We start from the raw sequence: 60,948 nt of genomic DNA, 5'->3' as shown, positions 1-60,948 counted from the left end.
ATTTTTGTTCAGTGTATATTTTGGAATGGCTGATGTTAATTTCGGGAGGCTGCCATCAGCAAAAAGGGAACAAAACACATTTTCACAACCCACCATACTAAGTGGCACAACGGTCTTAGGCACTGCTTCTCAGTGCTAGAAGCATCACTTCAGACCCTGGTTAGATCCTAGGCTGTATCACAACTGGCTATGATCCGGAGTCCCATAGGGTGGTGCACAATTAGTTAGGGGAGGGTTTGGCCAGGGTAGGCCATCACTGTAAAATAAGAATGTGTTCTTAACTGACTTGCCTAGTTAAATAAAGGTTAAAAAATAAAAATAATGACAATCATTGCCTGCTATTTATTGATAATATGATTGTTTATTGGTGTGTGGCTAGTGACTTATATAGAGACCGCCCAAATTACCTGTGTTATTTGAGAAAGAAAATTATAGCTGCGTTCAAGGCTCTAAATTTAAAACGAAAATATTGGTAGCACTGGTACTCCCTTCTTAAAGAAAGGTAGGAGCCCCCAAATTAAATTTAGGAGCGCCAGAATTTTGGGGGGGAGATACAGTCTATATTGGGACTATATGAATTCTAGCTACATTTGAAGCACATGTTGTGCCATATAAATGAATGTGTAACACTGTAAATACATCAGCTTATTATAAAAGCTAAAATGTTGATACGAATACCTGTCATTGAAATTACAAAATAAGTTGTTTCTACATTGTGTAAAGCACTATATTCTTATTGAAACGCATTACATTGTACACCGTCTCTTTAAAAATGTCAGGTTTGTGACAATAACGTGCAAGAAATCTCGCTCATTCACCGCTTTCTGGTGGCGCTTTGAATGCCTTGTTCAAAACAACTGAGAACTCGGAAATCTCCGACTTCCGAATTCAGTGCGTTCAAGACAACTGGGAACTTGGAAAACGAGCTCCACCTGGAAAAAAAATCATTTTGAACGGTCATCCAACTCAGAATTCCCACTCGGGCCTCTTTCTAGAGCTCCGACTTTCCGACCTGAAGGTCACTGATTCCATGATTTGACCTCGTACTTTTTATTAGTTGTCCTAAACCCCCTACGAAAAGTCAAATTTGACAAAATCTTTATCCCTTCTTGACAAAATCCACACACGCTTCCGTGACGCTAATGTTGGGCAATAGTTGTCCCGGGTTCTCCCAGGCAGCCGGCTTGGTGTAGGATCAGATAGAGCCAAGTAGTGGAATAGTGGTGCGTTTTTTTGGGTGTAGGGTTAGTTGGTAGGGCAATTTTTCTTCCCTATTCCCCGTCCTTTTCCCTTCCGTTTTTGTCTCAAATTGCAATGAATTCACATTCCAGAAGTAGGCAGAAACGCAGGGCCTAGATAAGAGAAATGGATTAATAACCTCGATTAATAGGGAAGGCCTCACACTCCAGTACAGAAGGTGGCGCTGTATGCACCTAACAGTAAATTGTGATCTGCCACACTCATTTGAAGAAGATTTCTTGGGAGAACGCTTTCTCACTAGAATAACAAAGACCAACTTCGTGAAATGTGAGTACAACGTTTATTTATTCAACAAATTACTTTCATTTGAATGTTTAATACGATCATTGGGGCATGCAACGCCGAGTGTGTTTTCAACATCATCCCACTAGCCAAGCAAGCTATCTAGCTAACTACTGTTAGCTTACGTTATTGGACACTACCGTCCGATTCGTAACGTAGGGACGAAAAACCCGTTTTGGTGATTCTTGGTAAATCATCCAAATAAATAAATCACTGCAAGTTTTTGGACTCATTCAGCAGTACAATACCATTAAATTAAATGCTAAATTCAATTTATATTCCTATAACTTTAGTTGAAAATAATGCAGCCGCTGCATCCTGTTGACAAGACATTAATAAATAGCCCAATGTCCCAACAGTTTTAAAGTGTCCAAATCAATAACCAATATGCAGAAACAGTTCGTGATATATTGAAAACGTAAACATACAATTTACTATCTACACTTACATGTGCAACAATAGTAATCATATTACTTGTATTTTTTAAACGAGCACCCTATAAACTCCACACGCACCAAAACCCAGTTTTGTCAAGTGGTACTAAATCATTAATCGATGGGGGGATATGCGCTGTTCAAACTACCACAACTCAAAACCACATGGAATGAGGATATTTTTACTTCACTGGTTAGAGGATACCCTTCACAACGGTCAGCTGCATTTTGGAATGTTGAATTTGGATATGGGGGTCACCAAAACAAAAAGAGAAACGCACCATTGTTTTGTCAATCACTCCAATCTATTATCATGTTGAAATAAATTGCCCGAGAGGGGGGAAGATTAGGTTGCACGTGCTGTTAAATCTCACACACCCAAAAACCACACGGAATCTGAGAATAATGTGTACATCACTGGTTGGAGGACAATTTGTAGAAGAACGCTAGCTACAATTTGAAGTGTTGCATTTTGATTCAAGTAGGTCACCAACGAGGTAAGTGTAACAACACCTTTCTGTTAATCACTTCCATCGATATCATACTGAAATCAATAGAACAGGGGGTAAACGTTTGGGGTGTAGCGCTGTTTAAACTAACGCTATTCAAAGGCCACACGGAAACTTGGAATAACCTGTACATGGTTGGTTAGATGATCATTTGTATAAGGCTTCTATCTTTATTTTGAAATGGCGGATGTTGATTTCGGGAGGCTGCCATCATGGAAAAGGGAATACAACACTTTTTCTGTTTAGTTCATTTACAACGAATCACGACCCGCCATAAGGTATCAATATTGACAACGGTTGGCTGCTATTTAAGTAATCGTTTGACTTTCAATTCCGTCTATTGTTGTGTAGTCATCGACTTTTATATAGACCGTCCGAATTATCTGCGCCATTTGAGAAATAAAATGTTATTAGCGTTCTAAATCCTGCTACCCTCAGCGTGTATGACAAAATCAACATTACAACACCAAAGATATTGATCTGTTTTAAGCAATTGATATTTTGTCATCGTGTTGACGATAAACTTTTATACTAACATCACCAATCTGAGGTAAAAAGCATGTGTAACCCTCCCCCCTTTCGATGTGGTCAGTTTGTGTAATGTAGTAGTAACACACAGTATATCATGGAAAGTAGCGTAATATACATTAATTACATATTAATCCTATTTTGTATTTTGATATGGAAAAATAATTCAATATCTTAATTTAGGATGATAATAAATTATGCAAACTCAAAGATTTGTTCAATAATCACATTTCTCACAAGTTTATCCATTTAGAGATGTAAAAAATGCTCAATTTAACCATTGCTCTAGACTAGAGAGACCATGGATAGGGTCTCTGCAGCAGGCTGAACATTTATGTCCCTGCTGATTGCCAGCAGGCGGTGTTTAGATAAACAACCAAAGTTAAACTAACTAGTTAATTGTACATTCAGGAATGTGTCAACCACAAAGAACCGCTTATTTTTTAAATCCTGAATTGGTTATTAGGCTAGCCAGGAAATGTTGCAAATCATCTTTTTAAATCCGTTTTCTTTCAGGGACTAAACAGGCCAATTGACGCTTTAGCAGGACAAAGCACTCTTTCCCGACTGGTGTGGAGGTAAGATATTGTAACATTATCTGATTAAAAACATTCAACATTCAGCTAGTTGTTTTCTGCTTCATGTAGGCTTACTAGCCAATTAATTGATTGTGCATCCTTAGCTACATGTATTAATGTTGTTTCCTAGTGAATACATGCATTCAGTGTCTAATTACTGCAAGTTCCCTACCTCTCTCTGTATTGGGTTGAGGGGCTGGGCAATGTTGCCAGTTAATTTTATTTAATTGTATCATTATTTTAGCAGGGAGTCACCATTGAGATGAGGTTCTCTTTCACAAGGGAGCAATCTATATATAATTTCATAAATCTAAAAATCAAATACTATATGAAACTAAAATACAGCCCTATACAAATATTCAAGGAAAACTATTACATTCCTTAAAAAGCAGGTCCCCAATCAATATTTTAAATTGCCAGAGTGGCACCAGAACATGCAATTGTAATGTATTTTATAGTTGGTTCCAGCAATGCGGTGCTTTAAAACTAAAAGCAGATTTACCTAGTTCGGTGGAGACCCAAGGAACCTTAAGATTCAACCAACCTCGTGGACGGGTTTGGTATCTCATGTTTTTATATTGGAACAGTGAAGTTAGATAAGTCGGAAGCTTGTGTAGTAGTACTTTGTAAACAAAAAGGTAATAATTAACTGATCTATGGGACTTTAATGAGAACCAGCCAACCTTTTGATACAGCATTCAGTGGTGAGTATTGAAACTGTCACCTGTGAAGGGCGCTATGGGAGACATGGCATCCAAAGGTTTAACAGTAATGGCTGCTGCAGTCTGGTAAATGGTGTCACCGTAATCAAGAACTGGCACGAAAGTTGAATGTACAATCTGCTTCTTGCTATTTAGGGAGAGGCAAGATATATTTCTATAAAAAAGCCCACATTAAATCGTGGATTTTTAACTAGCTCATCCATATCTTTTTTTAAACATTAAATCTTGTCAATCCAAATGCCCAGGTATTTATTGCTGGGAACCAGATTGATGGGAGAACCAGCCAATGAATAAATATGTAGTCAAATGTTTTTTGTTTGCGAGGATTAGAGAACAACATACAACAGTCTTGCCCGCATGAAGTACACGTTTTAAACCAAACAGGCTATTTTGTAAGGCAACAAAGTCAAATTGCAGCTCTAATATAGCCTTGTCAACAGTTGGGACAATGGCATACATAAGTGTCATCTGAATACAGATGAATATTACAAGTTTTAACAGTTTAATATTATTTATATGAATGGGAAAGAGAACAGGTCCCAATACTGATCTCTGCGGTACACCTTTTGTAATATCCAGAAAACTAGACAATCAGAAATCACGCATTGTGTCCTATTTGACAGATATTTGACAATAAAAGTCAGAGGTATTCTACTCAAACTGTAAAGACTTTTATCAGTAAAATTATTAACCTGACAATGTAAGGGGTTATTAATTGTTACAATGCACAGGCCATGTTATGATGATGGTTCAAGATAATCTGATAATTGTTATGAACATGTTTTGAAGTATGAAATGATCATGCTTATGAATATGTAAAAGTGCATAATGATGGAACATTAAAGTGCAGAAACATTAATGGTGCTTTCAAGACAACTGGGAACTTGGAGAAAAATACAGGGTCAAATCACAATGTCAGTAATCTTCAGGTTGGAAAGTCTGAGCTGTAGAAAGATGCCAGAGTTAGAATTCCAAGTTGGATGCACTTTTTAAATTGGGAAAGAGCAAAACATTTGGCACATATAAATTCAGGGCAACCTGCAGTGTTGTTGATGCACATTTGACAGAGAAGAACAGTGTTTGTTTTCATGTGAGAGAAGCTGAATTTATATGTTGTGTATGTTGATCCAAACACCGTTAAAAGAAAAAACAGCCAGTGCTGTCATGTTTGGCAATTACTCTGCAGTAATATGATCAGTCCAAAACATTGCACAGCCCACAGACTTAAGTGCCTGCCTCAACAAACGAAAGGAAAGTTATTGGCAGGAAAAAAACACATTTGAACATAACCAGCCATAAAATATTGCAATTTGTCTCAGCAGGTGTACATATATGGTTCATGAGTGTTATGACTATGTTATGAAAAGTTATGTTAGCTGTTATGACATATTTTGACATGGTTTTGACCGTGCCATAACGTTATGATACTGGGTGTCAAGTAAAGTGTTACCCAAATTTCTTTGGAAAAGCAGACTATTTTAAATTTATGTCATTAACTGTTTTGTCCCTCCCCTGTAGTCCCAAATTAAGTCCATTCAAGTGATTGAAGATGTCACAAAAAAATCATTTTCTCTAGAATGTGATGGGTTTCTTCTGACGGCAGTCGAGAGATAAGCAACTCTCCCCTCCCTAAGCTCACATACTCTCTTGAGAGCGTTAGGTCTACCCTTATTTAACCACTGAATCATGATGCTCAGCAGACATGTCTTTCAGCAGACTAAGAAACAAGCAATGTTGAAGGCTAAATGTTGATCAGATAAAGTTTATGATGGCCATAACTGAGTCCAGTGCATTCTTTAACTCACCTCAGAGTTTAGCGCAAAGCACACTCAGGCAGTGTAGTCACATCTTCAGTGAAAGAGTCCATACCACCTATAGGTGGCCAGACAGAACCTGTACCCTTGTTAGCTGCTCTGATTGGCTGTAACTGGTATCTTAGTGCTATTGATTGACAGCACCTAATGGGCAGGACGTTAGGAAAACAGATTCTCCCATTGGAGAATGTTGAACTCATTTTGGCACTAAACATTGGATTTCTGCATGGATTTTTAGCTGATGAAATTGTTTTTCATGTTTGAGCAAATGGCCAATCTAAATTGGTAAAAGGCCACATCTTGCCAACTGGCAGCCATTTGAATAGCCCTAACCTAGAAGTTGTCTTCTAACATTTCAGCTTGTCTGTGTCACTCTTGCTAGTAAGGCGCTTTGCTTCCTTTTTTATTTTGGAAGACTGTCAGTTCAACCTCACATAAGATGCAAGTCACTGATATGAGTGTGGTCATTTCATTACCTGAAATGGTTCTTTTTAGATTTTCTTTTCAGTCAAGCTCAGAAATGGACAATACATCTTCTTCAACCAGAGAAGTGGAGAGTGTATTTGTAAGTATCATTGTATATCACAACACCAAATGGCTGATATTATTTAAGTCCTGCAAAGTTGTCACCACTTGTGTTTGGGGAGAAATGTTTGGGGATAATTGTACAATAGCCATTTTGGAGCTTGTTTCACTTCCATTGTGTGTCAGCAGCAACTATGTCATGTTTTAGGCTGACTGTGAACTGCAATTCTACAGAGGCTTCTGCCTTCCTGATTTTCAAAAACCCTTGACATACAGTGCCTTCAGAAAGTATTCATACCTCTTGACTTATTCCACATTTTGTTAAGCTGCTGCTACTCGCTGTTATTATCTATGTATAGTCACTTTACATATTACCTCGACTAACCTCTACCCCCACACATTGACTCTGTACCGGTACCTCCTGTACATAGCCTCGTTATTGTTATTTTGTAACTTTTTATAGTTTATTTAGTTTATAGTTTATTTAGTAAATATTTGCTTAACTCATCTCATTTGCATAAGTATTCACAACTTTTGTAGAAGGACCTTTGGCGGCGATTACAGCTTTGAGTCGTCTTGAGTATGTCTGTATCAGCTTTGCACATCTGGATTTGGGCATTTTCTCTTGTTCCTTGCAGATTTTTGTAAATTAGATTTTTTTTTTTTTTAAATATATAAATATATATCAGCTAAAAAAGAAACGTCCTCTCACTATCAACTGCGTTTATTTTTTAGCAAACCTAACGTGTAAATATTTGTATGAACATAAGATTCATCAACTGAACAAGTTCCACAGACATGTGACAAACATAAATGGAATAATGTGTCAAAGGGGGGGGGGTCAAAATCTAAAGTAACAGTCAGTATCTGGTGTGGCCACCAGGTGCATTAAGTATCGCAGTGCATCGTCTCCTCATTGACAGCACCAGATTTGCCAGTTCTTGCTGTGAGATGTTACCCCACTCTTCCACCAAGACACCTGCAAGTTCCCGGACATTTCTGCAGGGAATGGCCCTAGCCCTCACCCTCCGATCCAACAGGTCCTAGACGTGCTCAATGGGATTGAGATCCGGGCTCTTTGCTGGCCATGGCTGAACACTGACATTCCTGTCTTGAAGGAAATCACGCACAGGACGAGCAGTATGGCTGGTGGTATTGTCATGCTGGAGGGTCATGTCAGGAAGGGAGGAGGATGTATTCCCTGTGATGCACAGCGTTGAGATTGCCTGCAATGACAACAAGCTCAGTCCAATGATGCTGTGACACACGTCCCAGACCATGACGGACCCTCCACCTCCAAATCGATCCCGCTCCCGAGTACAGGCGTTGGTGTAACGCTCATTCCTTCGATGATAAACGTGAATCTAACCATCACCCCTGGTGAGACAAAACCACGACTCTTCAGTGAAGAGCCCTTTTTGCCAGTCCTGTCTGGTCCAGCGATGGTGTGTTTGTGTCCATAGGCGACATTGTTGCCGGTGATGTCTGGTGAGGTCCTGCCTTACAACAGGCCTACAAGCCCTCAGTCCAGCCTCTCTCAGCCTATTGCGGACAGTCTGAGCACTGATGGAGGGATTGTGCATTCCTGGTGTAACTTCGGCAGTTGTTGTTGCCATTCTGTACCTGTCCCGCAGGTGTGATGTTCTGATGTACCGATCCTGTGCAGGTGTTGTTACAAGTGGTCTGCCACTGCGAGGACGATCAGCTGTCCGTCCTGTCTCCCTGTAGCGCTGTCTTAGGCGACTCACAGTACGGACATTGCAATTTCTTTCCCTGGCCACATCTGCAGTCCTCATGCCTCCTTGCAGCATGCCTAAGGCACGTTCACGCAGTTCATCTTTCTTTTGGTCAGTAGAAAGGCCTTTTTAGTGTCCTAAGTTTTCACAAGTGTGACCTTAATTGCCTACCGTCTGTAAGCTGTTAGTGTCTTAACGACCGTTCCACAGGTGCATGTTCATTAATTGTTTATGGCTCATTGAACAAGCATGGGAAACCGTGTTGAAACCATTCCCGCCAATATCAAGCAACAAGTGTAGTGGGACACCATTCCACATTCCAATCAACAGCCTGATCAACTCTATGCGAAGGAGACGTGTCACGATGCATGTCTGTATTTCCACTCATGTGAAATCCATAGATTAGGGCCAAAGAACAAAGACCATACCCCCAAGACATGCCAACCTCCCCTGTTATTGCTAATGGGGGGAGGTTAGCATGTCTTAAGGATATGATCTTTGAAACACAACCAAAACAAAGCGTGAATGCAACAAGTGTGTGTAGTCACTAGCTTGATGTAGTCAATGTGCGCTAAGAATATGGAATTAAATACTAAACACTAAATTTTTGACAGAGGGGTCAAAATTATCTTCACCCATCTTTTTAAGAGAGAAAAAATATTGAAACAATCTATTTCTCTGAGAAATTATATCAGTATAAAATAATAATTTGAAAACTTTTTGGAGCATAAAATATAGCTCAGTATTGGTATTTAGTTTAGTATTTTTTGCTCTTCTTTATCAAGGTTGCCAATACTTTGAGGTGACTATGTATTATATGGGCCCAATGAGATCTTTAGCTATCTAAAAATGGTCTACCTGAGCAAGTCACCATTCCGGAAACTTTAAAGTCTGAAGATTATCCCTGAGTAGATATTTCTGTCTGTGACAGAGTCTGAAGAGGTCGAGCAAGACTGAGCTCAGGCCAAGATACTGTGGATATCATATTTCTAGGGCCACTCTGATTTCTGGTCATCATACAGGGATGAAATTAGTCTCATTCCTTTCACAAGGACCAAATCTGTCTCGGTATCCCTTTAGCTGTGGAGTTAGTCAGGAACTTAGAGACCTGATACATGTTTTACTCTGTACACTAGCATACAGAATAGATAATGGAATGATTACAAATAAGAAAGGAGCATGGTTTTATTTTATTACTTGATTGCATGAAATAGGCCCTTTCAGAATAATAAGGACACAGTTATTGGTTTAGTAAATGAGTTGATATGTTGGAGTAAAACAGTTCAGGTTTTCAGTGATCAGACAATGCATTTAGTAAAACAAATGTATCAATTCTGATTTGTTTTCATGATTTCAGCTCAACAAACACATGCTTGGATATGATTCTGAAGATTCAATCAGCAACATAGAAATAAAAGAATATGAATATGTGCCAGGAACAGAAAGTGACAGTGAGAGCAGCTTAGAGGACTTTACTGCATTAAAGGACAAATGCACCACTAAAGCAAGATCTGCACCTAAAGATGGCCAACTTGACAAAGACTTGCTTGGTTATGATTCTGAAGACTCAATCAGCAGCATAGAAATAACAGAATATGAATATGTGCCAGAATATAAATATGTGCCAGGAACAGAAAGTGACAGTGAGAGCAGCTTAGAGGACTTTACTGCATTGAAGGACAAATGCACTACTAAAGCAAGATTGGAACCTAAAGATGGCCAACTTGACAAAGACAGGATTGGATATAATTCTGAAGATTCAATCAGCAGCACAGAAATAACACGAGATGAATGTGTGTCAAGAACAGAAAGTGACAGTGAGAGCAGCTTGGAGCACTGCACTGTATTGAAGAACAAAGGCCCCACCAAAGCAAGATCTGCTCCTAAAGATGGTCCAAAAAAGACTTATAAGAGACATAGAAATACAGAATCTGACACCTCTGTGCAAGAATCGACAAGTTCACTTGAAGTCATGCACGTTACAAAGACTAAAGATGGATCAAGAAGATACACCAAAAAGCATTACTGTCTCTTTTGTGAGAAACCACAATCAAAAATTGCCCGGCATCTGGAAATGATTCATAAAAGTGAAGCTGAAGTCGCAAAGGCCCTTTCTTTCCCAAAGAACTCCAAGGACAGAAAGCTCCAACTGACTATACTGAGGAAACGAGGGGACAGAGCACACAACATGCAAGTCATAAGAGAAGGCAAAGGTGTTATAGTTCCTTGTAAACAAACCAGTTCCCCAAATGGAAATCCAAAAGACTTCTTGCACTGTGCAAATTGCCAAGGACTCTTTAAAAGAAAATTCCTATGGAAACACATGAAACGGTGCCCACTGAGTGGTGTACGGCTGAAACCTGGTAAAACACGAGTGCAGGCTATTTGTGCCCATGCACAACCTGTGCCAGATGGGATAAGCAAGGGACTGTGGAAACTCGTCAATGATATGACACAAGATGAGGTGGTAGATGTCATAAAGAGAGACAAATGTATCATCCAGTTCGGGGAGCAACATTACAACATCATGGGACACAGACGTGCCAATCATGAATTGATACGGCAGAAAATGCGCGAGCTGGGGAGACTGGTTTTGAAAGGGAAGCATGTATCACCTCTCACGAGATTGGAGGAATACATTGATCCAGCCAACTTCCTCCACACAATCAGTGCAGTGAAAGCTGTTTGTGGCTTTGACAGTGATAAGAATACACTAAAGACACCTTCACTAGCCTTAAAACTTGGCCATAACCTTCAGAAGGTTGCAGACATAGTTAGTTGTGAGGCTAGGGTCTCCGGTAACAAGAAAAAGGCTCAGAAGGTAGAGGACTTCAAACATATCTATAAGACATGCTGGAGAGAGTACATCTCGTGTCATGCTCACAAAACATTTGAAGAAAATAAGTTCAATGCTCCACTGATCTTGACATTTGCTGAAGATGTCAAGAAACTGCACATCCACCTTCAAGAAAAACAGAAAACATGCTACAGCCAACTTTCCAAAGAACCTAACAGGAAGACGTGGGCACAGCTGGCTAAAGTCACTCTGTCACAAATGACGGTCTTTAACCGAAAAAGACTAGGGGATGCCTCCCTGATGACAGTGGCCTCATTCGTGTCTCGAGACAAAACTGCTTTACATGACGATTATGGGAACTCCCTTTCAGATGTTGAACGGGCGCTATGCCAACATTTTAGTTGCATAGAAATACGTGGAAAGCGATCAAGAAAAGTCACAGTGCTTCTGTCCCCTACAATGATCAAATCAATGGAGCTGCTTGCAGAGAAGCGTGAACATTGCAGCGTTCTGAAGGAGAACATCTATATGTTCGCCATTCCAGGCTGTCCAACATCATTCAGCGGATCAGACTGCCTGCGTCTCTTTGCCAAGAAGTGTGGGGCTAAATGTCCAGAATCCCTCTCGTCCATCAAGTTGCGTAAACACATCACCATGATGTCTACTGTACTCAACTTAAATGACAACGACATGGACCTGCTAGCCGATTTCCTGGGACATGATCTACAGATGGACAACAAATATTACAGGTTACCTGAGGGAACACTTCAGCTGGCAAAAATCACCAAAGTCCTCATGGCGATGGAGCAGGGAAGGCTAAACGAATTCAAGGGGAAAGGTCTTGACCAGATCCACATCAGTCCAGTGGGTATGTAACAATCTGTCAAGTTGAACCTGGTACCTCAACCCTGTCATGGTGACTTTTTCTGAGCGACCTGTCTATTTCGCTCTCCTTGCTAAGAGATGTTCTTGCTTGCTTGTATTTCAGAGTGTGTTGAGCTGGATGAAGAGAGTGATACAGACTTGACTGAAGAAACTCCTGGAAGGTCATGTGAGCCACAAGGTAAAGATTTTGATGTGGAATGAAAGCATTTAAGGCCCATCAGCTTTTAGAAACTTGTTAAATTTTAATTTCCAGCCATAACATATTCATAAATGACACACACATACTGTACCTTAGGGCCAACAGTTTAATTGATATTGTATATGCAAACAGCATGTTGTAGGATTTCAATACTGATCCATGGGATTTAGGAATTTGTATTAATGTGTTTCCATTGGCTCACCAGAGAGGACACGGGAGGCCATGGCAGGAAGATCAGGTAAGGAACCTGCCCAAATTAATCTTATTGATGTGTTTGTTCCTGTTTCCACTTGGCTCTTTAAGCTCTACTATTCTAAAATGTCTGCATGCATTTCCAGCACTTAGTCATGTCAAAATAGTTTCTGTTTACTCCCACAAACATTTAATTATAGACATATTAGTCCTTGTACGTATACTGTGGTCGGTGAATTAGTGGTTTATATTTCCTGCCAAGCCAGATCTTAGAGCTCTGTTCTTTAGTAAATGGTACTCAGCCACTTTGCTGAAGGAGTCTCAAATTGTGGCTCTAAAAATGAACAAGTAATCCACACACGCGTGATTTCATTACTCATGCTCCAACAATTACATTCTTATAATGCAATGTTCCAATTTTTTAAAGAGAGACTCAGCGAGACCAGTGTTCATTTTGTTAGCTGTTTTAGTCTTAGTCACATTTGAGTAATTTCATCTCTCGTTAGTTTTAGTTATCTAAAACTCTGGACAATTTTAGTGTAGTTTTAGCCACAGCAATTTATTATGATTTTTTGTCTTTTAGCAGACTTTCTTATCCAGGGTAACTTACAGTTAGTGCAATCACCTTAAGATAGCTAGGTGGGACAACTACATATCACAGTCATTTTTCTACCCATCGTAACTATCAATAACAGTAAATAGCTGTAAATAACAGTGCTTTCCAGAAATGCCTGAAGTATTACTGTACTCCTAATACTCAACAAATAGCATTTGTTTTTCCCATCGGTAAATGGCAACTACAACTCGCATTTGCGGATCGTGAGAAACCCCATCCGAATCAATGTGGTCAAAGCAAAAATAGCCTACATGAAAGTAAGAGAGTGAGTAAACGTTATTGTTTCTACACTGAACAAAAATGTAAACGCAACATGTAAAGTGCTGGTCCCATGTTGGATGAGCTGAAATAAAAGATCCCAGACATTTTCCATATGCATAAAAAGCTTATTTCTCTCAAATTGTATGCACAAATTTGTTTACATCCCTGTTAGGAAGCAGTTTATCCTTTGTCAAGATAATCTATCCACCCGACTTGTGTGGCATATCAAGAAGCTGATTAACAGCATGATCATTACACAGGTGCATTTTGTGCTGGTGGGGGTGCTGAGGAGTATTTCTGTCTGTAATAAATCCCTTTTTGATGGGAAAAACACATTTTGATTGGCTGGCCCTGGCTCCCTGGTGGGTGGGCATGTCATAGGATACGGGAGGCCATGGCGGCCTCTAAAGTCTCTCCTATTCTAAGATCTCTAAAACTCTGGCTCTGAAACTTAATTCTGTAAGAAACTGAGAAGATTTGGCCATTTTAACAATTTATTGAATCAAATATAAATGGCAATATATTGAGTATGGACTCTGATCCTTTTGGGATACTCCTTACAACAAAAGCACCATAAAAGTTCACAATTAAATGAAAAAAATAGGTAGAGAATAGAATAATCTACATTCCCCATAGGGATAGAGCAGACCCAAAGCAGGTGGAGACTGGGGTGGAGGTAGGAGACGCAGAACAATAAAGGGAGATAGGTAGCCTAGTGGTTAGAGCGTTAAGCCAGTAATCAAAAGGTTGCTGGTTCGAATCTTCAAGGTGAAAAATTCTGTAGATGTGCCCTTGAGCACTTAACCCTAAGTAAGTCACTCTGGATAAGAGTGTCTGCTAAATGACTGAATAAAAAAATAAAATAAAAAAATGTATCCAGTTTGTAAACAGCATGCAACATAACGCATGACTTCAGTTAAGCAGCAAAAGCACATGCATAGAATTCAAATACAGCATGATGTATGGTGACGCAGCAAAAATGCCTCAAATATTTTTTAATTGTTGTTTACTTGTCCCAAGGTTCTAAGAAGAGGAAGTGGAGTGAGGAGGACAAAGGGCCAGTGGAAGAAACATATATTCAATTCATGGACTCTGGAGCTACTCCAGGGAATGCAGACTCTTGCATGCATCAAGGCAGTGCCACAAGCCCTCAGAGAGCGGGACTGGCGGGCAGTGAAGTATTATGTCAAGAACAGAATTACAGCACATGTGAGCAGGACTACCAATAAATGTTGTAGTCTGTCTGGCCCTCTGTCTGCCTCTGTCTGTTCCTCTACCTGCATATCTGTCTGCCTGCCTGTCTCTGTCCCTTTGCCTGCCTGTCTGTCAGTCTGTGCCTCTGCCTGTCTGAAATGCAGTGCCTCCAGATTCCCTAGTTGTAATCAAGACGATATTATGTACGTTTAATATTCACACAATTACCCCAATAATGTAAAAGTTAATTTGCAGTTTGTTTATTTATCAGATTTTTGTTGTTTTTTTGAAAGATTTAGTCCTAGGCAGTGTTGTGATTAGTTATAAGAACATGTAACAAAAGGAATGTTACAATATTACTTTGCATAGAAAGTAACGTTATATTACTTTGTTACTTTCATGAACAGTCTCAAAACCTCACTGTTTGACTGTCAGACGGAGTGAGGCAAGCCATGCGTGCTCTACCAAAGATACTACTAATAATATCTAATTCGTTAAAAAAATCGAACATCTTGGTCACTACTTTTTCTTCCTAAATGGTGTAGACTGATGTATTTGTCTGAATTTTGCAGTAAAGATTATACAAGAGTATAGACTACACCCATAGCCTGGCCCCTCTGCGACATAAAACATTTTATGCACTCGTGAAATGTTGGCCAAGAACCGTTGTACAAATAAACATGATGGCTTTCTTTTAACCTTACCATGTGTTATTCACTACTGCAGTTATTTTTAAAGGTTTCCCAGTGTTTTATCTTCAAGTACATTAATAGCATAACAAGAAGGCATTCTGTAGGAACACTGGTCAGCACAAAGCATTGAGAAAAATCAGCTGTAGTCGCAGATAGATCGACAGGCAGGCAAGCTGACGCATCATATTGGACCACCAGCAAGTTAATTAAATCAACATTGATGAACAAATTGTAGCCAAATTAACCTCTACAGGATCGGTGTATCCCCTGCCGGACGGTTGAGCTAATGTAGGCTAATGTGATTAGCATGAGGTTGTAAGTAACCAAAATTCACAGGACATAGACATATCTAATATGGGCAGAAAGCTTACATTTGGTAATCTAACTGCACTGTCCAATTTACAGTACCTGTTACAGGGAAAGAATACCATGCTATTGTTTGAGAGTGCACAATTATGAACTTCAAAATGTATTAATAAACCAATTAGGCACATTTGGGCAGTCTTGATAACATTTTGAACAGAATGCAATGGTTCATTAGATCAGTCTAAAACTTTGAACATATACTGTCGAAATTGCGGCTATATTCCTAAGTCATATTGGCCTTTCTCTTGCATTTCAAACATGTTTTTTTCTTTGTAATATCTTTTAACAGATCTAATGTGTTGTATTCTCCTACATTAATTTCGCATTTCCACAAACCTCAGTGTTTCCTTTCAAATGGTATTGAGAATATGCATATCTTTGCTTCAGGTCCTGAGCTACAGGCAGTTAGTTAGATTTGGGTATGTCATTTTATGCGAAAATTTAAAAAAAGGGTCAGATCCCTAAGCAACTTTGAATTGTGCACGGATGAGTTGAATGCAGTATTTGTTTGCATTCTCTATATTATGTACCGAATACGTAACAATATCTAGACTTCCTAGATTTACCAATTAGGCATACATCTTTATGGCCACATGGCTTCGTCTGCTTACTTCCTATTTAAAGAAACAAACAGAAAATCAAATACTAATGAATGAATACTGGGTCTTAATATATTAACTGTCCATAGAGGAACTGCATAGACTGAGGAGAGAGGCTGTAACTCTGGATGGAGTATATGGGAGGGGTCTGGGATGATTTGATTGAGACAAACATCAGACAGGCCAAAGATTACGGATAACAAAAATATCCCACCCCGCAGAGGAGGCTCCCTTGACCAGACATTTTGTTAAAAGGGCAACTTTTCCGCGAGGCAAGGACAATAAGCAGACCAGATCACAGCCCCGCCCCAAATTCTAAAGAATTATGACTGGCGTGTCTCAGTTTCATCTTCGGTCTCTGTCTGTTCATAGAGTCTGAAGGGATGGTGTTAACTCACACCCATTACCTTTAACTGACTTGCCTAGTTAACTAAAAAAAAAACATTACAAATAGAAATGGCTATCTGGATTAGGTGGGTGACTGTTGGATTTGATTTAGTGGCCGCTGATTGACAATGCTCAGAGCACTGAACTGACTCGGTCTGGTTGTGTCCAGTGCTTTCCCAGTTTCTTGCTGGCATTCGACGAACATTTTTTCAGGTTCTTTCTTGAAGTTGAGCTGGATAAATACATTAACTTAAAAATATATTGTTCATGAAAAGCTATATTCTTATTTTATACGACCCAAAATACACTTTGCCAGTTATCTAGATTAGAATCCATCTTCCCCCTTGTGCCCCAAAACAATAGCCTTATTTCAATTAATTAATTAAAACCGAGGCGTCGGATAGCATACCTCTTTTTTTAAATAGGAAGACATAGGCTCCAACAAAGCCCTCTTGTTGTTAAGTCTAATGAAGAAGATTGTTGAAATTAATTAGGCTACTCATGACTTTCAACACCATTTGCAGTCCAGCTTTGATTGTCGAGGCCACCGCTTCACTTTTCAGCCCTCCAAAGCTGTCTGCCCGCTTACCTTTTTAGTTGACTGTCTCCTGCCCTCTCTTCAATAATTGAAGTTAATATACCTTTTGCATTATTTAGATGGGGTAACTTCCTTCTTGGGACATTACTTTTGGGACATTTTGCATTAAAAAAATTATGGGGGGCCAAAAACTGACCCCTGCATTCAATGGTCCCCAGTTTGAATGTTGTACAGCAGGGGGGGTGGGCAATAATTTTCCCCGGGCTGCCACATTAAGAATTTCAGTGTGCATCGTGGGCCACATGCCACATAAAAAATTTAAAAAACACCAAATAACAAACTTGTTTAACTCTAAACACATTTTCAAGGTAATGGTAAAACACACAGATAGGCCTATAGCAATGTGTTTTGCTTCTTTCTTTATATATGTATAATTGAACTTTATACAATGTCCAAAAAACAAGCCAAACAGTTTCTTCCCAAACTTTGGACACAGATGTTCATGTCACTGATGCAGAGACTCAGAGAGAACCAGAGACTGGCAGCTTCGTATGAGGTATTGTCAGACCCCAGTAAGAACTTGACTGCTTTGCATTTTATTTTTATTCTTGAGTGCCACATCACTGCACATTCCACACTCCATCTCTTCTCCTTGTCCTTCTTCTGTCACAGCCTCATCTTCCTCCTCTAGCTGGGGGTCAGCTTGGGCCACCACCTCTCCTCCCTCCTCTTGAGTCACCTCATCCCCTTCCGCCTCAACCTCTCGGGTGTGGAAGACGAGCTCCCCTCCCTGGATAACCTGCTCGGAAGTGGGTTGCCAGGTTGTGGTAACATCTTCCCCCACAGTGGTGGCAGCTGCGGTGTACTGATGGTAGAAGTCAGAGTCAGCTTGGAACATGACCAGGGCCTGGGCGGTGTGGATTCGCACATGTTGGGCCAGTGAGCTGGCGTCCAGGAACTTGTCACCGCAAGAGTCGCATGCATACAGGATCTGAGTGTTGGGGTCTGGGAGGGAGAGGAGATAGACAGTGAGGATGTATGAGGAAGTTATGAATAGTAAAAGCTATTCAAAGCTGTGTGTGGCCAGTCTCACCTGCTTCCTGCACCTTCTCCACAGCCTTCGCAATCTCAGCTTTCAGAGCCTCCGTCTCATCTACTGACACTGATGTAGCCACAGGCACCACTGGAAACAGACAGAATCCCATATAAACACATGGCAGGAGAATTATCTTTATTATTCCCTTTGTTCTGAGTCCATTTCCTTCTTACTCTTACACAGCCACCTTCCTTTCATCCCATTCCTTTTACAGTCACATCCCTTGCATAGTCCCCTACTCCCACCCGTCTGAACTACATTACCCAGCATGCGCTCCATCTGACCTGTCAGCTGGGACACAGTGCTGCCAGCCAGGGCCTCCGTCGCCAGGGTGACGATGTCCTCGGTGGTGACAGTGACTATGTTGATCTCATTTTCGTCCATCTCCGAGGCCGACCCACCATGGAACCCGTCACCCCCGTCATCACTGTCACCCCCGGCAACCACCAGGCGCTTCATCCCAGCCTTACCCTGGTGGACGGTCTTGACGTGGGAGCGTAGATTGTCGACACGATTGAACCCGCGACCGCACTTATCACACAGGAAGGGCTTCTCTCCTAGGGATGGTAAAAAAAAAAAAGAACAAGGCAACAGTAACCATGTCCTCCCCCAAGAATGACGCAGCATCCCCATTGGGCCAATCACTGTAATTTTGTAAGTTTAGTCAAGATCGGGCCAGTGGTGTCTGATATTGCGTGACTTACGTATGTACAGATCCATAGCCCGTCCGTCCGTCCCCCTCCCCCCTGATTTCATCATGGGGGACAATAAATGTGATTAATGCTCTTTATTTTTTAATAGGGGGTGCTTATACTTGTGTATCCCGCTCCCTCGGAGACCGGGTCATGGCCAAGGATCAGCCATTATTGACAGCAACCCTGGAGCAATTAGGGTTAAGTGATAGATCAGCAGATTTTTCACCTTGTCGACTCAGGGATTCGAACTATCAACCTTTCGGTTGCAGGCCCAATGCTCTAACCGCTAGGCTACCTGCTGCGGTTAGAGCGTGGGTAATTGTCAACTGTATCGAATTAGTGCCCAGGTTACACATGTGTGTTATTTGACCACATTAGTCACAGGTGACATCTCAGACACCACCCGTGGGGGAGAATTACTTGAAGGGGGAAGGTAGACTAATGCAGTTAATGTTATACCTCAGGGGAAGGAGGTTGGAGGCACACTAAAGATGGAGGGGAAAGAATGTGCCCAGATACCCAACAGCTTTGTTTTCTTAACTAGATAAATATACACAAGATACCTATATTCCACAAGATAGTGACATATTATAGACTTCTTTGACTATCCATTAATATCCACTACTCCCAGCGAAACTTACTTTCTCACTCTCAGTTAGTTGTACATTCCATGTCTTCCTACCTGTGTGAATGATGATATGCTTGGAGAGGTCCCCGACATTGACAAACGCCTTTTTGCAGTTGTGACACTTGTGTGGCCGGATGTTATCATGGTGACGGATGTGATTGGCCAGCTGACTGGACTGGACAAACCTGGAGTTGGAGATAGAGCCCTTTTTGTCTTAATGCCCTATGTTACATCAATAGGATTATAGTGTGTGTGTGTTTACCTTTTGCCACAGCGGTCGCAGACATAGGGCTTCTCTCCGGTGTGCTGGCGGACATGAGCAATGAGTGAACTGGCCTGGGTGAACCCCTTCCCACAGATCCGGCACAGACACGGCTTCTCCCCTACAGGACCCACACACAAGCATGCACACAGACACTACAATTACATGACAGTCTCCAACCTATCATGCAATGCACAGGAATTCCCTGTTCTTTTTGCACATGTTTAGGCTACACATGTTTGGCTACACATGTTTGGGCTCCCGAGTGGCGCAGTGGAATAAGGCACTGCATCTCAGTGCTAGAAGCGTCACTACAGACCCTGGTTTGATTCCAGGCTGTATCACAGCCGGCCGTGATTGGGAGTCCCATAGAGCGCCGCACAATTGGCCCAGCGTTGTCCGGATTAGGGGTTGGCCATCATTGTAAATAAGAATTTGTTTTTAACTGACTTGCCTAGTTAAATAAAGGATAAATAAAAAATACAAAGAAAGAGGTCAATGTGAACATATTCCTTTAAATCCAGGACTGTTACCTGTGTGTATGCGCTCGTGTCTCTGCAGTGCCCCTGGGTCAGCGAAAGCTCTCTGGCAGTGCATACAGATATAGGGCTTCTCCCCACTGTGCACACGCAGGTGTCTCTTCAGGTTCCCTGGGAAACAAAGACTACAGTTATATATCAATGCGAAGACCAGAGACTAGTTATATATCAACACATCGAGAGACCAGGGCCTGTGTTCATAAAGCATGTAAGAGTACTGATCTAGGTTCAGGTCCCCTCCCTGTCCATGTAATCTTATTAGGACCAGTGTTGCCTTTTAGATCATAATGAATAAGATTACATGGACAGTGAGTACCTGATCCTAGATCAGCACCCCTACTCTCTGAGATGCTTTATGAATACAGGTTCGGAAGTCCATGTCTGGTCTGGTTTTACCGGAAGTGGTGAACTGTTTGCCACACTCTTTGCACTTCAGAGGGCCGTCTGTGATGTGGATCTTCAGGTGAGCCTTTAGATTCCCAGTCTGTCCAGACAGAGGAATAGCCAGGTTAGATACAGTTCAACATTTCAATGCAAGGATAGAGAGTGACTATATACATGATTGTACAAAATAGGGCTACTTAAATCAAACACAGCGGTGTAAAGTAACTAAGTTTAAATACTTTAGAGTATTTACTTTTTGAGTATGTACTTTTTGGGGTTATTTATATTTTTGAAAATGTTGACTTTTACTCCACAACATTCCTAAAGACAATATGCATTTTTTACTTCCATATGCATTTTCCCTGACACCCAAAAGTACTTGTTACATTTTGACAGCAATATTGTCCAATTCAAGCACCTATCAATATAACGCAATGTCATCCCTACTGCCTCTGATCTGGTGGACTCACTAAACACAAATTCCACGTTTGTAAATGATGTCTGAGTGTACCCATGCCTGTAAATAAAAAATGTAATAACATTTTCGCTGTCGAGTTTGCTTAATATAAGGAATTTAATGTAGAGCATTTAATTTTACTCAAGTATGTCAATTGAGTACTTTTCCCACCACTGTACTTAAGTACATTTAAAACTGGATACTTTGACTTAAAAAATAAATAATGACTCAAGAGTATTTTACTGGGTGACTTTCACTTTTACTTGAGTCATTTTCTTTTCAGGTATCTATTTTTACTCAAGTATGACAATTGAGTACTTTTTCCACCACTGCTCAAACACATTGCCACACTATCTCCCTACTATTTACATGCAGGTCAAATTCTCCCTACTATCCCCAATACTGGTCAATGTAGTGGTCAAGAAGTGGTCCTAACCTGGTTGAACCGCTTATCGCAGTGTGGACAGCTGTGGCCCTTGTCTGCGTCGTGGGTCTCCAGGTGGCGCATCTTAGCGGTGGGGTCGGAGAAGGCCCGGTCGCAGTAGTTGCAGTGATACGGCTTCTCGCCGCTGTGCACCAGAATGTGGCGCTTCAGGTTGCCAGACGTGGTGAAGAGCTTGCCACAGTCCTTGCAGCTGTATCGGGCCTTGCCTGTGTGCCTTTTCCGGTGCAGGTTGAGCAGGCTGATCTGCCGGTAGCTCTTCCCACACGAGGAGCAGCAGTAGGGTTTCAGGGGGCTACACAGAGAGAGAGAGAAACATAAGATATTTAAGTAAGATATAGCTACTTACTTTGGTGCTGAGGTTCGAGGGGATGTTGATGCTATGAAACTGATTACTATGCCTGTCTTGATTTTTAATTCACTATCAATTTGATCATTGTTATTATCAATGAATAACTATTTTACAAGAGGACGTGTTGCACAAATGCGTATCGTCTCTGTCATACAAAGGGTTGTTATTGAACACTAAGGGATTTGTTTGGCATTGGGCCAAAGAGATGAGTGATAAGGTTGATACTAACCTGTGTGTTCTCTCGTGAGCCTTGCAGGCAGCCGGATCTGAGAAGGCCTTGTGGCAGTCACGGCAGCTGAATGGTTTCTCTCCTGTGTGAATGCGGATGTGTCTTTTGAAGTTACCCGTGTGGGTGAACTTCTTTCCACAGTCCTAGAAAATACATGGCAATTTAGAGTTAGATATGCTCAATCCCGAATTACATGAATGTGAATGCAATATTCTCTAGTAGACCATTTTGAATGTATACTGAACAAAAATATAAATGCAACATGCAACAATTTCAAAGATTTTACTGAGTTACAGTCAGTTCATATAAGGAAATATGTCAATTGAAATACATTAATTAAGCCCAAAACTATGCTTATGTTAGAGAAATTAACATTCCATTTTCTGGTAACAGCTCTGGTGGACATTCCTGCAGTCAATATGCCAATTCCATGTTCCCTCAAAACTTGAGACATTTGTGGCATTGTGTTGTGTGGCTGTTTATTGTCCAGAGCACAAGGTGCACTTGTGTAATGATCATGCTGTTTAATCAGCTTCTTGATATGCCACACCTTTCAAGTGGATGGATTATCTTGGCAAAGGAGAAATGCTCACTAACAGGGATGTAAACAAATTTGAGCACAGAATTTGAGAGAAATAAAGATTTTGTGCTTATGGAAAATGTCTGGGATCTTTTATTTCTGCACATGAAACATGGGACCAACACTTTCATGTTGCGTTTATATTTTTGTTCAGTGTATATAATTTTTTACTAGGTGTTTTCCAATGACTGACTATTCCCTCTAATTAGGGTTGTTTGTAAAATGCTTGGTTCAAAATTATTTTGTATCATCGTACCCCCTGACAAAGGCCATGCAACCGAAACAAGTTAGTTAAAAATAAATCTTGGTTCCATTCCAAAATGTATTTTAATTAATTATATGAAGAGTGCCTTGGTCCTCCTTTCTTTTTGAAGACAATTTTGTCTATATGATGGTTCATTTGAAAGGAAAATATACATACACAGTTCAAAACAATAAGTCCTCCTCTAATAGGGAATGGGTCATCCAAAAACATTCAATCCTTTACATTTCTAATCGCAGTGTGCATAGTAACCACATACTCAAACTAGCACATGCAAACACACACGGTCCTCACCTCACACTTGTGCGTCACAGAGCCGTAGGACCGTGACTCGGTGCGGTCAGTGACGGCACCCAACTCTAGCTGCTTCCTCTCCTCTCCACTCTCCGTCCCCTGGCCATCTTCTCCCTCATCCTCCTCCTCTTCTTCATCCTCCTCACCACCTCCCTCTTCTTCATCCTCCTCCATCTCACCCTCTTCAACCTCTTTTTCTTCATTTACCGTCTTTGATGTGCTGTTCCCCTCATCGGAGTCATTATCTATGAAGAGGAATTGTATAACCATCAGACACTGTGGCCCACTGCAGTCAAATATTTTGAAAATGTAGCGGTCCATCTTTCCTTCCTCGAAGTAGTCACTGATCTAACATGATTGGGTAGGAGAAAGCATGGCAGATTAGTGATTGCTCCTAGGTAGGAAGGTCAGTCAAGCTGTTTGTTTACCCTGAGAGTGGTTGCGATGAGGAGCTCTCCTTGTCCTTCTTCTCCTGGTACTCATGTTAGATATACCGGCTTCAGACTTGAATGGAAACTCTTAAGAACAAAATACATCTTTATCCGCACAGCAATATTAAACATACAGATCACCAATGAAAAGTATGAAAACTAATTCACTGACTGGGAGTGTAGTCCGCATCCGAGTGGTCATCTTGACACTCAGGCACATCTTTAGTAGGGCTCTCCACCTCCATCTCCTCTCTCTCTGCTGTGGCTTTTCTTGGTGCGGCGTAGTTGGAGGTTTTGGAGGGTCTTCCTCTCCCCGGGGTCTGTGGGTTGGGTTTGTCGGGGGTCTTACTGTTGATCTGTCCATCGTCTGGGGTGGTCTCGTTCGGGTCCTCCTGAACGCCCTTTGACCCTCCGTCATCTGCTGTTTTTAGCATCTCCTCGTCATGTGACCATGTCTCTGATGGCTCCTTCTCTATGTTCTGCTCTCCTTCCTCAATCTTGTCTTTATGGTTTGGAAGAGATTATGGGAGAGAGCAATATAAACCACAAAATGTAAATTTCCTGAAGAAAATCAGTGTGCTTGCTTCAGCTGTGCAAAGCTATGACGGATAACATTAGTGGGCTTGTTAAAGAAATCATACTAATTATTGATGGATATTTCTGTGTACTAATAACCAATGTTTGTGTACTGATCTGTACTGTACTCACTGTCATTTAAGTCTTGTATTGACTGGGATGTTGTGGAGACAGCCAGCGACTGGTAAGCAGAGCAGGCATTGACTATCTCCTGCATCTGAAGGAACGTGGCCACTGCCACCACATCTTCTAAATTCTGAGAACTCAGACTCAGCTTGGCCGTGTACATGAACTCAAGGACTTGGCCCAGACCTGCAGAATACACACAGGAATGGATCCATGAGCCCGGCTGTGACTGTGAGACAGATTTTATTTTATTTATTTAACTAGGCAAGTCAGTTAAGAACAAATTCTTATTTACAATGATGACCTACACCGGCCAAACCCGGACGATGCTGGGCCAGTTGTGCGCCGCCCTATGGGACTCCCAGTCACAGCCGGTTGTGATACAGCCTGGATTCGAACCAGGGTGTCTGTAGTGATGCCTCAAGCTGAGATGAGATCCAGTGCCTTAGACCGCTGTGCCACTTGGGAGCTCAAGCATGATGTTCAACATGGTCTTGGATATTAAGGTAAAGCAAATAGAGTTCAGATGAATTTGATATCACTTTGCTTCATTTTATAGCAGAACCAAATGACCTGGATTGCAGTTAGGTTACATTAAAAGTACATGGTGCAAATTATCAATGCAGTTTAAGATCCTGCACAGATTATAACAGCAATTGTGAAGATCTCCACAGATCTGCGATGTCTTATGCATGCTATCTTGAACACTATAAATCAAATCAAACTAAATGCATTTTAAATCAAGTTTGATTTAATTTAGCCCTATTTTTTTACTTCGATTTTTGTTTGAGATGGAGACATGATATCAAACATATCAATTATTATTTTGTAGATAAACTGGAACTAAACAAGACCAGGGTTGGGTAGGTTACTTTCTAAATGTAATCCGTTACAGTTACTAGTTACCTGTCCAAAACTGTAATCAGTAATGTAACTTTTGGATTACCCAACCTCTGCAATGTAATCTGATTACATTCAGTTACTTTTAGATTACTTACCCCTTAAGTGGCATTAGAAGAAGACAAAAATTAATGTTACCAATTGAACGACATCTATTGCAGGATAAATCAATGTTAAAGTTCACATAGCTGGCCATATATGGATGTACATTTTTACTTTATGGGTTGGTTATGTAGAATTCTTCTAAACCAACGCTTTCTACTACATATAATAATTCCATTAAATTATATCTTTACATTAAAAACCAAAGTCTATCAGAATTCCAGTCATTCCAATAAATATTATACCCTTTGATCTTCAAGAATAGGACGTGGAAATATGGAAGTCTAAATTAGCCATATTGTTTCACCTGAGCATAATCCCAAAACTAAAGATTTATTATCGAGCCCAACTCTGTTGTTTATGATTTTGTTGTCATGGAGGACTGATTGGGCTCATTGATTCACATTCAAAAATAAATGCGGCGCTCATGGAATGGCATGCTTTGAGCACTACCGAAAAGTGCTGTTTACATGTGAAAAATGAATGCCATATGCTGCATTTGCTATAGGCCTATTGTTTACCTTTTAGTTGGTGACACTTTGATATCTTGATAATATGCAGCTGTTTAAAGGGCAAATCCATAGATGAAACAATAATAAAACGGTTGCCCCATCTCTGTTTTGGTAAAAAGCTGAGGGATGGGCCCTCTCAGATTAATAGGCAGTGCTATGGATGCAAGGACTGACCATCCATGATATCAAAATGATTGTTGTAACTAATTGTTGTATAATTTCTAAGTCCAAAAATATATGTATCAACTACAGATTGCCCCTTTAATCTATAAAAAGTGTGCGAGTTTGAACATGTGTCCATTAGGTAAATGGATTAAAATGTTTTAATCAGCATGAATTAGATTGAGCAATAAAAGCCCCACTTTTATTCCATAGGCTGGGATACGCACTGTGCAGCTGTTGCAAGAGCACATTATTCACTGTCTGTCCCACTGGTTTCAAAAACAATGATTTATAGGCAGCTTAAACATCTTGAATTCAACCATTATTGAGTTGAAATTAGGGTTGCAAAGAGTCGAACAACTTTCCAGAAAATTTCTGGAAATTTTCCATGGGAAGTTAAGCATGGAAATTTGGGGAATTTTGCCTAAATTCATCAAAAAAAGTTTGATGAAAAGCTTATAACAGTGAACCGTTTTTGTGGGATACACATAAGGCAATTGTAGGTCTTGTGGCATATTTTGGATAAACTATCCCCAATTCAATGGAATTGCATACACAGTGCATTCTTCATCACATGTGCAGTGCACTCTTCCATCACATGTACAGCTGATTCTCAAGATCTTGCACACTAATGAGATGCTATTGAGCCCACACTACTACACTGTCTGAGCCAAAGACTACATGCATTCTGGAAAGTTTTGATTACAATACTGGGTGGGGTGAATATATGACATACATTATTTTTTGTTAACTAGTAAATAGTAGCCTACAGCAAAGTGTGTTTAAATCATTTCTAACTTATTAACAATTTCTGCAAGTTAGTTTTTGCTACCATGTGAGTTTTAGCTTGCTTGAGTCTGCTAACTGAGGAGTGTTAATTCACCTGTTTCCATACATGTTTCATTTGAAAACATTTATCCTACAAATGAGGTGTTTAATCTAACTGCTTAACTATCTATCTGTACATGGAATTGTATGTTTTTTTTTTAAACAACTTATTTTAATAATCTTTACAGCTGGCACTATCTGATGTGTGGATACATTTCACTGCAGATAATGTAGAAAGAAAAGCTGTGTACATTTGCAAATACTGTGCCAAATCATATGTGAAGAATGCAACAAAGTTTCAGAATCAGCCAAGTGCATAAAGTTCCCTTAGCGCTCACAATAAGCAACCTCTGACAAAAGTCCCTCTACTTCTATTCAAGGTGAAAATGATGAATCAGACACCTTATCGATAGCAACAGCTCATGGTCCTCCTGGAATCAGAAGTTTTTTTGACCAAATGGAAGAACGTTGTCAGAGAAATGCTGATGAATGTCTTGCCTGAGCCGTGTATGCAACTGGTTCACCTCTGATGCTCACAGGCAATGTGTGTTGGAAAGGATTTATGAATGTTCTTTGCCCAGCATACACCCCTCCAACCAGACATGCTTTATCTACTCATTTGCTGGATGCAGAGTTCAACAGAGTTCAAGTGAAAGTCAAGCAAATCATAGAGAAAGCAGACTGTATTGAAATCATCTCTGATGGGTGGTTGAATGTTCGTGGGCAAGGAATAATTAACTACATAATGTCCACCCCTCACCCAGTATTCTACAAGAACACAGACACAGGGGACAACAGACACACCGGCCTCTACATTGCAGATGAGCTGAAGCCAGTCATCAATGACCTTGGAACACAGAAGGTATTTGCACTGGTGACAGACAATGCTGCGAACATGAAGGCTGCTTGGTCTAAAGTGGAGGAGTCCTACCCTCACATCACACCCATTGGCTGTGCTGCTCATGCATTAAATCTGCTCCTTAAGGACATCATGGCAGTGCAAACAATGGATACCCTCTACAAGAGAGCCAAGGAAATGGTTAGGTATGTGAAGGGTCATCAAGTTATAGCAGCAATCTACCTCACCAAGCAAAGAGAGAAGAATAAGAGCACCACATTGAAGCTGCCCAGAAACACCCGTTGGGGTGGTGTTGGCATCATATTTGACAGTCTCCTGGAGGGGAAGGAGTCTCTCCAAGAAATGGCCATATCACAGTCTGCCGATATGGACAGCCCCACCAAGAGGATCCTCCTGGATGATGTATTTTGGGAGAGAGTGGTAAGCAGCCTGAAACTCCTGAAACCTATAGCAGTAGCCATTGCACGGCTTGAGAGTGACAATGCCATCCTGTCTAATGTTCAGACTCTGCTTGCAGATATAAGAGAAGAAATCCGTACTGCCCTGCCCATTTCACTGAGAAAACTGCAGTTCTGAAATACATCAAAAAGTGTGAAGACTTCTGCCTGAAGCCCATACACGCTGCAGCGTACATGTTGGACCCCAAGTATGCTGGCAAGAGCATCCTGTATGGTGCAGAGATCAACAAGGCCTATGGTATCATCACTACCGTGTCTCGCCACCTTGGCCTGGATAAGGGCAAGGTTCTTGGCAGTCTTGCGAAGTACACTTCCAAGCAAGTGCTTTGGGATGGAGATGCAATTATGGCAGTCGTGCCAACATATCTCATCAGCCACCTGGTGGAAGGGAACTTGTGGATCTTAGGCTCTTTCCCCTGTTTACCTCCATCATCCTCCAAATCCCACCAACATCAGCCGCCTCAGGGCGCAACTGGTCCTTGTTTGGGAACACATACACCGAAGCACGCAACAGGCTGACCAATAGAAGGGCTGAAAAATTGGTGGCCATCTGGGCAAATTTGAGGCTTTTTGAGCCTGACAACGAGCTATCCTCAACAGGATTGGAAAGTGACAGTGAAGATGAGGCCTCAGAGTCTGATGTTCAAGAGGTGGACATTGAGCAGGTCCAGGGAGAAGACGTGAAAGCCTGAGAGGAAGACAACCAAAGCTTTAGTTTTTAGACTATCATTTTACAGATGTATGTTGAAAACGTTTTTGGGAGATGCGATGGATCATTGGGGATCATTCAATATTCCCTTTCTTTTGTTGTTCAGTGAAATCATCCCATGTGAAGAGTCAACAAATGTAATTAAATTCGTAACTAATTATTTATTTATTTTTCTATTGGAAGGATTTAATCATTTGCAATTATGTCTACTTATGATAAGATCAAATGTTTATGTTTCTGTCCCCATATGATATGGTAAATATATCCAATGTAAAAAACATTGACATTTAAATTAATATTAATTTCAATATATTTCTGTTAATTCCCATATATTCCCATGGAAAGTTTCCACCTCTGAATATTCCCCAAAATGTGCAACCCTACTTTAAATACACATTTAGATTTGTGAACAGCCATCCACACAGCAACCACAATCCGTAAGGCGCAAATAGCTAAATGAGAGAGCAGCAGTGTGATTCACATCAATGCCTTATGTAGATATCAATAATAAGTGATATCTGTATCGCCATAGACTACACTGCTGTCATCCTTACCTCCAAGCGTTTATTCACGTTGGATAATCTTTGGATGCAGACAGCAGCCGCAACATTGGAAGACATTGCTTGGACTGTAGCCTACAAAAGCCTATTCCTGCTCTTTTCCCGCGATCCATCAAACCCATTTGGTGTGTCATTATAGTGTTCTCTGACTTGTGGTCAGACTCGCTCAGGTGTAACTAACTTACATTTGCGCCTCTTTTCTATGCTGATTTAAACGTCATTGAAAAACAGAAGTGACAAAGATACATTTTTCCACAAACATACTTTCTGCATTTAAAAGTAATCCTCAAAGTAATCTAGTTTTTCAAACGTATCAGTAATCGGATTACAATATTTTAGCTGGTAACGGATTCCAGTTACCGTTTTTTTTGTAATCCCTTATATGTGATGGAGTCTATTAAAATGTAACATGTTTCAAATGAAACTGTAGTTTGTTTGTATCCTGTTTAGTGAATGATTACTGTGAGTATTAATGGAGTTTAGGCCATGAAACTGTGTAAATGCTAATTTAGAAATGTTGACCTAATCAGATAAGAGGAAACTTCCTAGGATCAGAGAGCAGGGTCAGGCCCAGAACAGATGATGGACAGGGTGTGATTCTGACATCTGGCTAAACAAAGAGAGAACCATGGACATTCCACAAGGGAACCAGAGGGAAACTCATTGGGGTCATAAAATGTATAGCTGGGGAGGTGACATGTGACACCTACAAGGGAAGAGTATAACATGGGTTGTGAGTTTTCTAAATGTACACACTCAGCTGACTGTATCCATGGTATTAAACACTTGAAACTCCTCTTAAGCTTTTGGTCTCAATTCCATATTGCAAAGTGGTTGCAATAGCATTTTTCTTTTTAACATATGTAATGGATATGCAAGACTAAAGTCAGTGGCACAGATTAAACTGTCTCCTTCAAATTATCTCCTTCAAATGTTGATATTTGGTTGCGTTCACAACCAAACACAATTCAATATCACTAAATATCATTACATTTGAAATCAACCAGTCCTATTTTATTGTCTATTTTTAGCTGAATTCTGGGTTCAATTGCTGTTAATGACTTAGCAAATGTTATATACTGTAGGGATAAATAGCATCATTGATGACTGATAATGTATGATCACATTTAATTTGCTCTGTTAAATCTACCCTTTGGAATGACTTCAATAGCAAAAGCGAATCAGTGTCGTTTTTAAGTGGAGATCTCTCAAAAATCATTCTCACGACAGCACATTGGTAATAGTCATTGACAAATAATTAATATAGCTAAACTGGGCTTGGTTAAAACATCGGATGGGAGACCAAAGGATAGCTGTAGATAGATCTATTCTCCAGTAGGAGGTGCTGACCAGCCTATTGTATTTTTTTCTTATATTGGGGTGGCAGGTAGCCTAGTGGTTAGAGCGTTGGGCCAGTAACCGAAAGGTTGCTAGATCGAATCCCTGAGCTGACAAGGTCATTCTGCCCCTGAAGAAGGCAGTAAACCCACTGTTCCCAGGCTGTCCTGTAAGTAAGAATATGTTCTTACCTGACTTGCCTAGTTAAATAAAAAAATATAATGTTGATAATATGACATTGTTTTAAAAGTACAAATAAAAAATTTGAAACAAGATTTGTCTGTGTTGAAATGAAGTCACCATGATGACATAATCCGGTGGTTGAAATTTCACTCTCAAATGTTTACATTGATACAACATTGATTCAACCAGTTTGTACCCAGTCGGATGTACCTGCTGCATTGCTGATGTCCAGGTGCACCACATCCTTCTGGTCCAGAAAGAGGGTGTGGAAGTAGGCGCTGCAGGCAGCGAGCACGGCCTTGTGGGCCTTGAAGTCCACCCCGTCCACCACGAAGGTACAGTCACACAGCAGTCCCAGCTGGCGCTGGTGGTTGAGCTGTTCCAAAACCTTGCCACTGTGCCATGGAAAGTCCATCCTGGTGAGAGTGGGCAGTGGTGGAAAAAGTACCCAATTGTCATACTTGAGTAAAAGTATAGATGATTTAATCGAAAATAACTCAAGTAAAAGTGAAAGTCACCCAGTAAAATACTACTTGAGTAAAAGTATTTGGTTTAAAATATACTATCAAATATAGTGTCAGAAGTTAATAATGTCACATTTCTTATATAAAGCAAACCAGACAGCATCATTTTCTTGCTTTTTTTGCATATACGGATAGACAGGGGCATGCTCCAACCCTCAGACATCATTAACAAACAAAGCATGTGTTTAGTGAGTCCACAAGATCAGAGGCAGTAAGGATGACCACGGATGCTAAGCATTCAAAAAGTAACAAGTACTTTTGGCTGTCAGAGAAAATGTATGCGGTAAAAAGTACATATTTTTGTTTGGGAATGTATTGAAGTAAAAGTTGTCAAAAATATGAATAGTAAAGTACAGACACCCCAAAAAGCGACTTAAGTAGTATCTTCAAATATTTTTACTGAAGTACTTTACACCACTGAGTAAATATGGGTTGTGTTGGATTTAGTCAATCAGATGAGGTAACACATTACCACTGTCAAATTTAGCAAAATGTTTGGAAATGTAAAAAGCCATGACTGCAGGAGATTCTCGCTTCAAATGTGACTAATATGATGACACAGTATAATCACCTACAGCTAGTTGTATTCCTGGGTGATTTATGACATGCAATTTAATAATTTGACATAGCCTGACAACCAAATCATCGGTGCTCACAAAATATGGGGTTGTTTTATAGATAAAGATGTTAAAATATTCAATTTATAGCAATGCAAAATTCAATTTATCAAAAGAGTTGGCCTATACCACCTATATGGCCTCCCGATTATTAATATCAGAGTCCTAGTTTAATAATCGACGAGACATAATGTTGTTCGTTTTCAAGGAACATCGTGCATTTTTGTTGGGTTGACGATGCAGCGGATTGATTACGAATACTATATCCTTCTACATTCGCTATCCGGGATTAATTTAGCCTGCCTAGACATACATGTTTTGGGGCCTTTCGTTCTGCACGTCCTTAGAGCCTCTTTGTGTGCTTTAAGCATGCACCATCTTTCAAAAGACGTACATTCAAAATACCTCTTGATGATCGCTGAATTCCCCGCTCCAAACGCTTGTTATGGTGTTGTTTTGTACTATTTTAACACAATCCGTTGAATTCCTTCAATCGAGTTTTTCGGTGATCGATCTAGCCCCACAGACTCGATTTACCCCCATCTTCCACTCTCTGATCGATTGATAGTGGCCGGGTGGATAGTTTACATATTGCGCACGCGCAGTTTTTATTCCTGCGTATGGAATGGTGTTTAAAATGACCACGCGATGGCGCGCTATGCCTGATCGTACTCAGGAGGCTTCCAATGTGGTTAAAATCAAATGTTATTTGTCGCATGCGCCGAATACAACAGGTGTAGACCTTAAAGTGAAATGCTTACTTACAAGCCCTTAACCAACAATGCAGTTTTAAGAAAATCCCCCCAAAAGACAGAGATAAGAATAACAAATAATTAAAGAGCAGCAGTAAATAACAATAGCGGGGCTATAGACAGGGGGTACCGGTACAGAGTAAATGTGCCAATGTGCAGGGGGCACTGGGGTCAAGGTAATTGGGGTAATTATGTACATGTAGGTAGAGTTATTAAAGTGGCTATGAATAGATAATAACAGAGAGTAGCATGGGGGGGGGTGCAAATAGTCTGGGTAGCCATTTGATTAGCTGTTCAGGAGTCTTATGGCTTAGAAGCTATGGGTAGAAGCTGTTTAGGAGCCTCTTGGACCTAGACTTGGCGCTCCGGTACCGCTTGCCGTGCAGTAGCAGAGAGAACAGTCTATGACTAGAGTGGCTGGATTTTTAGGGCCTTCCCTGGATGGCAGGAAGCTTGATCCCAGGGATGTACTGGGCCGTACGCACTACTCTCTGTAGTGCCTAGCGGACGGAGGCCGAGCAGTTGACATACCAGGCAGTGATGCAACCTGTCAGGATGCTGTTGATGGTGCAGCTGTAGATCTTCTGAGCCATGACAAACACCATACATTGATGTACACAACAGTTTATATTCTCAAAATAGGAAATCATTTATCAATCGACTACTCACAAAACTATTACAATGTACAATACTGGTATGGTAGCAGTACTGTAGAGTTCAGTAGAAGAAGCATTACTTTATTGATGGATGGGATAGGGTGTGCACACACATGGAGGTGATGTGTGATTACGGTAGCAAAATGGTTTTCTGGAAAACCAGAAAGTTTATTGAAAGTTCCAGGAATTTTTCAAACCCATGTGTGATAACTGTGCGAAAACATAAGAACAAAGTAGGCTAACTACTGTCAATTCAAGGCAGCTATATGGGAGGAGGTGGTATGGCAGAAGAGGAAGACAACCAGAATGGACAGGTATAATAGTAAAGACAGGCAATGTGAAAAACAGTATACACTGTAGCATTACAAATTGCAGGCAGCGAGGGAGCAGAGGTCATGAGAGAGTCCAGTCTGTCTTTTTAGATCTTGATCTCAGTGCGGAAGGTCTGTGTGAGCTCATGCTTGGATGGGTGTCTGCGGGCCTTAACTGTAAGCGTTCCCTCTGCGCCCAATGTTGATGTCACAGAGGTGGGGTCCACATCCTCAGGCAGCTGGCACTTGTGGGTAAATGTGTTCATCACTGTACCATCCGCCACCAACTGTTGAAGAGATGATAAAGATGAGAAAAGGACCAAGATATTTTTAAGATCTCAACTATTTCTCAGACATTTAAGATAGCATTCTCAAAATTATAGAGAATTCAGTTGTCACTAAAAAGGGGTTTTCACACCTTTTCTGCATCGACTTCGATCTGGTTGTTGGAGGTGGTGATGATGACATCCTCTGGAGAGAGGTCTTGGACGTCCACTGTGAACTGGTAGCTGTCTCCCATTGGTTTGATCTTCCCTGCTGTCCACGTCCGACCTGGAAACACAAGCAAGATATTTGGATGTTTCAGCAGGTGCTTACTGAAACCTAGCCTTTCTTGACCTATACACTATTTGTCTATCTATAGATGGGGAGTGCAGCCCAATCAGTCTTATCCTTACTTAATAACTGATGATAACTCTTAACCTTAGATGCACCTTAAATACATGTATATGCATAATACATTCATATACATTCCAAAGGTTTGTCTAGTCTATGAACCCTGCTGGGCCTGTTTACTGTCTGTGTTGATTAGAAAAAAGCAATGTTGGAAGCGTGTCCCTAAATTGGAAATGACCATTCCACTGTGTGAGATGCCTGGGTGATTCTTACTTAACATACAGGTATATGTCTGTTTGGCTACATGACGCCCAGTGTCGCAGTGTGTGTATGGATGCTGGTTGCTATGCAACAGTCTAGCCCGTCACCTCCCAGGCATCATTCCAGCCATTCTCTTTGAGTGAGATCCCAGCGTTGGCTGTGTCCAATATTCCCGACGGGTGGACACCCCCTAGCCCCTCCCATCCTACCCTGTCCTGCCTCCATCACCAGCAACCTCCTCCTTTTCCCGGAGGCATGGGCATACTAGTCACAGATTTGAAATACCCTACTCTGCCCTACTGCTACTACCCAACCACCAAAAACCTCCCTCCCCTTTGCCCTGTGTTGTCCTGTTGCGAAGCCGCTGGATCAAGCACAAGCTCAGAGGCTTACAGAGTTCAGCAGGCAATCTACACACACAAATACACGTGTGTGGCACAGACACAAAGACACACACACACCTCTGTCTTTTAGAATGATTGGTTTTATTGTACATGTAAGTTCAAAACAACATACATGAACATCTCATACAGTATGAATCAACAGACAAATTCCCTCAGAAATAGTATTTGATACTGTATGTATGGAATAAGTAGATTATAATAATGCTGGTCCTGTGTGTGTGTGAGAGAGAGGGGGGGGGGAGAGAGGAAGGTTTGGGGTTAAGAGAGGGAGAGCTGGGGAGCCGGGGAGAGGAAGGCAAGAGGGGTTGAGTCAACAGTTGGCATTCCTGACACTCGATACCTGAAATAGCTATAATCCTCTATTTCTTTCCAATCTGTTTTTTATCTCTGTACGCATCAGTTTTCCTTTTTTGTCATGACATTTGATCATCTTGTGGATCAGTGGTTACTTAACATATATTCTTTAATTTCTTAGGGAACATAGTCATAAAACATCTGTTGCCTGGTGTTTACTTACATATTACATGGAAACAATTGTTACATTTGGTATTAGGATACTTATTTAAATCAAATCAAATCAAATTTATTTATATAGCCCTTCGTACATCAGCTGATATCTCAAAGTGCTGTACAGAAACCCAGCCTAAAACCCCAAACAGTAAGCAATGCAGGTGTAGAAGCACGGTGGCTAGGAAAAACTCCCTAGAAAGGCCAAAACCTAGGAAGAAACCTAGAGAGGAACCAGGCTATGTGGGGTGGCCAGTCCTCCTTTGGCTGTGCCGGGTGGAGATTATAACAGAACATGGCCAAGATGTTCAAATGTTCATAAATGACCAGCATGGTCCAATAATAACAAGGCAGAACAGTTGAAACTAGAGCAGCAGCACGGCCAGGTGGACTGGGGACAGCAAGGAGTCATCATGTCAGGTAGTCCTGAGGCATGGTCCTAGGGCTCAGGTCCTCCGAGAGAGAGAAAGAGAGAATTAGAGAGAGCACACTTAAATTCACACAGGACACCGAATAGGACAGGAGAAGTACAGATATAACAAAGTGACCCTAGCCCCCCGACACAAACTACTGCAGCATAAATACTGGAGGCTGAGACAGGAGGGGTCAGGAGACACTGTGGCCCCCTCCGAGGACACCCCCGGACAGGACCAAACAGGAAGGATATAACCCCACCCACTTTGCCAAAGCACAGCCCCCACACCACTAGAGGGATATCTTCAACCACCAACTTAACATCCTGAGACAAGGCTGAGTATAGCCCACAAAGATCTCCGCCACGGCACAACCCAAGGGGGGGCGCCAACCCAGACAGGATTTTTAATTTTTTTATTTCACCTTTAATTAACCAGGTAGGCTAGTTGAGAACAAGTTCTCATTTGCAACTGCGACCTGGCCAAGATAAAGCATAGCAGTGTGAGCATACAACAAAGAGTTACACATGGAGTAAACAATTAACAAGTCAATAACACAGTAGAAAACAAAGGGGGGGGGTCTATATACAATGTGTGCAAAAGGCATGAGGAGGTAGGCAAATAATTACAATTTTGCAGATTAACACTGGAGTGATGAATGATCAGATGGTCATGTACAGGTAGAGATATTGGTGTGCAAAAGAGCAGAAAAGTAAATAAATAAAAACAGTATGGGGATGAGGTAGGTGAAAAGGGTGGGCTATTTACCAATAGACTATGTACAGCTGCAGCGATCGGTTAGCTGCTCAGATAGCTGATGTTTGAAGTTGGTGAGGGAGATAAAAGTCTCCAACTTCAGCGATTTTTGCAATTCGTTCCAGTCACAGGCAGCAGAGTACTGGAACGAAAGGCGGCCAAATGAGGTGTTGGCTTTAGGGATGATCAGTGAGATACACCTGCTGGAGCGCGTGCTACGGATGGGTGTTGCCATCGTGACCAGTGAGCTGAGATAAGGCGGAGCTTTACCTAGCATGGACTTGTAGATGACCTGGAGCCAGTGGGTCTGGCGACGAATATGTAGCGAGGGCCAGCCGACTAGAGCATACAAGTCGCAGTGGTGGGTGGTATAAGGTGCTTTAGTGACAAAACGGATGGCACTGTGATAGACTGCATCCAGTTTGCTGAGTTGAGTGTTGGAAGCCATTTTGTAGATGACATCGCCGAAGTCGAGGATCGGTAGGATAGTCAGTTTTACTAGGGTAAGCTTGGCGGCGTGAGTGAAGGAGGCTTTGTTGCGGAATAGAAAGCCGACTCTTGATTTGATTTTCGATTGGAGATGTTTGATATGAGTCTGGAAGGAGAGTTTGCAGTCTAGCCAGACACCTAGGTACTTATAGACGTCCACATATTCTAGGTCGGAACCATCCAGGGTGGTGATGCTAGTCGGGCATGCGGGTGCAGGCAGCGACCGGTTGAAAAGCATGCATTTGGTTTTACTAGCGTTTAAGAGCAGTTGGAGGCCACGGAAGGAGTGTTGTATGGCATTGAAGCTTGTTTGGAGGTTAGATAGCACAGTGTCCAAAGACGGGCCGAAAGTATATAGAATGGTGTCGTCTGCGTAGAGGTGGATCAGGGAATCGCCCGCAGCAAGAGCAACATCATTGATATACACAGAGAAAAGAGTCGGCCCGAGAATTGAACCCTGTGGCACCCCCATAGAGACTGCCAGAGGACCGGACAGCATGCCCTCCGATTTGACACACTGAACTCTGTCTGCAAAGTAATTGGTGAACCAGGCAAGGCAGTCATCCGAAAAACCGAGGCTACTGAGTCTGCCGATAAGAATATGGTGATTGACAGAGTTGAAAGCCTTGGCAAGGTCGATGAAGACGGCTGCACAGTACTGTCTTTTATCGATGGCGGTTATGATATCGTTTAGTACCTTGAGTGTGGCTGAGGTGCACCCATGATCGGCTCGGAAACCAGATTGCACAGCGGAGAAGGTACGGTGGGATTCGAGATGGTCAGTGACCTGTTTGTTGACTTGGCTTTCGAAGACCTTAGATAGGCAGGGCAGGATGGATATAGGTCTGTAACAGTTTGGGTCCAGGGTGTCTCCCCCTTTGAAGAGGGGGATGACTGCGGCAGCTTTCCAATCCTTGGGGATCTCAGACGAGATGAAAGAGAGGTTGAACAGGCTGGTAATAGGGGTTGTGACAATGGTGGCAGATAGTTTCAGAAATAGAGGGTCCAGATTGTCAAGCCCAGCTGATTTGTACGGGTCCAGGTTTTGCAGCTCTTTCAGAACATCTGCTATCTGGATTTGGGTAAAGGATGACCACATCAGTGACTCAACCCACTCAGGTGACGCACCCCTCCCAGGGACGGAATGAGGGAGCCCCAGTAAGCCAGTGACTCAGCCCCTGTAATAGGGTTAGAGGCAGAGAATCCCAGTGGAAAGAGGGGAACCGGCCAGGCAGAGACAGCAAGGGCGGTTCGTTGCTCCAGAGCCTTTCCGTTCACCTTCCCACTCCTGGGCCAGACTACACTCAATCATATGACCCACTGAAGAGATGAGTCTTCAGTAAAGACTTAAAGGTTGAGACCGAGTTTGCGTCTCTGACATGGGTAGGCAGACCGTTCCATAAAAATGGAGCTCTATAGGAGAAAGCCCTGCCTCCAGCTGTTTGCTTAGAAATTCTAGGGACAATTAGGAGGCCTGCGTCTTGTGACCGTAGCGTACGTGTAGGTATGTACGGCAGGACCAAATCAGGGAGATCGGTAGGAGCACGCCCATGTAATGCTTTGTAGGTTAGCAGTAAAACTTTGAAATCAGCCCTTGCTTTGACAGGAAGCCAGTGTAGGAAGGCTAGCACTGGAGTAATATGATCACATTTTTTGGTTCTAGTCAGGATTCTAGCAGCCGTATTTAGCACTAACTGAAGTTTATTTAGTGCTTTATCCAGGTAGCCGGAAAGTATAGCATTGCAATAGTCTCACCAACTTCAAACATCTGCTATCTGAGCAGTTAACCGATCGCTGCAGCTGTACATAGTCTATCGGTAAATAGCCCACCCATTTTTACCTACCTCATCCCCATACTGTTTTTATTTATTTACTTTTCTGCTCTTTTGCACACCAATATCTCTACCTGTACATGACCATCTGATCATTTATCACTCCAGTGTTATTAATCTGCAAAATTGTAATTATTCGCCTACCTCCTCATGCCTTTTGCACACAATGTATATAGACTCCCCTTTTTTTCTACTGTGTTATTGACTTGTTAATTGTTTACTCCATGTGTAACTCTGTGTTGTCTGTTCACACTGCTATGCTTTATCTTGGCCAGGTCGCAGTTGCAAATGAGAACTTGTTCTCAACTAGCCTACCTGATTAAATAAAGGTGAAATAAAAAAAATAAAAAAATAAAAAAACAGAAGTGACAAAAGCATGGATTAATGGATTCATTTTTGGACAGAAAGTTTCTGATTTTTGCAATGTTACGTAGATGGAAAAAAGCTGTCCTTGAAATGGTCTTGATATGTTCTTCAAAAGAGAGATCAGGGTCCAGAGTAACGCCAAGGTCCCTCACGGTTTTATTTGAGACGACTGTACAACCATTAAGATTAATTGTCAGATTCAACAGAAGATCTCTTTGTTTCTTGGGACCTAGAACAAGCATCTCTGTTTTGTCCGAGTTTAAAAGTAGAAAGTTTGCAGCCATCCACTTCCTTATGTCTGAAACACATGCTTCTAGCGAGGGCAATTTTGGGGCTTCACCATGTTTCATTGAAATGTACAGCTGTGTGTCATCCGCATAGCAGTGAAAGTTAGCATTATGTTTTCGAATGACATCCCCAAGAGGTAAAATATATAGTGAAAACAATAGTGGTCCTAAAACGGAACCTTGAGGAACACCGAAATGTACAGTTGATTTGTCAGAGGACAAACCATTCACAGAGACAAACTGATATCTTTCCGACAGATAAGATCTAAACCAGGCCAGAACTTGTCCGTGTAGACCAATTTGGGTTTCCAATCTCTCCAAAAGAATGTGGTGATCGATGGTATCAAAAGCAGCACTAAGGTATAGGAGCACGAGGACATGAGGACATTTAAACTAATTACAAAACTGGAGGTAACTAATTTTAACCGATACTGCTTAGAGGCTCATATCTAAATTATGTAACTAGTAACTTAGTATGTAGGCTACACTTTTCATCTACCCATTTCAATATCATATCTTACAATAATGACTTGCTGTTGTCACATTGGATCAATAATCAACAAGGACAATGGGGAACAGAGGGCACATACTAATCAGGGGGAATGGGAACCAGGTGTGCGTAATGAGACAAGACAGTCCGGGGTTGGTGGTAATGATCCAGTTCAGCGATGCCTAGAAGGCCAGTGACAGAGACCTCCGGAGCTGGTGATGTTTTCTTTACTTCCGATATGGTGAGAAGAGGGAAGGTGGAAAGAAACAAAGCCATCGGTGGAGGGCTGGCGGAGGGCTGACCTTTGCACTGGGGATTAGTTGACATTGGTTGGGAGGGCACAGTAGCTATTAATATCTAAATGGGATATAGGACATCAATGGAGAATGTTCTTGATTTGAGTCTCTTTGAGCCGCTGTTCAATGTTAATGATGCTTTGCCTGATAAATCACATTGTCCTCTGACAGTGTTGCAAACAGTCTGCAATTAATTAACCAATTGACTTGGTGTTCTCAGCTTCAAGGCTCCTTAATTCACAAGGAGAAGCCAAAAATAAATGATGAATCGAGAGCAATAAAAGTGAAGCTCTGTATGGCCTCTTGCTCTGTCCTTTAAGGTCACGGAAAGGTGATTCCAATTATCCGATTTACGGCTCACAGTGACACATCATATTCCAGCCTATCTGTGTAAATCCTAAAGTCCACTGATAATTGTCTAAATCCGGCCCAAAAATTCACCACCTCCCCAAAAGAGAGTGACCGTGGCACCAGTCAGGAGCCATGTCTGTTTGGGATTCTATTCTAGAGAGAGAGAGATATGAGGCAGTGAAAGAGAGTTAGAGAGAGGGGAGAGAGAAATATATGAGAGAGAGACAGGGATGGGGAGAGAGAGAGAAAATCAAATTAAATGTTATTTGTCACATACACATGGTTAGCCAATGTTAATGCGAGTGTAGCGAAATGCTTCTAGTTCTGACAATGCAGTAATAACCAACAATTAATCTAACCTAACAATTCCACAACTACTACCTTATACACACAAGTGTAAAGGGATAAAGAATATGTACATAAAGATATATGAATGAGTGATGGTACAGAACGGCATAGGCAAGATGCAGTAGATGGTATCGAATACAGTGTATACATATGAGATGAGTAATGTAGGGTATGTAAACATTATATTAAGTGGCATTGTTTAAAGTGGCTAGTGATACATTTTTTACATCAATTTCCATTATTGAAGTGGCTGGAGTTGAGTCAGTATGTTGGCAGCAGCCACTCAATGTTAGTGGTGGCTGTTTAACAGTCTGATGGCCTGTTTTTCAGTCTCTCGGTCCCTTCTTTGATGCACCTGTACTGACCTCGCCTTCTGGATGATAGCGGGGTGAACAGGCAGTGGCTCGGGTGGTTGTTGTCCTTGATGATCTTTATGGCCTTCCTGTGACATCGGGTGGTGTAGGTGTCCTGGAGGGCAGGTAGTTTGCCCCCGGTGATGCGTTGTGCAGACCTCGCTACCCTCTGGAGAGCCTTACGGTTGTGGGCGGAGCAGTTGCCGTACCAGGGCGGAGTCGAGACCCAGGGTCTCGAGCTTGATGACGAGTTTGTAGGGTACTATGGTGTTAAATGCTGAGCTGTAGTCGATGTACAGCATTCTCACATAGGTATTCGTCTTGTCCAGATGTGTTAGGGAGGTGTGCAGTGTGGTTGCGATTGTGTCGTCTGTGGACCTATTGGGGCGGTAAGCAAATTGGAGTGGGTCTAGGGTGTCAGGTAGGGTGGAGGTGATTTGGTCCTTGACTAGTCTCTCAAAGCACTTCATGTTGACGGAAGTGAGTGCTACGGGGCGGTAGTCGTTTAGCTCAGTTACCTTAGCTTTCTTGGGAACAGGAACAATGGTGGCTCTCTTGAAGCATGTGGGAACAGCAGACTGGGATAAGGATTGATTGAATATGTCCGTAAACACACCAGCCAGCTGGTCTGCGCATGCTCTGAGGACGCGGCTGGGGATGCCGTCTGGGCCTGCAGCCTTGCGAGGGTTAACACGTTTAAATGTTTTACTCACTTCAGCTGCGGTGAAGGAGAGTTGTCGTTGAAATTTCCTCTATTTACCAAATCATGGGAGCAAACCACACACACAAGTCAGAGTTAGTTATAAAAGTCCATCTTTAATCATATAAGCTCTATAGCATTTTCTGTGACTCTCAGATAAATTCAGTGTCTCCCAATGAATTTTCTGAGAGCCCCCTTACAATGCAACTGAGATCCTTTAATAGCAAAGAACACACATAGTCAGACAGCATAGACATAATTCATCGTTCAGCTTTGTCTCATTTCTCAAACCCCAGAACCATAAACCAATCCTCCAAATCAACAGGCATATATCAAATTGTAATTTAGATACAACCCACTCTAAATACAAGCTCCTGGACAAACTCACGGAGAGGAGAATGAGGCTATAGGTTAAGATAGAAACAACATTAGAGGGAGCATAGAATGATTCCAGACACTGCCACCCTCCTTTCTCCACTGGGAAAGGTAGGGAGTAAAAGATATGTTTACACATGATGACACTTTGACCTCTCCCCTCTCAGTGGCCCATGCAACTTAGTCTTGACATAGAACAGATAACTGCAACCTCGCCACAGTATTATACAAAAATACCATTCTGATGAGAATTAACTTACACACATTGATGAATATATAACATCTTACATATGTTACCAACAAATTCTGAATCTTCCACGACAGAGTCTGCAGGTTTTGGTAGCGGGCCGTGTCAGTGGCACTGTATTTTCCTCAAAGCGAGCAAAGAAGTTATTTAGTCTATCTGGGAGCAAGACATCCTGGTCCGCGACGGGGCTGTTTTTCTGCCACATACCTGTTGTGTCTGAGCCGTTGAATTGCGACTCTACTTTGTCTCTATACTGATGCTTAGCTTGTTTGATTGCCTTGCGGAGGGAATAGCTACACTGTTTGTATTCTGTCATGTTTCCGGTCACCTTGCCCTGGTTTCAGTTTCCCACGAATGCTGCCATCAATCCACGGTTTCTGGTTTGGGAATGTTTTAATCGTTGCTGTGGGTATAACATTGCAGATGCACTTTCTAATGAACTCGCTCACTGAGAGAGGGAAAGGGGAGTGGGGGGCAACAGAGAAAGATTGGTGCTAGAAAGGGAGAAAGATGCAATGAGGGGGAGATTTAGGAAGATAAACTAACAGAGAGCAGGTTGCCAGAGAAAGAGGGATTGATAGAAGAGTGAGAGGCAGGTAGGAAGATAGACAGGGGAGAGAGACTGGTAGGGAAAGAGGGAGTGTTCCCAGCATGTGCTGTTCTAAGGCAGAGAGAGAGAGAGAGAGAGAGAGAGAGAGAGAGAGAGAGAGAGAGAGAGAGAGAGAGAGAGAGAGAGAGAGAGAGAGAGAGAGATACTGTACCAGTCAAAAGTTTGGACACACCTACTCATTCAAGGGTTTTTCTTTATTTTTTACTATTTTCAACATTGTAGAATAATAGTTTAGACATCAAAATTATGAAATAACACATATGGAATCATGTTGTAACCAAATTTTTTTTGTTTTGGATCATTGTCTTGCTGCATGACCCAGCTGCGCTTCAGCTTCAGCCCACAGACGGATGACCAGACGGATGACCTGAGCAGAATTCATGGTTCCTTCTATTAAGGCAAGTTGTTCAGGTCCTGAGGCACCAAAGCATCTCAAAACCATCACACTACCACCACCATGCTTGACCGTTGGGATGAGCTTCTTACTGTGGAAGGCAGTGTTTGCTTTTCGCCAGGCATAATGGGACCCATGTTGTCCAATGCCATGCCGTCTAATGCCATGATTAAGAATGTCTCCCACCATTACCAATAACAGGGGAGGTTAGCATTTGTTCGAGGATATGATTTTGGTGCTTCTTTAACCTTCTTACTCATCATTATTCACAATTAATTCACGATTATCCATAATCATGGTAGCATCCACATGAATGGTTTAGTGTTCAGTAACATGTTCTATATATCCTTACAATAAAAGTGACTCCAAAATGGCACAATACATTGTTCACCATTCAGTTTGTATTGGGGGCAAAACATAATCTAAAACACAACCAAAACAAACCACAAATGCATCCAATAAGTTTGTCTTTGCATGCAAGCAAAGCAATATGGGACCAAATACTAAACTTTAAAGACATCATCCAGTGATTTTTTTCCCCCCTAAATAAGCTCAGGAGTCAAGCCTAAATAAGCTCAGGAGTAAAAATGTGTTTATCAAGTCACATATTAAGTTCCATGGACTTTCTGTATGCAATAATTTGTTTAACATGATTTTTGAATGACTACCTCATCTCTGTACTCCACACATACAGATAATTGTAAGGTTCCACAGTCGAGCAGTGAATTTCAACCATAGATTCAACCAGAGACCAGGGAGGTTTTCCAATGCCTCACAAAGAAGGGTAGGCGGGTATTGGTAGGCGGGTAAAAAAAAAAGAAGCAGACATTGAATATCTCTTTGAGCATGGTGAAGTGATTTATTACACTTTGGATGGTGTATCAATACACTCAGTCACTATAAAGATACAGACGTCCTTCCTAACTCGGTTGCCGGAGAGGAAGGAAACTGCTCAGGGATTTCACCATGCCAATGGTGACTCTAAAACAGTTGCAGAGTTTAATGGCCGTGATAGAAGAACTGAGGTTGGATCAACAACATACTAGTTAATCCACAATACTAACCTAAATGACAGAGTGAAAATAAGGAAACCTGTACAGAATTAAATATTCCAAATCATGCATCCTGTTTGCAATAAGTACTGCAATAATCATAAAGTAAAACTGGAAAAAAACATAGCAAATAAATAATCTTTATGTCCGCAGTACAAAGCGTTATGTTTGGGGCAAATACAACACAACACATCACCGAGTACCACTCTTCATATTTTCAAGCACGGTGGTGGCTGCTTCATGTTATGGGTATACTTGTCATTGGCAAGGACTAGGGAGTTTTTTAGGATAAAAAGAAATGGAATAGAGCTAAGCCCAGGCAAAATCCTAGAAGAAAACCTGATTCAGTCTGCTTTCCAACAGACAGTGGAAGACAAACTTTCAGCAGGACAATAACCTAAGACACAAGGCAAAAAATACACTGGTTGCTTACAAAGACAACATTTAATGTTCCTGAGTGGCGTAGTTACAGTTTTGACTTAGACTTTCAAGACAATTTATGGCAAGACTTGAACATGGCAATGATCAACCACCAACTGGCAGATCTTGAAAAAAAAAATGATGTGCAAAGCTTTCAGGGAGTCAGGGGTGGGAATACTTATGTAAATGAGATCTGAATTACATTTTCAATAGATTTGCCAGAAAAATCTAAAAACATTTTGTTCACTTTGTCATTATGGGATGTTGTGTGTAGATAGGTGAGAAAAATACATATTGATTCAATTTTGAATTCAGATTGTAAAAATGTGGAATAAGACAATGGGTATATAGCCTCCTTATAGTTTTAAAAAGCAATTGCCCCTGAAAAGCAGCTTCTCGTTTTGAAAACAACCGATGTGGCATTGACATGAGTCAGAATCTTTTATTCTAGTGTAAAAATTTACTACAAAGTGTAAATAGGATAATTTGTCATAAAGTCAGTCAGATGATAGGAAAAAAATGGGTAGGGTTTATTTCAATCCTGCCCACAGCTCGCAGCACCCAATTAATCATCAATTTGGAGCACAGCTACATATGACCTGATCATAATGCTCATGGTCAATTTGGTTTGACATTTGATATATCTCTATCGGGCATTTTAGGGACCATCAGTAAATCAAACAATATTTAAACATGCCAATAGCTCCAAATGTCAATGTCTTAAAAACCTCAAACTACACATTTTAGAAATTCATGTACAAATATTGAAAAAGACAAACTAAAAGATTGAATAATGTTGTCCCATTTACATTGTGTAAATTATTGAAGTTCCCTAAGTAGCCCTAGAGATTGGCTAGCCTATGTCAAACCAATTTTGCCACGGTCGCACACGAGCCGGCTGAAGTTAATTGGCGAAAGTAGTTGGCAAGTTATCTAGAATGGTGAGTGACTAACTGTGTACTGTTTTGTCAGAGTGAGTGTACAAATTCTTGCCATGTACAAACACACACACACACACACACAAAAAGACACCCACATTAAACGATATGACATACACACAGGGTGAGTTAAATTACATTAGCAATCTTCCAGAGACTGACTGGCTTTTCTGTTTTTCATCAGTTCTGCAGAGTGGTCATTAGCTGGTACAGCCACAAAGTCAGAAAATCTGATTTTAAACCTAACCTTTACCACACTGCTAACCTTAAATTAAGACCTAAAAACACATTTTCATGAATTCTTACAATATAGCCTTTTTCGTCTCAAATGAACGATTCATAATGAAAACTAAAAAGAACTTGTGAACAACATCTACAGATTAATCAATCTGGGCATGTCTCCTCTGGGGTCCGGGTAATCAGATGAGCCCGTGGTGGAAACAGGAACAGGCACAGGCACAGGCACAGGCACATGCACAACACACACGCACACACACACACACACACACACACACACACACACACACACACACACACACACACACACACACACACGCACACAAATCGCACACCTTTGATGAAAAGGTGAACAACAATAATTTTGCACGCCCAATTTTTCAGTTTTTGATTTGTTAAAAAAGTTTGAAATATCCAATAAATGTCAGTCCACTTCATGATTGTGTCCCACTTGTTATTGATTCTTCACAAAAAAATACAGTTTTATATCTTTATGTTTGAAGCCTGAAATGTGGCAAAAGGTCACAAAGTTCAAGGGGGCCGAACTTTCGCAAGGCACTGTATGTTTACTGGCTTATTCCTTCATTATTAAGGCATAATTATATTTTGTCTGTAAGATGTATTTTGAAATGTTGCCTATTTGAGAATCCACTTTTTTAATCTGTTCTTCTTGCATCCGTAGGTCTGACTGTTTCGCTTTTTGGATTTATGGCTCTCACGTTTCGTACTTTTGATACTGAAGTACATCCAACACTGCCTAATATAAGGAATTTAATGTAACTTTTACTCAAGTATGATTGAGTACTTTACACCACTGTACCTAAGTACATTTAAAACCAGATACTTTTACTCAAGTAGTATTTTACTTGGTGACTTTCACTTTAGTAATTTTCTATTAAGGTATCTTTACTTTTCCTCAAGTATGACAATTGAGTACTTTTTCCACCACTGGCTATCATACACATCAAACCATGACGGTAGCCTTGACTGCCAGATGAGTCTTTAGTTAAATGGTGTCTCTAAACAAGGCTAATCTTGTAGATCCTGACAAGTCTGCCTCTAAATATTGCATAGCTGTAAAATGTAGTGAGCAAAATTAACACAAGACCAACATGACGCACATGCCATACATTATGTATACATTACTTTCTGGGGATAAGATGGCTGGCAACAGTTAACTATGTTAAACACTCTCCTATGAACATGACATAGCAGCCGTCTGTAAATACATTCATTTGGACACAGTGTAAGCTGCTGAATGGAAATGTAGTGTCATTGGGTTTGCCGACTCGGACTGTCACAACTCAGGTGTGCGCACACACAGCAAGCATTTGTGTGTATCGGTCGACATTACTTTTGTCTCTCAACACATCAAAATGACCCCAACACTAGTAATGTTTTAACTAGAGCTCCATGCTGGAGCTCTCTCCCCTGAAACAGTTGAATCCTCATCATTGTGAAAATCCTGTTTCCATAACAATCCCTTACTCTATGCGTTGCTGTGTGCTAATCTGGTAAGGAGGTGAATGTGTGATAACATGTATTTGAAGATGGAGGATTAGATTAGTTGTGATGAATTGAGTAATTACTCAAAATCTCCTGCAATCCTAGGATCAGCTAACTGAAAAGATCCTGAAAATATATCCTTTAAAGTAGCAGGATTAAAGCAGTGACGCTTTGAAGGAGATTTGGAACACACTAAACAAACGAAACAAATAGCTGTCTATCCAAAATGGAGATGTATAGATAAACCACATCTCCAATATTTTTGGCCCTAGAACAAATAAACATCAAAAAGATATGCATGAACAACTACAAATCTTGGAATCATCTATTAAAGACTCAGAACCCACTGGATTCTCCAATTACATTGAATAAACTACAGGACAAAATACAAAGCCTCCAATCTAAAAAGACCTGTGGTGTTGATAGTATCTTACATTAAATTATAAAATATTCGGACCACAAATTCCAATTGGCTATACTTTAACATCATCCTCAGCTCTGGCGTCTTCCCCAATATGTGGAACCAATCAACAAAAGTGGAGACACATTTGACCCCAATAACTATTGTGGGATCTGTGTCAATAGCAACCTTTGTAAAAATCCTCTGTATTATCATAAACAGCCCACTTCTACCTTTCCTCAGTGAAAACAACATCCTGGGCAAATGTCAAATAGGCTTTTTACCAAATTGCCGTAAGACAGACCACATATTCACTCTGCACACCCTAATTGACAAACAAAACAAAAGCAAAGTCTTCTCATGCTTTGTTGATTTCAAAAAATCTTTTGACTCAATTTGGGATCTGCTATATAAATTGATGGAAAGCGGTGTGGGGGGGAAAACATACAGCATAATATTCATGTACACTGATTTCCTTCCTCAGGGCTATGGGGTGAGACATGGCTGCCGCTTAAGCCCCACCCTCTTCAACATATACAGTATATCAACGAATTGGCGAGGACACTATAACAGTTTTCAGCACCTGGCCTCACCCTGCTAGAATTCTAAGTCAAATGTCAAACCTTCCATAACAAAGCCATCACCTACAGAGAAATTAACCTAGAGAAGAGTCCCTTCAGCAAGTTGGTCCTGGAGCTCTTTTCACAAACAATAACAGACCCCACAGAGTCCCAGGACAGCAACACAATTAGACCCTACCAAATCATGAGAAAACAAAAATGAAATTACTTGACACATTGGAAAGAACTAACCAAAAAACAAAGCAAACTGGAATGGTATTTGGCCCTAAACAGAGAGCAGACAGTGGCAGAATACCTGACCACTGTGACTGACCTAAAAGTAAGGAATGCTTAGCCTTGTAATTGAGAGTCCACCGTAGGCAGACCTGGCTCCTGAGAGAAGACTGCCCACTGACCACAAAATGAGGTGAAAACTGAGCTGCACTTCCTAACAGAGACATATTTCAGTCAGATTAGACAGACCCACAAAGAATTTGAAACAAAATCAAATTAAGATAAACTCCCATATCTATGCCATCACAGCAGCAAGATTTGTGACCTGTTGCCACAAGAAAAGGGCAACCAGTGAAGCACAAACAGCATTGTAAATACAAGCTATATTTATCAGTCTATTCATTTTCCCATTTGTACTTCAACTAAACTCAGCAAAAAAGGAAATGTCCCTTTTTCCAGACCCTGTCTTTCAAAGATCATTTGTAAAAATCAAAATAACTTCACAGATCTTCATTGTAAAGGGTTTAAACACTGTGTCCCATGCTTATTCAATTAAACATAAACAATTAATGAACATGCACCTGTGGAACGGTCGTTAAGACACTAACAGCTTACAGACAGTAGGCAATTAAGGTCACACGTATGACAATTGAGGACACTAAAGAGGCCTTTCTACTGACTCTGAAAAACACCAAAAGAAAGATGCCCAGGGTCCCTGCTCATCTGCGTGAACGTACCTTAGGCATGCTGCAAGGAGGCATGAGGACTGCAGATGTGGCCAGGGCAATAAATTGCAATGTCCGTACTGTGAGACACCTAAGACAGCGCTACAGGAAGACAGGACGGACAGCTGATTGTCCTCACAGTGACAGACCACATGTAACAACACCTGCACAGGATCCGTATATCAGAACATCACACCTGCGGGACAGGTACAGGATGGCAACAACAACGGCCCGAGTTACACCAGGAACGCACAATCCATTAGTGCTCAGACTCTCTGCAATAGGCTGAGAGAGGCTGGACTGAGGGCTTGTAGGCCTGTTGTAAGGCAGGTCCTCACAAGACATCACCGGCAACAACTTCGCCTATGGGCACAAACCCACCGTCGCTGGACCAGACATGACTGGCAAAAAGTGCTCTTCACTGACAAGTCATGGTTTTGTCTCACCAGGGGTGATGGTCGGATTTGCGTTTATCGTCGAAGGAATGAGCGTTACACCGAGGCCTCGGGAGCGGGATCGATTTGGAGGTGGAGGGTCCGTCATGGTCTGGGGCGCTGTGTCACAGCATCATCAGACTGAGCTTGTTGTCGTTGCAGGCAATCTCAACGCAGTGCATTACAGGGAAGACATCCTCCTCCCTCATGCAGGCTCATCCTTCCTGCAGGCTCATCCTGACATGACCTTCCAGCATGACAATGCCACCAGCCATACTGCTCAGTCTGTGCGTGATTTCCTGCAAGACAGGAATGCCAGTGTTCTGCCATGGTCAGCGAAGAGCCCGGATCTCAATCCCATTGAGCACGTCTGGGACCTGTTGGATCGGAGGGTGAGGGCTAGGGCCATTCCCCCCGAAATGTCAGTGAACTTGCAGGTGCCTTGGTGGAAGAGTGGAGTAACATCTCACAGCAAGAACTGGCAAATCTGGTGCAGTCCATGAGGAGGAGATACACTGCAGTACTTAATGCACCTGGTGGCCACACCAGATACTGACTGTTACTTTTGATTTGGACCGCCCTTTCTTCAGGGACACATTATTCTATTTCTTTCTGTTAGTCACATGTCTGTGGAACTTGTTCAGTTTATGTCTCAGTTGTTGAATCTTATGTTCATACAAATATTTACATGTTAAGTTTGCTGAAAATAAACGCAGTTGACAGTGAGAGGACGTTTCTTTTTTTTCTGAGTTTATTTGCACATTGTTACAAGACAATACATAGCCAATAATAACATTTGAAATGTCTGTTTTGAAACTTGTGAGTGTAATGTTTACAGTTCATTTCTGATTGTTTATTATCTATGTTTCCCATGCCAATAAAGCACTTTGAATTTAATTGATATGGCTAAGTTGAAATCAGAGTATGGGAGCATGTATGATCTGAACGTAAGAGAAAGAAGAGTATGTAGGAGGAGGCTGACCTCTACTGGTGTTCAGATACAAGTGCAGCATTTCCATAATTAAAATGAAATAACCACACACAATCACATGTACACACGCCCCCAAACTTTATGTCAAGGTTTCTGTATGAAACATACGCTGGGAAAATGTGTCTTCTGGAGTATTCCCAGAAGTGTCAATCATTGCCTTCCCTGGAGTGAACTAGCTTGGCCCTAAACTCGCCTCATGTCCCCTCTCCTCTCTCCCATAACCTGTCTTGACCCCCCTCCTTCTGTAAACCTCTTTCTAGGGAGTGTAGATAAACAGCTATTCTCAAATCCAGGGTCTAAATCAACAACTTTCTATTGTCAGTGTTATTACTGAGGCTTGTATTGACTCTCCACTTTCCTCTCCTGTCTCCAGCATGTTGACACGTTTGACGGCAAGAACACAAATTAAATCAGTAATCTAGGAGACTGTCGTTTTAACTCAGGAAAGTCAGATAAACAGACATCTGCAGAGTAGCACCATGTGAAAGATTCAATAGAATGTCTTTGTAGAATACTGATGTTTATAGCAGGCTTTTTGTTTAATTTGGTGTCTGATGTAGAGCTTGTTCCATCACTTCACAATACTATAAAAACTACCACAAAGAGGTGGTTCTACGCCTTCTGATTATACTGTAAACAAGGGACTCATGTTATGAGACCATTATGAGACAGTGTACTGTTTTTAGAGACTTTGTTGGCGATAATAACTTCATTAGAGCATTGGTATTGGCAAGGTTTGTAGTTGTTTGTGTAAGAGCATTGTTACTTTCCTTGGAGAAAAATAGATCACAAATGATAATCAATTAAACCTATGAACCTGATTACAAGAGCAATCAGTGGAGAATGACATTGGAATTTGCTTGATCAGACTGCGGACTAATTTGCAGAGTAATAACGACCAACAATTGCATTGATGGATTTGACCCGCTTTCAGATTTGGAAGTGAAAGCTCTGGAGAAAATGGGATTTCTTGTAAATAAGCAATTTATTTCAATTGAGTCAATGTTTGAGTTAAAGATGAACTATTTAGTTGTAATAAAAAGTACCATAAGTTGTTTCTAAATGATGAAAATCCATCATTCAAAACTGTCCATTAAGACCTGAGTTTCTAACATTTGCTAAAATCACAACTGTGCTCTTTTCAGAGTTCACCTACATAGGCCAAGCACAACAATATGACTACTGGGAAACATTTGTCTGAAAGAACGAAGTGTACAAATACGTGTCCACCACAGTAACCATATGATACTTCACAGGGAGGTGTCTGTAGCTTTCCCAACATGGATTGCTACGGGAGAGTTTTATCCCATCTGACTCGATGCTGCCTAAACATGCACAATGCCTTGTGTCTCGCAGTTCTAGGCCTCCTACTGTTCCCAGCACAATGAAACCAAAACATTGACTCAGGATTGCAGGATGGACAGAAAATGTAGAAAACCAATGTCTGCAGAATTCACTACTCTTTTTCCCCTGCCACTCCCAATCCTGTTCTCTCCCCTTTCTCTCCAAAACCACAGGTAGCACTTTAAGCTCCACACGTCACGATGACAAACCTAAAATGGCCCCCTTGTTCTCAAAAACGTGGCTTTTGGACTATGGTGTCTTGCCTGCAGCTAAGTTGGCAAGGTCTTTCCAAGGCCACACTGACAGGAAATTGTATTAATCCAGAACTGGGATGAAGTAATGTCACTTGGTTCTTAAAACGATGCCAGAGCTGGGGGAGACCACCTCGGCCAAGGCCTAGTCCTGAGCTGGATAACAGGGCCAGGCCTCAGGGCAAGACAAAGCCTCCTCCATCTGCCTCCTAATTGGTTTAAGGACTAATTATCTGCTGGGGTTCACGTTGTGCACCAACGATTACTGGCCCACAAAACATGTAGACACAAGGAAACATAGCAGTGGATGAATAGCAGATTGGCTAAAAGGACAATAAAGTTGGGAAAGACATGTCTTGCTGTGTGGGCCAAGAGCAATTGAATGATGAGCTTCTCGGTTTTGTTTTCTGTGAAATGTGTTTAACCCTGAGGGTTCGTATATCCAGAGGAGGGAGCAGCACTGGAGTGAATATTATTGTGGCTTAACGCATCATCCAAATTTAGAATTATTTATACCAAACCTGGGGCCCACATGTACAACTATACCACCCAGACTGTGTGTAGTTAAACTCAAAGCTTTTGCAGAGCAAATTCTTACTGTTAAGAAGCACCCATGAGAATCCACACAGACAAAATATTCATACCCCTTGACTTACTACACTTTGTGTTACAGCCCAAATTTAAAATGTATTAAATAAATACACATTTTCACCCATTTTTTGACATTTTTGATATTTTATTGAAAATAGTACAGAAATATCTAATTTACTTAAGTATTCTCTCCTGAGTCAATACTTTGTAGAAGCACTTTTGGCGGGAATTACAGCTTTGAGTCATCTTGGGTATGTCTTTATCAGCTTTGCACATCTGGATTTGGGCATTGTTCTGTTGGAACGTAAATATTTGCCCCCCCCAGTCTAAGGTCGGTTGCACTCTGAAGCAGGTTCTCATCAAGGATTTGCATGTATTTGACTCCATTCATTGTTCCATCTATCCTTACCAGCATCCCGGTAGCATGATGCTACCATCACAATTCTATTTCGGAGATCTACGGACAGTTCCTTAATTTCTGCTGTAACATGCACTGTCAAGTGTGGGACCTTATAATAGACAGGTGTGTTTCATTCCAAATCAAGCTCAAACAATTGAATTGACCACAGGTGGACTCCAATCAAGTTGTAGTGAATATCTCAAGGATAATCAAAGAAAATTGGATGCACCCAAGTTCAATTTGGAGTGTCATAGCAAAGGGGTGTGAATACTTCATGTCTATACAGTTGAAGTCGGAAGTTTACATACACTTAGGTTGGAGTCATTAAACTCGTTTTTCAACCACTCCACAAATTTCTTGTTAACCAACTATAATTTTGGCAAGTCGGTTAGGACATCTACTTTGTGCATGACACAAGTAATTTTCCCAACATTTGTTTCCAGACAGATTATTTCCCTTAATCACAATTCCAGTGGGTCAGAAGTTTACATACAGTAAGTTGACTGTGCCTTTTAACAGCTTGGAAAATACCAGAAAATGATGTCATGGCTTTAGAAGCTTCTGATAGGCTAATTTACATCATTTGAGTCAATTGGAGGTGTACCTGTGGATGTATTCCAAGGCCTACCTTCAAACTCAGTGCCTTGACATCATGGAAAAATCTAAAGAAATCAGCCCAAAAATTGTAGACCACCACAAGTCTGGTTCATCCTTGGGGTCTAATACTGAGACTTTGTGCAATATCCTTCTCAGGTTCAACCAGCCAAGAGCTTTTGAAATGCTTTCACTGCAAAATGTGTGAGAGTATTTCGTGATTATACCAAATAAAACCTTGTCAACATCATTACACTACAATATTTTATATCTGAGAGGACTTTATAGATGACAACGCAATGGAAGCAGGAAAATGGGGGAACAACTTCGGAAGAGAATCATTTTTAAAAGCCTGAGAGTAAGGGGGAAAAAAAGAGAACTGAAAGACGAAGGAAGACCAATATAGACCAAATTGGAGGATGTGTTTTTTGGTCAGGAACCCATCTCTAAAATTAGCATGAATGTAAATTCCACAGTGTTGCCGGTTTTAAATCCACACATAAAAATGAGAGCTACCCAGAACTAGGTTTGCAAAACTACTGAGAATTCTGTAATTTTGGTAATTAACAGTTAAAATCTATGGCAATCTATGTTAACTTTTGTCATTTTTACTTGAAAACATGAAATAAAAATGTATTCATATATAGTATTAATTGTTTGTATGTGTCAATATTCTCCATGAGTTTCTAGTGGATAGACCCTATGATTCAAGAGAAAATGGCCTAATTAATGAAAAAAAGCATATCATCAACAATGGCATTATTTTTAATGAACTATTTCCAACTATTGACTTATTTCACAACTGCCACCAGTTTGGCACAAAAACATTGACATCAAAGACATATTGATATAGTAAAATATAAAGGATATTTCATGCTGAAACCCTCATATTAAACACCAATGGTATTAACTAAGTTGGTGGTTTCAATTCAGAATAATGTTTTATTGCTTTGTACATATGATAAGGCCACACAGAGAGCCATAGATAATGACAGACACAGTACCAAAAAGGACACTACATGTCATGTGATAAAACTCCCCAAAAGACTTGAAAATTATACAAATTCTGGTATTTTACTGGTAAACTTCAAAAGTTAATATACCCTCCCTTTCCAAGCCTACCTAGAACAAAAAAAGGAATGGACGAGAGAAGTCATATGTGAACAGTGGCATGATCGTTTCTTTCCCCCTCTCTTTTATAGAAGAACAGAGACATCTTCAAAGCCACAAAAAGGAGGAGTAAAAGCCACAGCCGGCCCACAAACAGAAGAATCCACAGGGCAGACTTTATTTTTACCATGTGTCCCAGACACAGGCATTGACTCACAGCCTTCAACACAATCACTGCATGTGCTATTGTGGACTGCAGCTAAGCCACGTATGACGTGTGAGTGCACAACTGCATGCATGTGTAGCACATGGGAATGTGTGAGACTTACTCCTCAGCCTGAAGTGTCTCCACTTGCGCTGCCAAATTGCTAACTATTTAGTGGCACCGACTGGTAAGATGCTTTGTGACGGCGGTCATGTGTGCTAGTAAAGCAGAGGTCCTGAGTTTGAGTCTTGGTGTGAGACGAATTAGGAGGAAGTGGTACTCAGTAAGCAAGCAGTGTTACAAATAGTGCTAGGGACCTTGGATCTGCATATGCGCTCAACGCTAAGGTTGCTGTGGAGTAAGTTTGGGGGGTAAATGAAGCACATGGGTGCAACTTTGGTTTTAGAAGTGGGGGGACATATATATTTTTATCCAGTCGGATAAACACTCCAAACAGTCTACGCGGCCGCTCAGAGGCGCTGCATGGTCCTAAAGCACACTGTTGCCATGTTTTGTATCTCATTCCAATGATAAAACTGGGGTGGTGGGGGGGCAAAAATGCAATTTCAGTCCCCAGTGAGAGTTGCACCCCTGTGGGAATGTGTGAAACTCACTTCTCAGCCTGAAGGTTTACCACTTGCGCTGCTGAATTGTTAACTTTTCGGTGGCGCTGGAAGTGGTACTCACTAAGCAAGCAGTGTGACGTCTGTTACATAAGCACACACCAGCTCGAACACACACCAAAGGTGTGCAAAATGAAATGACTGTAATTACAAATAAACTGACAAGACATACAACAACTGTTGGCTTACATATGTTCTGACATGGATTACCACACAAACATGAATACAAACGTTTAGCTTGTTATGGTTCTGCTCTTGTTTTTCCCTCTGGGAACATAGACAAAAGGTTCCACTTCATATGAGACACACTGGAAGGGTGGAATTTCTAGGTGTCACATTCACCTCAAAGTGTCGTAGATTACACACTGCAGGCCGAGACTGGAGGACTGGAGGACAGTTGCTTACATGACTATCACTGTGCCCACTCTCTGTCTACCTGTACTATTTCCTTGTTAGTTCTTTGTTTGCCCATTTTCCCAGCTAGACTAAAGTCTATCTAAATATTTACATTCCCTTTCTTGTATGTTCGTCTTATCTATAGAATGCATTACATGCTTTGTTACCTGCATCAATCAATCCCAGCTGATACATTTAAAATAGATGGTGTCAGACCCAAGTGACTTTCAATACAAGGTCAGCCTGAATGAGATTAGGAGAGGCTTGGTCAACACCAAGTGCAATTTAAAGGAAAGGGCAGGTCTTGGCTTGCTAGAATACATTGTACAGCGGTTTTCATTGTCATCTGCATGTTGACCATGACTCATTACAGATTTTAAATCTCGAAAAGCCAGTGTTACCAGTTGAGTAAATGGATGATGACTGGTCTTATTATATGAAGTTTAACATAAGCTTAAAGTTCATGGGAGAAGTTCTGATACTACACGTTGGTGACTTCCCAAACGAAAAGTCCTTTAATTGCAGATCAAGATATCATCTCTTTTGGAACAAACAAAATCATAAAGTCTAACTTTTATATCATTGTTTTTATATATACGTATATATATTTAAATGTATTTTATTTAACCTTTATTTATCTAGGCAAGTCAGTTAAGAATAAATTCTTATTTACAATGATGGTCTACCCCTGCCAAACCTGGACGACACTGGCCCAAATTGTGAGCCACCCAATCACAGCCAGATGTGATACAGCCTGTATTCGAACCAGGTACTGTAGTGATGCCTCTTACATTGAGATGCAGTGCCTTAGACCGCTGTGCCACACAGGAGCACAATTTCAGGGGTTGTTCGTTTTTTTGCTATGAGAATCTAATGCCCTTTCCAACTCAAATTATTTAAATTACTGTATGTTGACACAGGAACTGCATTCATATCTATCAAAACTGGAATTAAGTTTATGTAATACACAACTCTTTAATATAAGGAAACACATGTTTGTGACTCAAAATGTGTGTAATACTATGAACAGCCATATTAAAATTACATCCAGGTTTAATTTAAAAATCCCTTCCCCTGTAGCCTATAAAACATAAAAATCAACTTTGATACAGAAAAACAAAATCCTCAGTACTGTGTGTAAACTACATCACCAAGTGGACAATGCAAAATTAAATCAAATTTCAGGCTTAAGTTAAGGTAAGTGGTGTTTTGGAGTGTCAATCAGTCAACAGAAATTAATTAAATGATATATTGTATTGTAATTTGCACTGTACTATGTATTAGGTCTAGATAGTGTGTACAGTGCATTCAGGAGAAATTCAGACCCCTTGACTTTTTCCACATTTTGTTACGTTACAGCCTTATTTTAAAATGGATCAAGTTTTTAAAAATCCTCATCAACCTACACACAATAACCCATAACAACAAAGCGAAAACAGATTTTTATAAAATGTTGCAAAATGTATTAGAAATGAAAAACAGAAATACCTTATTTACATAAAAGTATTGAGCACCTTTTGCTATGAGACACCAAATTAAGATCAGGTGCATCCTGTTTCCATTGATCATCCTTAAGATGTTTCTACAACTTGGAGTCCACCTGTGGTAAATTCAATTGATTGGATATGATTTGTAAAGGCACACACCTGTCTATATAAGGTCCCACAGTTGACAGTTCATGTTAGAGCTGAAACCAAGCCATGAGGTGGAAGAAATTGTCCATAGAGCACAGGATTGTGTCGAGGCACAGATCTGGGGAAGGTATAGGAAAAAAAAGTCTGTAGCATTGAAGATCCCCAAGAACACAGTGGCCATTCTTAAATGGAAGAAGTTTGGAACCACCTAGACTCTTGCTAGAACTGGCCGCCACGCCAAACTGAGCAATTGGGGGAGAATGGCCTTGGTCAGGGAGATGACCAAGAACCCGATGGTCACTCTGACAGAACTCCAGAGTTCCTCTGTGGACATGGAATAACCTAACAGAAAGACAACCATCTCTGCAGCACTCCACCAATCAGGCCTTTATGGTAGTGGCCAGACGGAAGCCACTCCTCAGTAAGAAAAATCACATGACAGCCCGCTTGGAGTTTTCCAAAAAGCACCTAAAGGACTCTCAGAACTATGAGAAATCAAATTCTCTGGTCTGATGAAACCAATATTGAACACTTTGGCCTGAAACCCAAGTGTCATGTCTGGAGGAAACCAGGCACCGCTCATTACCTGGCCAATACCGTCCCTTCGGTAAAGCATGGTGGCAGCATCATGCTGGGATGATGTTTTCCAGCGGCAGGGATTGAGACACTAGTCAGGATCGAGGGAAAGATGAGCGAAGCAAAGTACAGATGGAGAGATCCTTTATGAAAACCTGCTCTAGAGCGCTCAGGACCTCTAACTTGGGCGAAAGTTTACCTTCCAACAGGACGACCTTAAGCAAACAGCCAAGACTCACTGCTCAAAACTCACTGCCTTCCTGAAGACAAACAATGTATACGAAATGCTTCAGTCTGGTTTTAGACCCCATCATAGCACTGAGACGGCACTTGTGAAGGTGGTAAATGACATTTTAATGGCATCGGACCGAGGCTCTGCATCTGTCCTCGTGCTCCTAGACCTTAGTGCTGCTTTTGATACCATCGATCACCACATTCTTTTGGAGAGATTGGAAACCCAAATTGGTCTACACGGACATGTTCTGGCCTGGTTTAGATCTTATCTGTCGGAAAGATATCAGTTTGTCTCTGTGAATGGTTTGTCCTCTGACAAATCAACTGTAAATTTCGGTGTTCCTCAAGGTTCCGTTTTAGGACCACTATTGTTTTCACTATATATTTGACCTCTTGGGGATGTTATTCGAAAACATAATGTAAACTTTCACTGCTATGCGGATGACACACAGCTGTACATTTCAATGAAACATGGTGAAGCCCCAAAATTGCCCTCGCTAGAAGCATGTGTTTCAGACATAAGGAAGTGGATGGCTGCAAACTTTCTACTATTAAACTCGGACAAAACAGAGATGCTTATTCTAGGTCCCAAGAAACAAAGAGATCTTCTGTTGAATCTGACAATTAATCTTAATGGTTGTACAGTCGTCTCAAATAAAACTGTGAAGGACCTCGGCGTTACTCTGGACCCTGATCTCTCTTTTGAAGAACATATCAAGACCATTTCGAGGACAGCTTTTTTCCATCTACGTAACATTGCAAAAATCAGAAACTTTCTGTCCAAAAATTATGCAGAAAAATTTATCCATGCTTTTGTCACTTCTAGGTTAGACTACGGCAATGCTCTATTTTCCGGCTACCCGGATAAAGCACTAAATAAACTTCAGTTAGTGCTAAATACGGCTGCTAGAATCCTGACTAGAACCAAAAAATTTGATCATATTACTCCAGTGCTAGCCTCTCTACACTGGCTTCCTGTCAAAGCAAGGGCTGATTTCAAGGTTTTACTGCTAACCTACAAAGCATTACATGGGCTTGCTCCTACCTATCTCTCTGATTTGGTCCTGCCGTACATACCTACACGTACGCTACGGTCACAAGACGCAGGCCTCCTAATTGTCCCTAGAATTTCTAAGCAAACAGCTGGAGGCAGGGCTTTCTCCTATAGAGCTCCATTTTTATGGAACGGTCTGCCTACCCATGCCAGAGACGCAAACTCGGTCTCAACCTTTAAGTCTTTACTGAAGACTCATCTCTTCAGTGGGTCATATGATTGAGTGTAGTCTGGCCCAGGAGTGGGAAGGTGAACGGAAAGGCTCTGGAGCAACGAACCGCCCTTGCTGTCTCTGCCTGGCCGGTTCCCCTCTTTCCACTGGGATTCTCTGCCTCTAACCCTATTACAGGGGCTGAGTCACTGGCTTGCTGGGGCTCTCTCATGCCGTCCCTGGAGGAGGTGCGTCA

The 60,948-nt window shown here is 41.2% G+C and overlaps 3 protein-coding genes across 5 annotated transcripts; 1 reads left to right on the top strand and 2 right to left on the bottom strand.

Annotated features, from left to right (window-relative positions):
- The first annotated feature begins 930 nt into the window (after window positions 1–930).
- LOC109908065 (uncharacterized) lies at window positions 931–15,235 on the top strand. Of its 2 annotated transcripts, XM_020506493.2 has the most exons (7): window positions 931–1,527; window positions 3,530–3,591; window positions 6,623–6,692; window positions 9,746–12,053; window positions 12,174–12,248; window positions 12,475–12,507; window positions 14,359–15,235. In XM_020506493.2, exons 3-7 carry the CDS (start codon window positions 6,648–6,650, stop codon window positions 14,565–14,567), a joined length of 2,670 nt encoding a protein of 889 aa, XP_020362082.1. In that variant the 5' UTR covers window positions 931–1,527; window positions 3,530–3,591; window positions 6,623–6,647; the 3' UTR covers window positions 14,568–15,235. The 2 variants fall into 2 exon arrangements, with proteins under 2 accessions (XP_020362082.1, XP_031650187.1); XM_031794327.1 differs by having other exon boundaries at window positions 1,039–1,527; window positions 3,530–6,692.
- On the bottom strand, window positions 13,820–32,800 carry LOC109908064 (zinc finger and BTB domain-containing protein 17). 2 transcript variants are annotated; one of them, XM_020506492.2, is made up of 15 exons: window positions 32,625–32,800; window positions 31,289–31,494; window positions 24,474–24,653; window positions 23,938–24,267; window positions 23,763–23,852; window positions 23,335–23,579; window positions 22,199–22,341; window positions 21,612–21,912; window positions 20,731–20,818; window positions 20,329–20,445; window positions 19,796–19,916; window positions 19,588–19,718; window positions 18,495–18,767; window positions 18,208–18,297; window positions 13,820–18,119 (listed from the first exon to the last, which is right to left on the bottom strand). In XM_020506492.2, exons 2-15 carry the CDS (start codon window positions 31,491–31,493, stop codon window positions 17,677–17,679), a joined length of 2,757 nt encoding a protein of 918 aa, XP_020362081.1. In that variant the 5' UTR covers window position 31,494; window positions 32,625–32,800; the 3' UTR covers window positions 13,820–17,676. The 2 variants fall into 2 exon arrangements, with proteins under 2 accessions (XP_020362081.1, XP_031650185.1); XM_031794325.1 differs by having other exon boundaries at window positions 32,614–32,789.
- Window positions 32,801–33,622: 822 nt separating this feature from the next.
- Window positions 33,623–35,039, bottom strand: LOC116354360 (heat shock protein beta-7-like). Its single transcript, XM_031793319.1, has 3 exons — window positions 35,024–35,039; window positions 34,357–34,490; window positions 33,623–34,225 (listed from the first exon to the last, which is right to left on the bottom strand). Exons 1-3 carry the CDS (start codon window positions 35,037–35,039, stop codon window positions 34,046–34,048), a joined length of 330 nt encoding a protein of 109 aa, XP_031649179.1. The 3' UTR covers window positions 33,623–34,045.
- Window positions 35,040–60,948: the final 25,909 nt, after the last annotated feature.

The sequence above is a fragment of the Oncorhynchus kisutch genome, linkage group LG17, assembly GCF_002021735.2.
Source record: "Oncorhynchus kisutch isolate 150728-3 linkage group LG17, Okis_V2, whole genome shotgun sequence".
NCBI lineage: Eukaryota > Metazoa > Chordata > Actinopteri > Salmoniformes > Salmonidae > Oncorhynchus > Oncorhynchus kisutch.
The sequence above is the reverse complement of the archived record's forward strand: the minus strand, read 5'-3'. Positions and strand labels throughout refer to the sequence as shown.

Excerpts from the sequence above, each read along its gene's own strand:
- LOC109908065 (XM_031794327.1), top strand. The coding sequence starts at position 6,567 with ATGCAAGTCACTGATATGAGTGTGGTCATTTCATTACCTGAAATGGTT. Across the intron at positions 6,693-9,745 it reads GAGAAGTGGAGAGTGTATTT|CTCAACAAACACATGCTTGG; the intron begins GTAAGTATCATT and ends TCATGATTTCAG. Across the intron at positions 12,054-12,173 it reads GATCCACATCAGTCCAGTGG|AGTGTGTTGAGCTGGATGAA; the intron begins GTATGTAACAAT and ends CTTGTATTTCAG.
- LOC109908064 (XM_031794325.1), bottom strand. Across the intron at positions 24,268-24,473 it reads AATACAAGACTTAAATGACA|ACAAGATTGAGGAAGGAGAG; the intron begins GTGAGTACAGTA and ends CAAACCATAAAG. Across the intron at positions 23,853-23,937 it reads GGATGCGGACTACACTCCCA|AGTTTCCATTCAAGTCTGAA; the intron begins GTCAGTGAATTA and ends TTTGTTCTTAAG.
- LOC116354360 (XM_031793319.1), bottom strand. Across the intron at positions 34,226-34,356 it reads TCGAAGTCGATGCAGAAAAG|TTGGTGGCGGATGGTACAGT; the intron begins GTGTGAAAACCC and ends TCTCTTCAACAG.